Source organism: Capricornis sumatraensis, chromosome 19 (genome assembly GCF_032405125.1).
Source record: "Capricornis sumatraensis isolate serow.1 chromosome 19, serow.2, whole genome shotgun sequence".
NCBI classification, from domain to species: domain Eukaryota; kingdom Metazoa; phylum Chordata; class Mammalia; order Artiodactyla; family Bovidae; genus Capricornis; species Capricornis sumatraensis.
Window position 1 is genome coordinate 52059380 of NC_091087.1, and position 60948 is coordinate 52120327.

General features: G+C 41.4%; 2 protein-coding genes and 1 pseudogene across 2 annotated transcripts in view; all 3 read right to left on the minus strand.

Moving 5' to 3' along the window:
- The window catches only part of SPTSSA (serine palmitoyltransferase small subunit A), a 19289-nt gene extending 10321 nt beyond the window's left edge, over positions 1–8968 (minus strand). Inside the window, exon 1 of the mRNA XM_068991331.1 lies at positions 8804–8968. Coding sequence (XP_068847432.1) covers positions 8804–8906 — 103 coding nt within the window. The 5' untranslated portion in view covers positions 8907–8968. The remainder of the gene's footprint in view (positions 1–8803) is intronic.
- Positions 8969–38796: 29828 nt separating this feature from the next.
- On the minus strand, positions 38797–44228 carry LOC138094997 (small ribosomal subunit protein eS25-like; annotated as a pseudogene).
- EAPP (E2F associated phosphoprotein) lies at positions 42404–60038 on the minus strand. Its single transcript, XM_068991181.1, has 6 exons — positions 59929–60038; positions 56769–56950; positions 55584–55676; positions 54146–54263; positions 50804–50917; positions 42404–44982 (listed from the first exon to the last, which is right to left on the minus strand). The coding sequence occupies exons 1-6, from the start codon at positions 60024–60026 to the stop codon at positions 44706–44708; spliced, it is 882 nt and encodes a 293-aa protein (XP_068847282.1). The 5' UTR covers positions 60027–60038; the 3' UTR covers positions 42404–44705.
- Positions 60039–60948: the final 910 nt, after the last annotated feature.

Genomic DNA, 60948 nt, shown 5'->3' on the forward strand with positions numbered 1-60948 from the left:
TGTGCCAATGGTATTTTCCCATAAACTATCATATTTGAGAATTTTTTTCAGGAACACATACAACACGTAATGGGGTTCACCGGTGGCTCAGCAGTAAAGTATCCGTCTGCCAATGCAGGAGACACGGATTCGGCCCCTGGGTCAGGAAGATCCCCTGGAGGAGGGCATGGCAACCCACTCTAGTATTCTTCCCTGGGAAATCCCATAGACAGAGGAGCCTGGTGGACTACAATCCACAGGGTCAAGAGTCAGATACAACTTTGCAAGCAAACATCATGTGACGCCAAAATTCCTGTATCAGTAATAGTTCTTTTCATAACTTTTGATCATAAATACTTCCTCTCATTCCATAATTGCTATTTTTTTAAGCACTGCAACTCATGAAAAGTATACATCCTCCATTAAGTAGATCTTCTGGAACATGTAGCTTTAATCATTAAATTTGAGCATTGGGCTTTTTTTTTTTTAATCTAAAGAATTTATCTTATCCTTACCCCTAAGCATCACAAATGTTAACAATACTCAAACTCTGAGCTGGGGTTGAGGGATGAGGTCACAAGGTCCTTAAGAATATGAAGCAGTAGAGAGAGGATTCACATTCACCTCTACTGAAAAATCACTTGTATCACACACTGAAACACTGTCGCTTACATGTGCTTCGTCCCCTCAACCATCAACTTCCCATGACTTTCCCTGACATCCTGGTATAGGAGACCTACTTTTTGTGTAGCACAGTTCTGGTCTTTTGTTTTGGTCTTTTTGTTGTTCTTGTTTTGCTTTTATAGTACACCTTTCTCAAAAGAAGAGTTGTGGTGTTGTTGTTTTTTTCCCCCACTAAGGGAAAATACTATCCTAAGGAGTACAGATAAGGGATAGTCTAACATTCTCCTGTAGCCAGCCAAATATCCAGGCAGTATGAAACAGGAGAGAGCAGTGATTTTCAAACAAAAGCACTGGAGCCCTGGAGCAACTTTTCAAAGGGTCTGGATCAGTTAGGGGAATCAGTTTATAAATCTTCAGCTTCCACTGTTTTCTCTCCTCCAGCTGATCTGAGAACTCTCCTTCTCATCACCCCCTCCCCACTTACAATTTCACTTCTCCCACTTTACTTCCAGAATCTTACAATCACGCATTTCCCCAGGCTATAAAATAACATCTGGGACAGCAAACAAAGGAATGGTAACTAACTTACTCTGTACTTTATTTCATTCAAGTTACAAATTTCTGGCACAGCCCCAAGCCTCAGCTATCTGTGTAATTACATGAATTTGGAAATGAGACATCTTTCCAATCTGGACCCCACGAAATGCCCCAGCAAACAGGATACAGAGAAGGGCCATTCTGCCATCACTGAGGCAGTGGCCAGGGAATCCACTGCCAACATTCACAAGTACACCCATGGAGTCGGCTTCAAGAAGCATGACCCTCAGGCATGAAAGAGATCCAGAAATCTGACATGATGGAAACAGGAAGTCCAGATGTGAGCAGTGATACTGGTTTTAATAAACCTTGGCCAAAGGGATAAAGAATGTCCCACACTGTATTCACGTGTGGTGTGGGTGTCCAGAAAATGTAATGAAGCTAAAAATTCACCAAAGAAGCTCTATACATCAGTTACCTATGTACCTGTCACCACTTGCACAAACCTAGAGTTAGTGTAGATGAGAACGAACCACTAGTTATCAGATAAAATAAATAAAAAAGCAACAACAAAAATTTTTAAATATAAAACAAATAAAACAGCAACAATAACAATGTGAGACAGGAGTAAAGGTGTTTACATAAAATCATTTGGACAGGAAAATGACACTGAATTTTTTTTTTTTTTTTTTTTTTTGCTGCACCATAGGGCATGCAGGATCTTAGTTGCCAGACTAGGGACTGAACCCATGCCCCTGCATGGGGAGTGTGGTGTCTTAACCACTGGACCACCAGGGAAGTCAGATGTTGAGGCTTTTCTGACAGAAATTTAAGACTGAGTTCACCTACCTGGCTTCAGAGTGAGGACCAGCTCTGCTAAATCAGATCATGTGATGAACATTTTCCACGAATTGTATATGGGAAAAAAAATCATAGTTTTAAGGTTTTAGCAAAAATACACAGTATTTTTTTAGTAGCAAAAAACCCCCTCCTGTTATTGTCTAAATTAACTATGAAAGATTTCCAATGTCAACTTAAATGAGTGAGAGGATCCATAGTATGTGCTTTGTGTTCTTTTAGGGGATACACAAACAAAATGTCTGAACACCACTGGGCTGGAGAATTGGAAGTATTCATTTCAGTTACAGTTTTTCGGACCTCTGCTTTCCTCATTGAGCCCCGTCCCTGACAGTGGAAAACTGCCTTCATTTCTAAAAAAGGAAGACAAAAAGGAAATGGCATAAAATACAAAAGAAAGACTGAAGATTGTTGGGAAGAAATTCTTCCCCTACCTAAGCTGGAAGGTAGTACAGAATGTTCAGGTTATTTCGAGGAGGTTATTTGGAAATCATATTTGACTTGAAAGTACCTTGATAAAATCTTTCTAAAGGGCATTAAGCTTATTTACTAATAATTTTTTTCTAAAAGTAACTTTCTGATATTAAGAATTTGGCCTAATCACATACTGATTTTTACTGGAAACCTATTTAAATCGTCAGATGGTTCTATATTTACAAACATTTTCTTCAAAAAAGGAGCTCACTAAGAAAAAACAAGTTCTAGAAGACACTTGGTGAATTAGGGTTTTAATACTTTACTGCCTAGCTCAGAGAAAGCTCTACCAAAGAGAGAGACAACGGTACCCACTGGCCTATATATAGGGGTTTTCTTTGTCAATTTTGTTTTGCGTGCTGTGTTTATTTACAAAATATACTTTATAGAGAAAATATACAAAAAAAGGAGACACTTAATTGTAGGGAACCATATCAATCATTATTAGAACCTCCAAAAGGGCATAGCAAAATATATTCCTCTAACAATTCTCTATTGGCTTATAAAAGCTTTGATTTCACCAAACTACACACACCAAAACAACACCTATTACCTTCCAGGTGTTCATAGGATGAAGATGCACAGGCAACTGACGACAATGGTTGCCTCAAGGTGGCTGGGGCAGGGGTGAAAGGAAGATTTTCACCATCTACACTTTTGCACCTTTCGAGTTTTGATCCATGAGGATGTTTAAACTATTTTTAATTTATAATTCAAGAAGGTGTATTTTCTAAACTCTCAAACACGCTAATTATTCAAGTATATTCAGAGGTAAAGAAAAATCTTTCTCAGGTCCAGCTTTAGACATTTGAGGATACAGCAAAAATCTAAGAAAATACTCTAGTCACTACTGAAAAGAACATGTGAAAGTGAAAGTGTTAGTAGTTCAGTCCTATCTGACTCTTTGCAACCCCTTGGTTCCTGCCAGGCTCCCCTGTCCATGGAAATCCCCAGGGAAGAATACTGAAGTTAGTAGCCATTCCCTTCACCAAGAGATCTTTCCAACCCAGAGATCGAACCTAGGTCGCCTGTATTACAGGCAGAGTCTTCACCATCTGAGCCACCACTGAAAAGAACATACAGCTTAGAAAATGTAATGCTGGAGCTTCCCTCGTGGGCCAGTGGCTAAAACTCTATGCTTCCAGTCAGAGGGTCCAGGCTAGATCCCTGGTCAGGAAACTAGATTCCACATGCTACAATTAAACTAAGATTTCACATGCTACAACTCAGTGCAATCAAATCAATAAATGAATAACAAAATGCTGGGAGGGAGGAGGGGAAACAACGGTGGGGGAGTGAGAGGTACAAACTATGGGGTGTCAGGCAGGCCCAAGGCTGTACTGTACCATGTGGGGAACATAGCCAATATATTGTAATAACTGTCAATGGAAAGCAACCTTTAAAGTTGTATAAAAAAATTTTTTTACAACTTTTAAATTAATTTTTCAATTTGAAAAAAAATTTTTAAGTAATTCTTTTTTTCATGATCATTCAAAGCCTACCTCAATCCAAAACATCTACCTCTGCTTCCACCCTTCCTTCCTCTACTGCTACTAAGTCGCTTCAGTGGCATCCAACTCTGTGCAACCCCACAGACAGCAGCCCACCAGGCTCCCCCGTCCCTGGGATTCTCCAGGCAAGAACACTGGAGTGGGTTGCCATGTCCTTCTCCAATGCATGAAAGTAAAAAGTGAAAGTGAAGTCGCTCAGTTGTGTCCAACTGTTAGTGACCCCATGGACTGCAGCCTACCAGGCTCCTCCATCCATGGGATTTTCCAGGCAAGAGTACTGGACTGGGGTGCCATTGCCTTCTCCGTTCCTTCCTCTAGCCACTCTAATTTATTCCAAATCCTGCAACCAAAGTAAACTTTCTCAAACTTATAAAGTCAGATTGGAGACTTCCCTGGGGGTACAGTGGCTAAGATTCTGTGCTCCCAATGCCAGGGGCCTGGGTTCAAGCCCTGGTTGGGGAACAAGATCCTACATGCCCCAAATTAGTGTTTGTATGCTGCAGCGAAGATCGAAGACTGAAGATCGTGCATGCTGCAACTAAGACGTGGAGCAGCCAAATAAATAACTTTTCTTAAAGTCAGATTGGATCACTCTTCTATCAGATCTTCCAAAAGCACCCCTTTTTACCAAAATTTAAAACTAAAGTCCTTACAAAGACCTCCAGGACTTCCAATGAGTCTGACCTCACCAACTACTACTTTCCCCAACGCTCACTCTGCTCCAGCCATACCTGCCTCAGTGATGGCCTTCATCCACGCCAGGCAGCTATGGACTCAGGGACTCTGCAACTGCTATCCCTTCTGCCAACTACTCTCTTCTGTCAGATGTCTACCCTGCTAACTCCCTCAGCTCCTTCATGTTTTCACTCTCAAGCATGCTTTCACAATGAAGCCTCTCCTGATATCTTCTTTAAAAATAGTAACTCCATCCTATCCACACATTTCTTATCTCCTTAAACCTACTTTTGTTTTCCATAATGCTTACCACCTAACACATTATATATTTCACAAGTGCAGAGTCCTAACCACTGGACCGCCACAGAATTCCCACATAGTTCACTTATTATAAAAGTTCCCAAAGACAAGAATCTCTGTCTCGTTTGCTCACTGACACATCAGAAAAAGCACCTAGAGCCAGCATGTGGCACAAAGTATACACACAGAAGTGTCCAATTAATGAACAGCCTCAACCTGCTTTTTCAATTGTACTTCCCACCTACACTGCCTTAAAAAATCTGTGTTCCAGCCAGCCAGCCTGGCATACTCACTCACCATCCTAACACATCTCTACACCTAGTCCACACCTTCTTCTGATGTGGGGAAAATGCAGCCAAACCCTCAGATACCTTTCTCTGCAATTTCTCTAATCACTCTTCCTGCCCTGGGTCCCAAAGCACTCACTGCCCAGCTCTTTCAGCTGAATGGGGTGAGGGGGCAGGGGGAATCTGAGAATATGTGTAAATTCTGGTTTTTCCTGAACTTGGATTTAATTTCCCCGAAGGAAAAACTGAAGTTCATATTCTTGGAAACTCAGAAGAATTCAGTACATTGAAAAAATTTTTTAATTAAAATAAGTTTCAAAAATCCCATTCCTAGGGTGTGTGTATGTATGTGCATGGCTTCCACTCAGAATGAAAAGAGCTTTAAGTCTCAAGAGGAAAGGGAAAAATGTATATTCCTATGTTTTCTTTTCCTACTTTATTCAATATTTAAATGTCAGGGAGAAAAAATGTCAGTGAGAAAACTGTTACTGGATCTGAGTGACTCTACTCAAAAGGTATGAGCACCTCCCTTCACCTCCAGAACTCACACTCCATGCCTAGGAGGCCCTACCGGATTGGATCTGACCTCTCCTGCCACTCACCCCACTTTCCCCACCCCAATCGCACAGCTATCCTTGAAACACGAAACACGCCAGACATGCTGGTGCTTCAGGGCATGGTTACCATTCCTGCTACCTGAAATGCTCAATCCCCTGGGATTTTCTCCCTGCTTGCTGCTGCTGCTGCTAAGTCACTTCAGTGTCTGACTCTGCGACCCCATAAACGGCAGCCCACCAGGCTCCCCCATCTTCCTGCTTAAATCTTCCTAAATGTCTCCTTCCTGACCACTCTAGTTAAAATCAAAGACCATGACCTCTTCTTTAGTTCCTATCCTCATCTCTGTTGTTTTTTTACCTCCATAACATCTATAAGAACCTAATAATCTATATTTTTATTTATTTATCTAGTGGCATTAGAATACTTTTGTATTTTATTTGTAGGTAAATCCCTACTTTCTAGAATGGGCTTCCCAGGTGGCACATAGTATCTGCCATTAGAAAGTATATAATACTTGTGGAACAAAGAATTTAACAAATGTACATATTTTACAAATGAGGGGACAATGCAAATTTTGTAAACTTCTCCAAAATAAAAGGTATTCTTTCAACTGACAGCTTTTTCTACTTCAAGTTTGAATATAAGAACTGAATGGTATTAATCAGAAACAGTCCAGTTCCAAAGCTACTCTAAAAGTGGCTTAAAATCAGCACTTCTGCAACATATAAGGAAGTATTTGTCAAGCATTATTTATGTGCAGTAATGTGTTGCTGAACAACAACAAAAAGAACTCTTTCCTTGAAGAAATCATGGTCTCTCGGGGGGAATCTAATTTCAAACATACACCAAAAAACTGCCCACATTTTGCTTAAAATAAAGTATAAAATGCCATGGAAACATAAGAAGTCATAGAAAGGTGGCAAATATAATCCAGTGATAACAAAATACAAGTTTATTTAGTTTTTTTTAATTAAAAAACAAGGCTAAAATAACTTTTATGTATGCTTCTAAATTACATTAACAAAGTATCTGTTATTTTTCCATCTCCCCTCAACAGCATGGTTACAATGTTACTCTGTGAGCCACACTACAGGGAGTGTCTCACTGGTTACAAAACCGGTCTTGGTTACAAAACCTGGTCTTTTCCTCCTGATGACTTCCAGGAGGGAAAGGGGATTTCTGAAACATGTTAAAGCTTCCTCTCAAGAGGTGGCAATCAAAAGTTCCCAGCAGATCTCTTTCTGGTTGTTGCAGATCTCATTATTTTTTGGTTTTTAGTTAAAATCATGTGGTTACATAAACCAATGAGAAGTCAAATGCTTCAAAGGCAAAAATCCACAGAGATACTACAGACAATTTCATAATTTATTTCTCCACATCAGGACCCCAAAGCCATCAGGGAGCTATTTACAGGACATTGTTACTACTGCAACATAGTACAAAAAAGCCTTACCACCACTGACACTGTAGCATTTATCTGTAGGCCAAAAAAAGCCTTCAAGACTAAAATCAAGAGTGTAGACTCTGATAGTGGGGCGTTACATTCAACTTCTGATTTCTTAAAGAATTTAAATTTACCACAACACTGTTTAAATTCACTTTTTAGTAATTTTAACTGTCAAGAGATGGTCTCTATTTTACTATAAACTTTACAAGGATGACCTCATTCACTCCAACCTACACTTAGCGTGAAATTAAACTTCAAAAAAAAAAAAATCCTAACTAAACTACAGCTACAAGTAAATGGTTCAGGAAACTACAGCATGCTTTACATTCAGATTTTACATCCAAAATATGCATTCTGGTTCTTAAATTTCAGGTTTGGAAAGAAATGCCAACAATAATAAAACTAAATGTCCTTGTAAAGCAGCTAAAATGCCTCAAAAGTGCTGGAACAGAAGACAGCTTTGAGTACAATCTTATGCTAGTTCAATACAAATAAACACTTTTAAGGCTTGGAATGAAATTATCTCACTCTACCACAATGCAACAATGTATTCGCAAAGTTGTTCTGAAGCTACTTCAACTAAACCTCATTGAAGAGGAGCAGCCCTTCATGAAGCATGCATGCTTTGTAAAGTATGTCTCATATTGGTCCTCAAGTTCTTTTTTAAAAAGTTCTATCTCATTATTAATATTTATTCTGCAAGAATAATATCAAGGAACGTCAACATAGATTCAGGAAGCCTTTCTTCACAACCATGAGTTATTCATTGTGGTTATTAAAGCTAAGATGAGTTAAGATACAGGAAAAGTGCTTAGCCCAGTTTGGCTGGTAGTAAACGCTCAGTAGTCATTAACAAGTAGTTATTAGCTATCTACGAAAACACAAACACTATCCGCAAATAACCATAAATTCCTTTTCGGGCTCTACTGTTCCGGACTGTGCAAACAGAAAATTAATGAGTAAAACACACTTTTAAAACTAACCACCTTGAAGCTCAAAAAAGGTACAATTAACAGAGCTGCTTTCAAAAACTGAATTGGGATGCCATAAACACAAATTCACAACCTCACTTGAAGGCTGATAAACTGGTTAGCATTCTCATTAGGATCGAAGCCAGCTAAATCAGGGACAGCTAAAGGTCAAAAGGGCCCAAGCCGGGAGCGGTCTGCTCCACTACCCGGTCCCCGCCTCCCACAGGAACAGGAGACCGAACCGACGGCTGGCGCGGCCGAAGAGCCGGCGAGGGCACACCCGGTGGACGTCTCCCTAGGGGATCTCCTCCAGTAATAAAGACGCCTCTATCTCGGGTCTGGAGACTCACCCGCGACCGCTGACCTCAGGAGTTCTCGCCCTCCCCGGCCCGCTCCCAACCGCAGGAACGCCACCCGCGCGGCCCCCACACCTCAGCCCGCGAGTCCGTCGCGCAGAGGCTAGTCGGCGCGCAGCTCCCGCGGGGCCGGCCCTCCGCCCTTCCGCCTGCCAGGCCCGGAGCCCGAAAGGATGCCGCCCCGGCCCTCCGCGCCCCCACCGGCACCGCGGCCCGGGCAGGATACTGAACACAGTCCGCTCCCAGGGCTCCAGCATGTAGAGCGCCGTGACCAGCAGGTACTGGTAGTAGAACCAGGACATCTGCTTCCAGGCCCGCGCCAGCGCCATCCCCGCCACGCGCCTCCCGCGCTGCAGCCAAACGTCAGTCTGGCCGGCCGGCCTCCCGCTAGCGTCCTAGAGCCCCCGGCCGCCAGGCCCGCCCGCTCGCCACCCTGCGCCCATTGGCCGGCCAGGCCCGGAGCGTCACCCGTGGGCACGCCCAGCCCCGCGCGCTCCCGGGCCGCCGGCGGCGAGCCCCGCCCGGCCGCGCTCATTGGCCAGGCCCGGCCTCGCGCGGCTCCCGGCCCTCCGCGCTTCCCCTTCCCGGGGCCGCGCCCACGCGAGCCCGGGAACTGTCCCCGCGAGAGCGGCCCGCCCGGCCTCGCCCTGCGGCCGTTGGTGGGCGGGACCGTACTGCCCGCCGGCTTGAGCGCGGGGGCGGGCGCCCCCACTAGGGCCCAGAAACGCCGGTCGCAGAAATAACTGTGGCATAGCAGTGACGCCTTAGGCGTCCTAATGGGCTCGGGCATTACAAGTTGAATAGGAACTTATTAGGGTGCTTAACTCGTGCAGTCTACTATCTAGAGAGGGAGACAGGCATTCATCACACCAATGCAATTAAAGCTGTGATCCGTGCAGAGGGAGAAAATAAGATGCTCCGAAACAGTGTGGAGGCGAACATCCCCCACTCAAGGAAGTCATGAAAGGCATCTGTGAAGAAGTGTCTGCCCACCTCTCTTAGTAGCTGTAGGTGCCCTGTAGGTCAAGGCCAGGAGAAGGGCTCTGATCTGGTTGGTTCTGCAGATGTCAGATTGCTTGAGATCCGTCGGTGGGGCAGATATTTCCTGGAGATGCGCTCTTAAATGTTCAGATTTTCCCACTGACAAATGGGCCTGGACGTCACACACACCTTCAGGAACGAAGATGCACAATTAACATGTGAAATGATACTATTAAATGGTCTGCTATTTAAATGTTAAAAGGTTTATATTAATAGGTTAAGTAGCTTTCTGCTACACTTTAAAGCTTTGATCGTTGACAACTATTTATTTAGAAATCTCAAGTACTGTTCAAGAGCTAAATAGTGGATATAGAAAGCCAGATAGACTGAGATCTGCCTTCATGAAGTACCCAGTAACTACCAGGGAAGAGAAGCAGGTTGATTGATTACAGTGAGATGTGGTAAAGGGTATTTTTATGTTTTGTGTAGGATGCTATGATAGCCCAGGAAAAATCACAATGGGATTGTAAAAGCCTTTGGGAAAATGGTGCTTGAGCTGAGTATTAAAGGAAAAGTAGAAATGGGAGGATGAATGGGGTGGAGTGGATATTACAGACACTGGACTATGGATCCCCTATATGAATGCCTGGTGCTTTTAAAGAGCTGGGAGAACTTCCCTGAAAAGAAGGAAAAGAAAGACTGAAGAGAAAAGGAAAATAGTGTAGATAGCAGCAAGAGGTAGATAGTAACCAGGGACTATAACCTAAAAGACCTTGTCTGAGGAGCTAAAGAATTTTTAACTTGCTTTCCAAAAGTTAAAAGAACCAGTAGCTTAGTAAGATTTGCTTTGGGGATAAGACATGGGTATTAGCAGTAGACTGGAGGAAAAGAAGATCCAGTTGGAGACCTTAAGAGGTCGAAACTGCAAAAATATACTATAAACCACACTCACTTGGGGTCTCCTTATCCTTGAGAGATCTGAGTACTCCTGTCTCTCCCACTTCTGAATCTTCCTGTGTTGGGTTTCTCTCTCTCTCATCCTGAGCTATCCCTTCAGATCTGTTTGGGCAGGCAAACTCTGTTCCTTTCTCTTTAAGAACTCCAAATATCTCAGCCCTTGGTGATGCTTGGTTAAGTTTACACAAAGTTGGAAGCATCATCACTCATAGCTACCCTTCCCAATGCCAGGCCTCTAAGTGCCATTCCTACCATGTGGTCCTCCCCACTGTATGTAGCTCCCCAGTCCACTGCATCTCTTCAGGAGAGCAGCCCCAGCTTCCCCAGGATTCCAGTGAACATAACTCCCCCTCCTCCACCCCATCTCTGTACAGTTGACAACTGACTAGAAGTGGTGAAAAGAGGCTGGGATCCTGGATGACAATATTCACAAAGAGTCCAAGAGGAAAAGTCTGGCTGAAAAGATATGAATGCTGTTAGGAAGAGGCTGATCTGAGGTACCTGAGAGACACTTAAAGGGAGGTATACACGGGGCAGTTGGGCACATGGGTCCAGAACTCAGTAGAGAAGCCTAAACAGAAGCTAGAGGCATGTGGATTTTTAGTACGTGCTGGTAATTGAAGCCGTAACTGCAGATGGGGCAGCCAGGGAAAGCAATCAGAGTGGGAAGAGCAGACTGCAGCAACTCTGCATTTAGGAGATGAAAGTCCAAAGGGAGCCAATAAAGGGAACTCAGAAGGAGCTAACAGATTTGACAGCAAAGAGGACTAGACAAATAGGCAAAGCCAAAGGAGGAAGGGACAACCAGCAGATCAGATAGTTCAGGGAGGACAAGAAAAAGAGGAAGGGACTTGCCAATTTGTTTTGCCCACATGGGGCTCAACTGATGAGTCATTCATTGTGGAGTGATAAGGGCAGAAACCAGATTAGAGAGGGAATGAGAGGCAACAAAAGAAGAGATCCGATCAGACTTATCTTTGCAGGAAGGAGAGAGAGGATGATGAGGGTCTTTTGTTTAGTTTGATTTTCAGATGGGAAAGTGTGAGCAAGTTTATGAGCTTAGAGTAAAGACACAAGTGAAAATGGTGGAATGGTGGGGGCAGGGAGGGGGTCACAAATCTAAAGCCTTAGTAAACAGGAATTGGTAGCTCTTTTCCTAGGAGGAAGAAGACAGAAGCAAGGTCTGAATCTGTAAAGAGCAATATTGCATAGGAACCTGGAATGTTAGGTCCATGAATCAAGGCAAATTAGAAGTGGTCAGACAGAGATGGCAAGAGTGAACATCGACATTCTAGGAATCAGTGAACTAAAATGGACTGAAATGGGTGAATTTAACTCAGATGACCATTATATCTACTACTGTGGGCAGGAATCCCTTAGAAGAAATGGAATAGACATCACGGTCAACAAAAGAGTCTGAAATGCAATACTTGGATGCAACCTCAAAAATGACAGAATAATCTCTGTTCATTTCCAAGGCAAACCATTCAATATCACAGTAGTCCAAGTCTATGCCCCAAGCAGTAATGCTAAAGAAGCTGAAGTTGAACAGTTCTATGAATACCTACAAGACCCTTCAGAATTAACAACCAAAAAAGATGTCCTTTTCATTATAGGGGACTGGAATGCAAAAGTAGGAACTCAAGAAACACCTGGAGTAACAGGCAAATTTGGCCCTGGAATATGAAATGAAGCAGGGCAAAGACCAAAAGAGTTTTGCCAAAAAAATGCACTGGTCATAGCAAATACCCTCTTCCAACAACACAAGAGAAGACTCTACACATGGACATCACCAGATGGTCAACACTGAAATCAGATTGATTATATTCTTTGCAGCCAAAGATGGAGAAGCTCTATACAGTCAACAAAAACAAGACCAGGAGCTGACTGTGGCTCAGATCATGAACTCCTTATTGCCAAATTCAGACGTAAATTGAAGAAAGTAGGGAAAACCACTAGACCATTCAGGTATGACCTAAATCAAATCCCTTATGATTATACAGTGGAAGTGAGAAATAGATTTAAGGGACTAGATCTGATAGATAGAGTGCCTGATGAACTATGCACTGAGGTTCGTGACACTGTACAGGAGACAGGGATCAAGACCATCCCCATGGAAAAGAAATGCAAAAAAGCAAAATGGTTGTCTGGGGAGGCCTTACAAATAGCTGCGAAAAGAAGAGAAGCAAAAAGCAAAGGAGAAAAGGAAAGACATAAGCATCTGAGTGCAGAGTTCCAAAGAATAGCAAGGAGAGATGAGAAAGCCTTCCCCAGCGATCAATGCAAAGAAATAGAGGAAAACAACAGAATGGGAAAGACTAGAGATTTCTTCAAGAAAATCAGAGATACCAAGGGAACATTTCATGCCAAGATGGGCTCGATAAAGGACAGAAATGGTATGGACCTAACAGAAACAGAAGATATTAAGAAGAGGTTGCAAGAATACACAGAAGAACTGTACAAAAAAGATCTTCACGACCAAGATAATCATGATGGTGTGATCACTCACCTAGAGCCAGACATCCTGGAATATGAAGTTATGTGGGCCTTAGAAAGCATCACTACGAACAAAGCTAGTGGAGGTGATGGAATTCCAGTGGAGCTATATCAAATCCAGAAAGATGATGCTTTGAAAGTGCTGCACTGAATATGCCAGCAAATTTGGAAAACTCAGCAGTGGCCACAGGACTCGAAAAGGTCAGTGTTCATTCCAATCCCAAAGAAAGGCAATGCCAAAGAATGCTCAAACTACCACACAATTGCACTCCTCTCACATGCTAGTAAAGTAAGGCTCAAATTTCTCCAAGCCAGGCTTCAGCAATACGTGAACCATGAACTTCCAGATGTTCAAGCTGGTTTTAGAAAAGGCAGAGGAACCAGAGATCAAATTGCCAACATCCTTTGGATCATGGAAAAAGCAAGAGAATTCCAGAAAAACATCTATTTCTGCTTTATTGACTATGCCAAAGCCTTTGACTGTGTGGATCACAATAAACTGTGGAAAATTCTTTAAGAGATGGGAATACCAGACCACCTAACCTGCCTCTTGAGAAACCTATATGTAGGTCAGGAAGCAACAGTTAAAACTGAACATGGAACAACAGACTGGTTCCAAATAGGAAAAGGAGTACGTCAAGGCTGTATATTGTCACCCTGCTTATTTAACTTATATGCAGAGTACATCATGAGAAACGCTGGACTGGAAGAAACACAAGCTGGAATCAAGACTGCCAGGAGAAATATCAATAACCTCAGATATGCAGATGACACCACCCTTATGGCAGAAAGTGAAGAGGAACTAAAAAGCCTCTTGATGAAAGTGAAAGAGGAGAGTGAAAAAGTTGGCTTAAAGCTCAACATTCAGAAAATGAAGATCATGGCATCTGGTCCCATCACTTCATGGGAAATAGATGGGGAAACAGTGGAAACACTGTCAGACTTTATTTTGGGGGGATCCAAAATCACTGCAGATGATGACTGCAGCCATGAAATTAAAAGACGCTTATTCCTTGGAAGGAAAGTTATGACCAACCTAGATAGCATATTGAAAAGCAGAGACATTACTTTGCCAACTAAGGTCTGTCTAGTCAAGGCTATGGTTTTTCCTGTGGTCATGTATGGATGTGAGAGTTGTACTGTGAAGAAAGCTGAGCGCCGAAGAATTGATGCTTTTGAACTGTGGTGTTGGAGAAGACTCTTGAGAGTCCCTTGGACTGCAAGGAGATCCAACCAGTCCATTCTGAAGGAGATCAGCCCTGGGATTTCTTTGGAAGGAATGACGCTAAAGCTGAAACTCCAGTACTTTGGCCACCTCATGCGAAGAGTTGACTCATTGGAAAACCCTCTGATGCTGGGAGGGATTGGGGGCAGGAGAAGGGGACGACAGAGGATGAGATGGCTGGATGGCATCACTGACTCGATGGACGTGAGTCTGAGTGAATTCCGGGAGTTGGTGATGGACAGGGAGGCCTGGTGTGCTGCGATTCATGGGGTGGCAAAGAGTTGGACACGACTGAGTGACTGAATTGAACTGAACTTCCTAAGAGGGGAAAAAGGGAACCAGATGGACATGAACATGGAAGAGCAAGTTAAGGAACTCTCTACTTGAAAACCTCAGTCTCAATCAGGCAGAAAGGACTTCTTAAAGCCTTAAAGTAAGGCTTCTGTAGACAGTGAGCAAGACGTTGAGGTAAACAGTTGGAAAAGGAAAAGTGGGAATGGGAGAAATTTCCTAAAGCTGCGGAGGGATCATCGGACAGAAAAAGCACATCAGTTTCAGCATCAAGCCAAGACCCACGGATGGAACCAGAGAGGATGAATTGGGAGTCTTGCTCTAGGGTGGAGTCTGGCTGACTGAGTACAAGGGAGAGACAAGGAATCAAGAAGTTTGGTGGGAAGAGAATCATTGGCGTAAGGGCTGTGAGAATTGGATCAGAGATGGAAGTAAATGCAGAATAGTAAAAATACAATTGTCAAGAGCTGTGCAAGCTTGGGAACTATAGGAGTACACAGTGGGAGAGCTTCTGTCCCAGAGGAGACATCCTGCTGAATATCCTGCCAAAGCTTGAGATCATAGAGACGGGCCAGACAAGGCAAGGACAGGCACGAGCTATAACCGTGGGACAGGCAGCCAGAGTAGGGTGGAGGGGAAGGAAGGGACTGTCATTACCAATGGTGTCAGCAGGACTGGGCACATGAAAGTTGAAGTGGACGCATGAAGTCCAGGATGGTGGCAGGACTAAGGGCAGAAAGGAAAGAACTGGAGACCAAGCACCAGAGACTTCAGGGAGTACAGAGAAAGCTCCAGAGAGAAGTGGAATGGAGGGAGCAAAGCCCAGTGGCATGTGGTCTCTCTTAGGAAGCAGTAAGAAGGCCAAGAAGGCCAACCTGCTCTGCTTCCACTAGAGGGGAGACGGGCTCTTCCACAGAGGGCAGAAGAGAGGTGGAGTGCTTATGATGAGGTCAACAGTAGACTTTGTTTATATGGGAAAGGAGAACCTGGCCCAAGAGAGGGTTGGCAAGGAGGACTCAGTGCAGGAATGTGTCTGGAAGAAAGAAATGTCAGAGCAGAATGGGAAGGTGGGAATTGGTACCCTAGGGAGGTAGTACTAACAGCAACATGGGCCAGGCTAACCTCCAGATCTGGCTTCCAGAAACATCAGTGTGGACACAGCAGGACTAAGTGGTATTGAGGTACTTTGATCTCCAGGCCAGAAACTATGTACCAGTTTTAATACCCTTGTCTTCTCCCCACCCCACCCCCCACCCCCAACTTCTCTCCCTAAGAGTAATATGGAATCATTCTACCAAGCATCATTTTTTCTTCTTTTCTTGGAGGGGTGGGGGTGGAGCTGTGCAGCATGCAGGATCCTAGTTCCCCGATCAAAGAGTGATTTCCTGCCCTCTGCAGTGGAAGCTTGGAGGACTCCCCGCCGGACCACCAGCAAAGTCCCTGTCTCAGTCCCAGGTATCTTAGATTTGCCTCCTTTGGTAGGATCTGCACACAGTCTCACTCTTATCATGATGATGAGCTGGCCATCCAAACTTCCCTTATCAACTACCATTGCCTTCTTCTGCTTGAAAACTTTTCATTCTGAAAATACTTGCAGCCTCTGAGAACAGAAAGGCAAGAGTAGAGAAGAGAATTTTCAAGAACTTGTTTGCATCCTGAAAGTTTTCACTTAAATCATCTTTTCAGTTAAAATGACTCAGTAGCTCACCAATCCATTCACTGGCTGTCCATAATATGGCAGCTGTGCCAATGCTGGGTTACAGAAAGACCGACGCAATGTGACCTCTGCCCTTAAAGTTTATCATCTAGTGAGAAACATGCCCCTGTGTCCCATGGAAAGAATGTTACAATTTCGTTTAAAACTGCAGTAGGTGCTTTCTTCCCCAGGGGCTGTAGGAGTGGCAGGGCAGGTCACCTAGAGCCACACATGGCAAGGAAATGTGGGATTCATCCTGCCCGCTAGGTTTTCACAATATTTCTGGACCAGTAGCCATAGTAACCTCCATGTTCTGGACCCAAGCCCTTCCTCAAGGGCTGAGCAGAGCCTCTAGTGGCTGAGCTGTGCCAGGAGCAATGAGGTTATCATCTGTGCATGAAGGAGAAAGAAAATGAGAGGATAAGAAGCAGAGGCTCTGGGGTCAGTAAAGGTGAGAGCTGGTTCTGAGGGTAGAGAAAGTGCTGGTCTGGTGGCTTGGTGCGGAGAGGAAAGGGTTCGAGCAAGGCTAGTCAATGAGTATGAACTAAGGAAAACCCTCCAAACATGTTACACAATGTCTCAAAACACAGCAAGGGCTTGGTACAATTCCTGTGCGTTTTCACTACAGCAAATAACAGAGCAGCACAAAGCAGAAAGTTCACATTCATAATAGAATGACTATCAACACTTCATACACAGTTTCTTCAAATGGATTGTTTCCATGGAATAAGAACAGAGTTTAGCAAATGCATTTGCTTCCAAATGGGGTGGGATCCACTTTGGGGTTTCCCCCAGGACCTGGTGGCTCAGTGGTAAAGAATCTGCCTGCAAAGCAGTAGACCTGGGTTCAATCCCTGGGTCGGAAAGATCCCCTGGAGAAGGGAACAGCTACCCACTCCAGTAGTCTGGCCAGGGAGAATTCCATGGACTGTACAGTCCATGGGGTTGCAAAGAGTCAGACACAACTGAGCAACTTTCAGTTTCAGCAATGTTATATGTAAAGGCAAATACGCTTTACTGATTGGTTTAAATATGGCAAGTAATTTGATTCAACAGAAAGAAACTACAAGAAAGCTGATTTAACCATGACATTTTTTCATTCATACATACATTTAGCAAATCCTTATGGAATTCTTACTATGCACTAGGCATCAAAGACTGATTTCTAATACTCCCATCTTTCTTGGCACTAGGAATGCCAAGGAGAGGATGCCGTGGCCCTAGTAGATCAGGAACCCAGGCATCAACCAACAGGAAGTCCAGATGCCAGCGCATCTGTGGTTTCCTAGGAAATGAGCAGCAGGAAGCAAGGGGCTTATTCCACAAATACAAAGGCTACACAGTCAGCCCCATCCATCCCCACTATGACCTCAAGTCCTCAAGGAAACAAAAACCTGCTCTCTTTCAAAAGGCACACCTCTTGATGCTGTTGCAGGAAAATGGAGTGCAAGAGGATGCTGGATGAGTCCTGGGATGGGCCACTAAGTGAGGCTCCTTGGCTTGTCACAGGAAAGAATTTAAAAGGGAGCCAGTGTAAAGGGACAGCAAGTTGATTTAGACAGAAACACACTCCATAGGCAGAGTCTGGGCAGTCTGAGGCCGAAGGTGTGGAGATGGTTAGTTTTTAGGGGCTGGTTAATTTCATACTCTAATGAGTGGGAGGATTACTCCAACATTTTGGGGAAGAAGTGGAATTTCCAGGATTTGGGCCACTATGCACTTTTTGGTCTTTCGTGGCTGGCCTAGGAAACGTCTTGGCACCTGTGTATACGTATTTAGCTTATGCTAATGTATTACAATGAGTATATAATGAAGCTCAAGGTTTACTGGAAGTTGAATCTTCCACCATCTCGGTCTTAACCGGTTCTAACCAGTTTATGTTGTATTTTGTTCTTAATGGTTGTGTCATTCTTTTAATGGTTGTGCCTTGCTCCCTTCCTTCCTGTCCCAATGCTGTCCACAGGTTTGTGGGACTAGAAGGATGATACAGTCTTACCTTCCTCCAGCCAGAGGTCAAAGAGTTCATCCAAATACCCAGACCAACCAACCAATTGTGTGTCAGAGCAGGTAGAGGGGGCCTGAGCAAAGGAGACCCAGACGGTGGAAGGAAATGACCTCAAAGGAGACTGCACCTTGAGAAGTTTGAGGCTGAGGAAGCAAGGAGACTGGGGAGGTGGAGAAAGCTGAGGAGATGGAGGGACAAGAGAAAGGCAGGGAACAGTGTTGAGCTGGAAGGGAAGGGTCCTGAAGGTAGATCCAAAAACAAGAGCCAAAAGTACTCTTTCAGCTGCCCACTGTTGCAAACCTGCAAGTCTCTTGAGCAAATGAATGTAAACCAGAGGCCCTACTTCAGTCTCACATTAACAGTTCCTCAGTTCAGTTGCTTAGTCTTGTCCGATTCTTTGCAAACCCATGGACTGCAGCATGCCAGGCTTCCCTGTCCATCACCAACCCCAGAACTTGCTCAAACTCATGTCCATCAAGTCGGTGATGCCATCAAACCATCTCATTTTCTGTTGTCCCCTTCTCCTCCTGCCTTCAATCTTCCCCAGCATGAAGGTCTTTTCCAATGGGTCAGTTCTTCGCATCAGGTGGCCAAAGTATTGCAGGTTCAGCTTCAACATCAGTCCTTCCAATGAATATTCAGGACTGATTTCCTTTAGGATTGACTGGTTTGATTGCCTTGCCGTCCAAGGGACTCTCAAGAGTCTTCTCCAACACCACATTTCAAAAGTATCAATTAGCACTCGACTTTCTTTATGGTCCAACTTACACATCCATACATGACTACTGGAAAAACCATAGCTTTGACTAGATGGACTTTTGCTGGTAAAGTAATGTCTCTGCTTTTTAATATGCTATCTAGGTTGGTCATAGCTTTTCTTCCAAGGAGCAAGTGTCTTTTAATTTGATGGCTGCAGTCACCATCTGCAGTGATTTTGAGCCCAAGAAAATAGAGTCTCTTACTGTTTCCACTGTTTCCCCATCTATTTGCCATGAAGTGATGAGACCAGACGCCATGATCTTAGTTTTCTGAATGCTGTGTTTTAAGCCAGCTTTTTTGCTCACCTCTTTCACTTTCATCAAAAGGCTCTTTAGTTCTTCTTCACTTTTTGGTATCATCTGCTCATCTGAGGTTATTGATATTTCTCCTGGCAATCTTGATTCCAGCTTGTGCTTCATCCAGCCCAGCATTTTGCATGATGTACTCTGCATATAAAGTAAATAAGCAGGGTGACAATATACAGCCTTGATGTACTCCTTTCCCAATTTGCAACCAGTCCATTTTTCCATGTCCAGTTCTAACTGTTGCTTCTTGACCTGCATACAGATTTCTCAGGAGGCAGGTCAGGTGGTCTAGTATTCCCATCTCTTTAAGAATTTTCCACAGTTTGTTGTGATCTACACAGTCAAAAGCTTTGGCATAATCAATAAGCAGATGTTTTTCTGGAACTCTCTTGCTTTTTCCATGATCCAAAGGATGTTGGCAATTTTATCTCTGGTTCCTCTGTCTTTTCTAAACCCAGCTTGGACATCTGGAAGTTCATGGTTCATGTACTGTTGAAACCCGGCTTGAAGAATTTTGAGCATTACTTTGCTAGCGTGTGAGATGAGTGCAATTGTGTGGTAGTTTGAACATTCTTTGGCATTGCCCTTCTTTGGGATTGGGATGAAAACTGACCTTTTCCAGTCCTGTGGCCACTGCTGAGTTTTCCAAATTTGCTGGCATATTGAGTGCAGCACTTTCACAGCATCATCTTTTAGGATTTGAAATAGCTCAACTGGAATTCCATCACCTCCACTAGCTTTGTTCGTAGTGATGCTTTCTAAGCTCCTAATTTCTCTAATTCTATCTACTTTCCAAGTTCAAATAGAATAATGATTTCACACTTAGTTTCCTTATATTGCAAATAAATATCCATCCTTGTCAGTGGTGTCATTCTATGTAGTCTTTATAATAACTCCCTATATAAATATAGAAATACAATTTTAAAACCCTGCTGTATATATATGCATGCATGCTAGCTCGCTTCAGTTGTGTCTGACTCTTTGTGACGTTATGGACTGTAGCCCACCAGGTTCCTCTGTCTATGGGATTCTTCAGGCAAGAATATTGGAGTGGGTTGCCATGTCATGCTCCAGGGGATCTTCCTGACCCAGGGATCAAACCCTTGTCTCTTACATCTCCTGCATTGGCAGGCGGGTTCTTTACCATCTGGGAAGCCCAATGTGTGTGTGTGTGTGTGTGTGTACACACACATATATAAAGAAAAATAATTTTATTTCTTTCAAACTCCAATCCAAGGGGATCTGTCAACTCTCTTCCTGCTAGATGTGAGGTCACTTAATGATATCTTGGCCACATTTCAAGGTTTTCTTGTCATTGTTGTCTGTAGAAGAGTCTAAAAGTGAATTATTTTGACAGGTGATCATCAATTTTAGGGCCTGAAATTTTCAAGTCTAAAATTCACAGGCAGGGACTTCCCTGGTGGTCCAGTGGTTAAGACTGCATGCTTCCAACGCAGGAGGTGCAGGTTAGATCCCTGGTCAGAAAACTAAGAGCCCATATGCCACATGGCATGGCCAGAAAATAAAACTTTAAAAAATTAAAATTCACAGGTAAGATATTTGGCTCCTTAGGGAAATATTTAAACTGACCAGCAGTTCACCTGTGAGGCAGAATTCTACAAAATAATCATTTTGTAAATTCCCCTTATACGACTCTGAAAATTGTCAAATAAGTGTTGAACTGTGCTATTTATTCCAGACAGAAAGAAATCAACTTAAGGTCCTGGAAAAACTTGTCTAAAGCTTAAGGTGGATGAGGTTTCCAAATCTTTGCTTCAATTGCACATCTGCTCATTAAAACTAATTAGTATTTTCTGTCATTAATGCTAGAACACCAAGCTTCCTACTGCTGAATTTCAATCCCATCTGGAACATATATCACACAGACCAAGGATTCAGAAGCAGTTGTCCTGTATCATTATGTCACATTACATGTTATCTCATTACAATTTTATAAATTATATGTATAATAAAAGCTGGATTGATGATCTGACATTGCCCTAACAAGTTCTAGGAATTGGTATCTCTGGTATTCTCCTAAAATAAATCTGCTAGCCAACTACTAATACTGAAATTCAACCAATGTCAACACACTCTGAAGACCTGTCAGAGGTCTCTCAGAGTCTTCAGATAAGCAGAGTAAGACAAGAAAAAAAAAATCTTTCTCCCAGTATTCAAAAATAAGAAAGACTTCAGAGATTCATAAGAAATTTATTTTAAAAAATAATAAAACTTAGGGTACTGATTTAGAGCTGTTGTTTATGCAAGGGATGTGTTCCTAAAGATTTTATATAATTTAAAACATTAATTTAAGAGAGAGACTGACAAAATGTAGCCTTTATTTTTGCTTATATGATAAAGAAGAAATGCCATGTAGCAATGCTTAATAAAGTTTAAGTAAGTAAGTAAGTGAAGTCACTCAGTCGTGTCCAACTCTTTGACCCCATGGACTGTAGCCCACCAGGCTTCTCTGTCCATGGGATTCTCCAGGCAAGAATCCTGGAGTGGGTTGCCATTTCCTTCTCCAGGGGTTCTTCCCGACCCAGGGATCGAACCCAGGTCTCCTGTATTGCAGGCAGACACTTTAACCACTAACTCCACTGAAACAGGGGGGAAGGGGGCAGGGTGCAACCCTTAAAGAATGACATAGCTCTTGAGGATACAGCATATACTGGTTAGAAACAACTAAGCCCAGGGTGGTGGAAGATTCAGCTTCCAGTAGATCTTGAGCCTCATTATATGCTCATTGTAAACATTAGCATATGCTAAATACACACCTACAGGTACCATGACAGTTCTGAGGCCAACCATAAAAGGCCAAAAAGTGGGCAGTTGCCCAAATCCTGCAGATCCAGCCTGTTCCCCAAAATAGTTGGAATAATCCTCCTACTTGTTAGCCTACGAAATTACCCAGCTCATAAAACTAAGCACTCCGTATTTCGGGGCAGCTCTTGCCTTTTGAGCGGGACAGCATTCTGTCCTTCTCAAATTTAATGACTCCCTGTTCTTTTAAAATGTAGTGACAGCTGCAGTGTGTGCCAGCCGTAGGACTCCTCACTTGATTTTTTCCTCACATTTTGGGTAACATCTTCACTCTGATCACTAAGCGTCCTCCCTAGCCCCTCTCCTTTCCCCACCATCCCAGCCTAATTCCCAGTCTTGCTCCCTGTCTGCCTTGCCCCTCCAGGCCTTCCAGAGGCAATGATCCTGGCCCTGAACACCACCCTCACTCAGCTTTCATTTCACTTCTCCCTGGTGCCCACCTGTTGCTACTGCCAGGTGCCAAGGGGTTCAGCCCCCTGGCTGGGCCCCCTCACACAGCCTCCTCCGTGTGGGCTCTGGCTTCCAACCTTTCCAGGCAGATGTAATATTCGTGACCATATTTCTGAATTCTCTATAATTCAATCAAATGGATTAAACTTCTGCTAAATCCAGGTGTGTGAATGATGGTGACTCGAAGGTGGGCAGGTGGGGGCCTCCATTAAAAGAGTGCATGGTCTACTGGGGAAAACAGTCTGTAAGAGGCTGTGACTCTCCTGCTTGGGGTGTGAGGGTGTCAGGAAGGCAGAAGAGGTGACATTCCACCTTGGCCTCGAAGGGTGTGTCTGACTCCCCAGTTAGAAATGGGGAGAAGGGTGACACGTGGAGACATCCCAGGCAGAACACTGCCTGGGTCAGAGGCACGGAGGACATGAAAGGCTTTGGTCTGTTCAGAATACCAAGCACACCAGCACTGTTAGAGACGGAGTTCTCACTAAATGTTTCCAATTAATGTTTTCCCCATTCTAGGTATGGGAAGAAAAGATTTTATAGGACAGAACTTGAGTGTGTGCTCATGCAGATCCTTACCAAGGGTAAACCTTATCTTTGAAAGTATTGAACAGATCCTTTTTGTAAATATCTCAAAGTCAATTTCAATCAGAGGACAATCCAGTCACTCATGTGGGTTATCAAACTGGTTCACGCTCTAGGGAATAAGTAAAAATAGATGACCCAGTGAGTCTCTTTCATGCTCTACGGAGTAAAAAAGTAATGAAACTGATCTTCTTGGCCTCATAAAGAGACCCAGAAGGCAATTTTAAAAGCTAGTGACCAAACTGGAAATATAGCAATTATCCTAGACCACTCCTTCAGCCCCTACCTTCACTTGAAATTACTAACCAAGGTCTGTAATCATTTGCCTAACCACTGAATAACTCCATTGTCCTGGCCACCTTCTTCCTTTCCTTCTCAGCCCCTACCTCCAATTAATTCTTACCTGATGGACCAAAGGTGCACCATGACTAACAGGTTATTTGATTGGGCAGTGATGGGGAAACCAGGTTGTCATTTTCTATCTTGATGAGAAATGTTCAATTGTTATGTTCCTGTAGAACATGCGGAACTGTGGGCTACATTTCAACATGTACACATACAGTTCATGTACTGGACAGTTATCACATTGCTGAGAGTTATAAGTGTATACAGGATACACTGTATAGTACAGGAAACTATATTCAATACCTTATAATAACTTATAATGGAAAAGAATCACATACATATATAATTACATATATTTATGAACTGAATTACTATATTGTACACCTAAAACTAACATAACATTGTAAATCAAGTATACTTCAATTTAAAAAAGAAAAAAGTGCCTCTAGTACCTCTAGGAATTCAGGGAGGAGGGTGCCAATTCCCTTGAACACCTCCCACCTCACTATCCAGTTTGTGCAGAGAAGAACATTAGCCTCACACCTCATCTTCCTGTTTTGTCCCAGAAGCCAGTCCTTCCTCACTACTGCCAGAATCGACTTTCCAAGAACCTTTCCACAACTTTCTTCCCCTCAGCATGGTAGGCAAGTCTCCTCCCCAACCCCCCCCCCAGCCCACTGAGCCATCCCTGCTCTCTGTGGCACTCTCTTCTCACTCCCTCCCTACATAAAAGCATTTTTATCTGCTCTGCCAGGAGGCATCTGAGCACTCGCTCCTGCTCCCCCTGGCAAACTCCAGCTCACCATTCAGTGAGCAGCTCCACAGCTTCCTCGAGCAGGCGCCCTCGCTGTCTCCTTCAGACCCCCAGCAGCCCTCCCTCCCCACACAGGGAGCCAGCACTGAACTGCCCACCAGCGCACCTGCTACCTGAGGTGTCACTCTTCCACCGATCAGTGAGCTCCTGGAGGATGGCCCTAGGCATCTTCATCTTTAGGTGCCCAGCGGTGTTTGGGACAAAACAGATTCTCAACAAATGTTTGAGAAGGAATAAACAGAAGAATGAAGAGCTCTGAAAATATCTTAGCAACAACAGCATCAGAAAAACAAGCATTCAGGCACACACACACACACACACACAAAGACAGAGAGAGAAATAAACACACAATCTTCCAAACTCAGTGCTATTAAGAATAAAACTTTTTTTAAAGATAATGGCATGCCATACTTATGTTGGATATTGCAGACAGAAAGTCATGCTTTGACTTGTTTTAGTATAAAAGTTTCAGTGATATCATCTCCTGATTTTAAAGATATTTAAAACATGTTATACTTAAATACCTCATGTGCTCAGTTGTGCATGCTCAGTAGCTCAGTAGTGTCTGACACTTTGCAACCCCATGGACTCTAGCCCACAAGGTTCCTCTGTCCATAGGATTTCCCAGCAAGAATACTGGAGTGGGTTGCCATTTCTTTCCCAGGGGATCTTCCCAACCCAGGGATCGAACCTGCATCTCTTGCATCTCCTGCATTGACAGGCAGATTCATTACCTGGGAAGCCCCTAAATATCTAATAGTCACGACTAATTAAGCCAGAAATGGTCACTTTCTTCTCCTTGTTCCAGCTTGAAGTAAAGATATAAATCAGAAGATACAGAAATTTGATGACTAGCAAATGCAAAAATCTGATGTACTGGTATCATTCTAAGTACTTAAGATATACATCAAATCAACCAACTACAAGGCATTTTTTGGCCTTCTCTGCCAGCTTTTTCACCTCCTTCTCAGGTCAGCCCAGCTAACAGCTCATGCAGTGGACTTCATGAGGGCACAGAGCTCAGTGACCCCTCCCCCACCCCTCCCCAAGTCTGAGGAGCACTAGGCCTAGTCTGCGAGACTTCCCTGGATGTAACTGCCCAAATGAAGGGCTCTTCCCATTCCAACCAAGAGCATCTTGCCATTTTCCTGGGCGTGATTTGCTCGTTCCCAACTTAGAGCCTCCATAAATACGGTCCTCTGGAAAGCTTCTCTCCCAAGAAAGGCAATGTATCCTCCTCCTGTCAGTCAGTGGTTCCCATTCAGGGGTGATTTTGCCCTCCAGGGAATATCTGGCAATATCTGGAGTCATTTTTGGTTGTTAAAAGGGTTGCTCCTGGTATCTAGTGGGCAGAGGCCAGAGATGCTGCAAAATATCCTACCATGCACAGGACACGCGCATATACAGACAAAGAATTATCTGGTCCCAAAATGTCAATAGTACCCAGACTAAGAATCTCTGCTCTAAGTTGAGCTTTAAATTCATCTGTTTGAATTAGGAAATATTCCCAAGTTAACCACACCCAACTCTGACCATGCGCTTGTTTTGCATAACCACAGAATGTACAGAGTGATCTACAGTAACTTGGATGAGAGGTTGAGAATCATAGAGTCTCTGGATAGGACTTCAAAAGTCATACAGTCTAACCACTTCCTTGTCAACATTGCTTTGTGAACTCCGTTTCAGTTGCTGTCTTTCTTCAAAAAATTATAAGCAACTGCATTAAAAACTCCATGTCCATGCACTCTGCACGTCTTGAGCATCTGCTATGAAACAAGCACTGTTCTAGGCACTGAGGACACAGTGATAATTAGACATTATCTATGCTCTTGTGGATATTAACTTTAGCAGGACAGATATATTTTTTAATTATATAACTTCCATAGTGATAAGTGCGCCAATGGGAAGAACATGGTTTACCTGATAACAGGAGCTCCTTAAACTGATCTGTGACACCCGACAAGGCTTCCCTGAGGATGGCACATTTGAGCACCTGGTAGGCATTCAGTCAGTATTTGCTGAAAAAATAGAGGTGAAGCATGAAAGATGAATAGAAGTTATCCAGATAAAGTGTGCAGAGTTGGGAGGAAAAAGAAGGGGAACTGAGTAGCCACAGTGGGTTTAAGATGCCAGTGAAACATCAAGATAGAGAAACCAGATCCCAGATGGGAGGGGAGTTTGGGGGAAAATAGATACATGTATATGGACGGCTGAGTCCCTTTGCTGTTCACCTGAAACTATCACAACCTTGTTAATCAGCTAAACCCCAATACAAAATAAAAAGTTTAAAAAGGAGAGAGAGAGAAACTGCTTGGTCTGTTTAATGTAATTGTCTGGAGCCCAGAAAAAAAGGCTGGGACCACAGCCAGGGGACCTCCAATCCAGCATGTAGGTCAGGAAGAGGAGGAAAAATCAATGAAAGACTAGTAATGAAAGGCCAGAGACACAAGCAGAAAACCAGGAAAGGCTGTGTCATAGAAGGAAACTTTTCAAGAAGCCAGTCCGTTTCCAAGATGGACCAGGAGGCCCATCCTCTTGCCACCCACATCTTCTCAATGCTGGGTATTGAGCAGTCTGTCCTCACTATAACAAGCATCCTATAGGATGAACTAACCACTACTTTTTATTTTGAATTAGCATAAAATCTTTCTTCCTGATGAATTTTCTACTTCAAGTTTAACCATGTTGATCTGAGTAGCAATCAGAGTTCAATTTTGTGGGTGTTTTCATTTATGACACTCAAATTTTACCTTTTAGACCTTAGGGTTAAAATGCTCTCCCAGCTAGAGTATCAGAGGGAAATAGTTTGGAGCCAGGATTTCAGTGGCTTAATAAACAAAAGCTGTATCTAGCAATACACAATTAGATCTTGATTATCTGTACCAGTGAGAGGGAGGAATATATGAATAAAATTAATGGAATCTAAAATCCCAAGTTCAACCTTTTTTGCAATTAAATACTTATTCTTTAAATTACTAAATAGCAGACAATTTTAGAGTAATTTCACTGTCAGTTTCCTTTTACCCCGATCTGGAAGAGATGAAACCACTGAAAAGCCATCTAGATGAGGGTAAATTAATAACATGCCAGATAACATAGAAACTGAAGAATCAACTCCTCAATAATGTTACCTCTTATTGTTTCAGGTTGGATCTCCAAAGAGTGCTTCTGTTTCTAATTTTTTAATAAGCTTTCATTGAATATTTACCTAAATCAGTACACATGCTAGAATTTTGAAATAAAAAAGATATTGTCTTGCCCTGAGGGGTCTTAGATTCCACCAATGAGAAAACAAGCTGCAAGGCTGAACATACTAAGTCTAACAGAATCACTGACAAAATGGCAGAGCACAGGGGGAGGGAATGACTTATATTCCAACGTGAGTAGTGCCTGGGGAAGGAAGTGGATCATGGAGGCATTTCTGGAACACGATGAGAAGTAAGGGTAGAACACTCAGCGTGAAAAAAGAGCAGGAACTGGACTTTCCAGTTACTCTGTGGGCCTGAGGTAAAACTCATGATCAAGTTGGCTGAAATGTGCAGAAGCAAGAGGACATGGTGGAACAGTGGGTAGGATGATCTGTTATGGCCAAAACATGGAGGATCTTGAGGATGGACTGTATTTTTTCGTGAAAATAGGAAAGCTTTCTGAGAACTGAAATAAAAAGATGGGCTTTGTGAGTTAGAAACAAGTGTGGCAACAATATAAATCACAGCTTTAGGATAAAAGAGACGGGACAGGGAAAACCCCTTGGGCGGTTATTGAATGACCCAGTTCAGAGTTGCTCAACAAGCTTCAAGGAACACTGGTATTCTCAAAAGCAAGGTGGGGGAGGACAGTCTTCTTGGGGAGTTATAATGCATAGTAGCTGTTCTTAGAATCCTGCAGTAAAAATCTAACTTTGCACAACCCAATGTATCCTGAACTCATTTGACCAAAGCATCTCTGTTGTGATAGATGTGTCGGTGGCTATAGAACATTTATTAATACTTGGCAAGATGCTAGGATTAAATAGGATATAATTGTGAAATGCAGTTCAGGTAGTAGATGACATTCTGAACTAGGATATAGCAGTAGAAGATAGCAATCACTTCTATATTCCCAGGTAGCTCAGTGGCAAAGAATCTGCCTAACAATGCAGGAGACACAGGAGACACGGCTTGATCCTTGGGTCAGGAAGATCCCCCCAGGGGGAAATGGCAACCCACTCCAGTATTCTTGCCTGGAAAATCCATGGACAGAGGAGCCTGGTGGGTTACAATGCATGGGGTGACAAAGTCAGACACAGCCAAGTGACTAAGAATGCACGTATGCACCTAAATTCTCTGTTTAAAATCTTGCAGTAGTTTCAATATGATGATATATGCTGTATATAAAAATGAAAGAAAGTGTAAGAAGGTGTTAGTCGCTCAGTCGTGTCTGACTCTTTGTGACCCCATGGATTACAGCTCACAAGGCTCCTCTGTCCATGGAATTTTCCGGGCAGGAATACTAGAATGGGTAACTGTTCCCTTCTCCAGGGGATCTTCCCAGTTCAGGGATCAAACCCAGGTCTCGCACATTGCAGCCAGATTCCTTACTGTTTAGCCACCAGGGAAGTGCCATATCCTGTACGTAGGAAAAGCCAAAGTTGAGAATTTGGGGTGGAGGGCAGAGGGAGTGAGATGAGAGGCTGGGGACAAGAGAATCGGTTAAAAGTCTGCTTAAGAAGCTTTTTTGCACCAGGTCTCATCACCACCCTGAAAAGCCAAGTGACTTTCCCTTTCTCCCAACCCTGCAGGAAAGAGGAAGTAAAGGTAAAATATAACTTCCGGAAAAATACAATGTAGAAGAACTATAACCATCTCACACTGCTCACTCCAGCCATACTAATGTAATCATTTAATACTGACATCAAAAAGAAAGCCTGCACCACGTTCATACTGAGAGGTGGCAGGGTATGCGAGTTCTAGGTCCTTGTGAAGAAGGAATTCATAGGGCCTGGACTCCATCTTAGGCCTGTTCATGCTGATCATGCTCGGCCACCTTTCCAATGGACTCTGAACTCTGTGTTTAGTGCCTATGAAAACAACAGAAGGATAAGACCCACTCCAGACAGGGGAACCTTGAAGATCATATCTAGGTTACTCACCGCCTAAGAGAAAACATACACTAATCAGCCCTTCCTCCAGGCAGGCCATAAATTTTTCTGTATCAATCGGACTGTAACCTCAGGTTTATTGATTATTGGCTGATTGTTTGACTGTTTGAGCACATGAGCACATAGCACGTGAATGATGGGGTGATTGGGATTGTACTTTCCTTGGTTTATGTAAGTCTCAAGGAATTTGGAGTGGTGGGTTCAGACACGTACACATGGGGTATAAAAGATTTTCACAAATGCTGGTCGGGGTCCTTGGCTAAGAGGAGACTCTGCCTTGGGCCCGCCAGTGAAATAAACTGCACTCCACTATCTGCATCGTCCTTCTGAGTGAGTTTGCTTCCCAGAATGCGTGGCTACAACACTTGCTGGCCAGAGAGAAAGTAAATAACATGATCTAAGGTTGATGAGTCAAGAATCCATGGTATAAGCATATTGTGTAGATAGAAGTGAATACCAGAAAAAAAAAAACAGTTACATTAGAAAGAGATGTCTTTGGGTAGTAGCAGCATGGCTGGGGGCAGGGAACATGGTTTTTTTTTTTTTGCATTTTAACACTATTTTATTCTTAAAATTAAAAAATTCTAACATTTGCTATGATAGCAAAGGCTTTATGCATTACCTAAAGATTAAGTTCATTCTTTTATTCAAGGCACATTGGCAAAAGGCACTTCTATGCTAGGCTGGACCATCTGTGAAGAGCTCTCTTGAGATCCCCAGATAAAAGTTACTGAAGGCACAGCTTTATTTTGTCAGTGATTCTCCCTATGAATTATTTATCATATTTTTATATAGTGGAAAACTATCGTGGCAACTGGTATATCATGATTACATTGTGGATACAGACAGTTAATAAGCAGGGACTGCTATATTTGATTCAGCAAATAATCCTCAACCAGAAGCAGAAGTTATTTTAGAAAGCAGCTTACCACAATAAAAAGAGAAAGGAAATCATCGTGGCCCAGGTACCTAGACCTTGTAAAAGCTGCCATTTCCACATGTGCACAGGAATCCCAGGTCTAGAACCAGGCAATTGAAAACCCAAGAGAAAGTGATTTAACTTGAAAGCCTTTAAAGAAACTCATATTAGCTACTCCTATGACAACACGGATGGATTACATATAATGAAGTTAGTCTAGGAAACTAAGAGTTCATTTAAATATGAGACTGCTCCCTTTAAACTCTGTGAGTTGAGAATCCATGACTGTTGCGTACCTGTTGGCATTTTTTAATATATATAAAGATCTTCCAGAAAAGCATCAACTCAACAGCCTGTGCCTGGAGGGAACTTTGGTACCACACCTAAAGAAGGTGTTTTTTACACACCTTGTTTGTAAAGGTGGGGCCAGAGATTCTGCAAGAAGCTCAGAACATGACTTAAGGCTCAGTGGAAGTCAGCTGATTTTTCAATACAGTTCAGTCACTCAGTCGTGTCTGACTCTTCGCGACCCCATGAATCGCAGCATGCCAGGCCTCCCTGTCCATCACCATCTCCTGGAGTTCACTCAGACTCATGTCCATCGAGTCAGTGCCATCCAGCCATCCAGCCATCTCATCCTCTGTTGTCTCCTTCTCCTCCTGCCCCCAATCCCTCCCAGCATCAGAGTCTTTTCCAATGAGTCAACTCTTCGCATGAGGTGGACAAAGTACTGGAGTTTCAGCTTTAGCGTCATTCCTTCCAAAGAAATCCCAGGGATGATCTCCTTCAGAATGGACTGGCTGGATCTCCTTGCAGTCCAAGGGACTCTCAAGAGTCTTCTCCAACACCACAGTTCAAAAGCATCAATTCTTCAGCGCTCAGCTTTCTTCACAGTCCAACTGTCACATCCATCCATGACTACTGGAAAAACCATAGCCTTGACTAGATGGACCTTTGTAGGCAAAGTAATGTCTCTGCTTTTCAATATGCTATCTAGGTTGGTCATAACTTTTCTTCCAAGTACGTAAGTGTCTTTTAATTTCATGGCTGCAGTCATGATCTTTAGTGAATTTGGAACCCAAAAAAATAAAGTCTGACACTGTTTACAGTGTTTCCCCATCTATTTCCCATGAAGTGATGGGACCGGATGCCATGATCTTGGTTTTCTGAACGTTCAGCTTTAAGCCAACTTTTCCACTCTCCTCTTTCACTTTCATCAAGAGGCTTTTTAGCTCCTCTTCACTTTCTGCCATAAGGGTGGTGTCATCTGCATATTTGAGGTTATTGATATTTCTCCTGGCAATCTTGATTCCAGCTTGTGCTTCTTCCAGCCCAGCATTTCTCATGATGTACTCTGCATATAAGTTAAATAAGCAGGGTGACAATATACAGCCTTGAAGTACTCCTTTTCCTATTTGGAACCAGTCTGTTGTTCCATGTCCAGTTCTAACTGTTGCTCCTGACCTGCATATAGGTTTCTCAAGAGGCAGGTCAGGTGGTCTGGTATTCCCATCTCTTTCAGAATTTTCTAGTTTATTGTGATCCACACAGCTGATTTTTACATCTATGCAAATGACTTCCTTGCCATTCATCACTAATCAACCACACCAAGAGCCAAGAGCACTTTTACAGTCCTAGGAACTCTAGGCACACACTGCTCAGGTGACAGGTAGTGCTTGCTACCTCCACCTTGAATGTGGCAGAGTGGCAGAGTAGTAAAAACTTAGGGGTGAGCAACCCTGATGACTCCTGTGTGAATTCACTCAGCATTGTGGGCCAGAACTGGGAGGACAAAGGGAATCTTTGAAGCACCTGACACTCAAGATGCTCACAGCCCAGATTCATAAAGATGATTATATACCATTCTATTATAGAGGTACGCAGCTGATGCCAGGAGCAAGGAGGCCCACCAACCACCGGCTTCCCAGAGGAGCACCCTCTTCATCAGACCCCTTTCTGCCTTTTGTCTACAGATCCTGCTTTATTATAATATGAGCACTGAAAAAGTCAAAATTTGGTAGGACTGAGAACATTTGAAACCTGTCTTACCATTTCCCAGGCTAGGCTAACAGATACAGTAAAAGGCAGCTGCAGAATAACAAAAGCATCTCTCCCCATGATACATTACGGTTGTAGGGTATCAAATAACCCCCATCCTTGCATGACTCCTGCTTTCTTACTCACTGGAAGCTTTTGTTCTCTAAAATTATTAATCAGCAGAAACTTTCCTATTTGAAATTAAATCCGTAAAAATGAAACATTCCATTACTGATTGAACATCCAAGTCATCCTGACAGAAAGAAGCAGCCTTTATTTACAACCCTGGCGTAAAGCTTCAGGAAAGGAGTTGTGGACGTAGTATTCCACACCTAAACTTTTAGTCTCCAAGGAAATATCACTCCTGAGCTCACTCTAACAGTTTAAAGCTGACACTGACCCTGGGAGCCCTGTTTTGCTATCAGTCTGTCAAAATACTGTTTCATTGACATTTTATCTCCACGCTTCCCTCAAATCCTGTATTAACTATATACTTTATCTGGTCCTCTAGTGTATAGCCTCCCTTATTGTAATGGACTAATAAGCCTGTTTGTCAGATTACTGGTCTGTGGATGGGCTAAGACGGCATCATAATCTATCAGAGACTTGTTGATTTCCAGAATCCTATCATAACAATTTAGATAGTATTGGGGATACTACTATACAACTGTGGTAAGAGGTTGTTCACTCACTAAGTTGTGCCCAACTACTTGCGACTCCATGGACTGCAGCACACCAGGCTTCCCTGTCCTTCACCAACTCCTGGAGTTTGCTTAAACTCATGGCCATTGAGTCAGTGATGTTTTCTAACCATCTCATCTTCTAGAGGAAAGATTAACAGATTTATACTTGAAGTTTGGGCTTTCCAGGTGACTCAGTGAGTAAAGAAACTGCCTGCAATGCCGGAGATGCAGGTTTGCATACTGGGTCAGGAAGATCTCCTGGAGGAGAACATGGCAACCCACTTCAGTGTTCCTGCCTGGAAAATCTCATGGACAGTGGAGCCTGGAAGGCTACAGTCCATGGGGTCACAAAGAATCAGATATGACTGAAGATGACCACGCATGCACAAACCTGAAGTTTAGTTTCTTAGTAAATCTAGCCATTTGTTAGCTTGAAATTTGATTCCATGCTGAATTAAAATGACTGAAGTGTGAAAATAGCCCTTAAAGAACCTTAAAGTCTCATACCAAAAAAATAAGATATATGGCAAGCATTTAGAGAAAAAAACTTTCCCAAATACGTGTTTGATCTAACAGAGTTAGCAACCCCAGAGGGCTAAATTCCTGGCCAATTCATACCAATTCTGAGACCCAGCTCAAGCCTTACCTCCTCTCCAGAGCTGTCCCAAGTCCTTCCTTTTCTTACTCTGGAGGCACCTAGTGTTACATCTGTGCCATGGCACACACCACACAATACCGTGATTGCTTGGTTACCTGTTTTCCCTGTTCATCTCAACTCTTTGAGAGCAGGTCCTTGTTTGTAAATTCCTAGCACTTGACACAATTCCAGGCAGAGAGGAGCTCAGTTAATGTTGATGAACCAACAAACGAAGAGGAGACTGGGAGCAAGAAAACAGGTTGGCAAGTGGTAGTAATGGTTCAAAAGCGATAGAAATGACCTGGACTCAGCGTGACTAGAAGGAAATGATAGATAAATGTGGGACATTTGAAAGGAAAATCTAAAAAAAATCTCAAAACTACGTAGGAAGTGGATATCACAAACAGAATAAAGGAATCCTAGACTATTTTGCTGAACTTTTTTGGTTTTGATTTTTTTTTCTTTTTTTGTCCTGTGTGGTATGCGGGATCTTAGTCTTCTGACTAAGGATGGAAACTGTGCCCCCTGCAGTGGAAGCTCAGAGCCTTAACCGTTGGACCTCCAGGGAAGTCCCTATTCAGCTTTAGAAAAGCAGATTTCTCAAGGTCCTAGGACAGTCCAGGGTATTTCCAGACATTTCGAATTAGAGTCAAGGCTCAGAATACACTGGGAACCACTAACATTGAGGCAAACTTTAAAAAGTGGATGAACTCTCCTCTGAGGAAGAGACTATGCACTTGAATGGGTGAAGGACTGAAACTCGGAGAGTGGAGAGTTCTAGAGGAAAAGAAGCAAAAAAGACAACAGGAAGAACACATTCACAGTATCCTGGACACCAGCGGAGCAGGGCTGCCTGCAGGCAATGGGAGGACAACCCGAGAAAGTCACCTGAAAAACCGTGACAGCTTGAGGTTCATCACGGGAGTGAGTGATAAAATACAACAGTTGCTTACATCAGTGGCTTTCCTCCAGCTGTTACCTGTGAGAAAATATGATGGACACAAGATCCCATTTCAATGGCAAAAAACAAACAAAAATACCTGGCAGTAAACTTTTTTACTAATTTACAAAGACCAAGAGATTTTAATAACGAAGAGATGCAGTAGATGGGAAACATGATAAAATGAAATGTTAGTGTCCTCCAAATGGACACATTAAATAACAATTTAAAGCCAGAATGAATTGCAAGTGGACCAATGAGGTATTTGAAAAACAAAGAAAAACAGATAAAAGCAGCCTAAATGGGGAGAAAAGGAGAACATTTTCTAGACATAATCCCAAAAAGCAGGACTTAAAAAAAAAGAATTGACAGATAAGACTGTGAACAAACCTGATCCTAGAGTCCAAGCCACACAGCTCAGGCCTTTAAAATGTCCTTTTCAGTCCTTGGATCTGTGATCATTACAATCCCCCCAGCCCCACCCACCACAAACACACACTGCACCATCCCCACTGCCAACCCTGGCCTGAGCAGATGAATCGTGAGTAAGGACTCACCAAGGATCTTCACAGTCCCATTCTAGCTAGATCAACACTGCAGATTTTCAACTTTCAAAACCACTCTCAAAGCCTTGTGATACAGCTAGCCCTCAGCTCTGTCTGAGAAATAGGATCAAGAGGAAAAAACAACCAGGCCATGACTGCTACTGCTAAGTCAAAAGCCAAGATTTGACACCACGAGTATTTGGGCTGAGGTTGTTTTGGCCCTAGAAGTAACAGCGACACACCCCACCTGACCAAAAGTAGAGACCAAAAGCAGAAGAAAGACAGTAGCAAGTATAAAACCTAATAAGAGTATATGTTCAAATGTTCTCTGGCTTGTTTATTCCTTGACTTAAAAAAAAAAAAAAGTCTATCATAGTGGTTCTCAAACTTCAGAGTGCATCAGAATCACCTGGAAGGCTTTTGTAAAAAGATGGCTAGGTACCACCCCCCACCCCTCCAAGTTTCTGACTTAGTAGGTCTGGAGTGGGACCTGAAGGTTTGCATGTCTACAGATGAATTAAATCAAATTCTAAAACAAGGCAACACAGTGACTTCCCTAATGGTCTAGGGCTAAGACTCTATGCTCTCATTGCAGGGGGCCAGGGTTCAATCCCCGGTCAGGGAACTAGATCCCACATGCCACAGCTGAAAAAGACCCAGAATGCTACAACTAAGAGCTGGCACAGCCAAATAAAGAAATATTTTAAAAAAATAAAAGACATGGAGGAAACCTACGTGTGCATGTGTCTGTCTGTTTAAACAATCACTTTATATTAAATCAATGATACTGAAGTGCTTTTCAGGTATTTAGTCCTATGGTAGGTAATATCTTTTTCACGTAGATCTAAATTTATTATGACTAAATAGAGGAATTCCTTGGTGGCCCAGTGGCTAGGACTCTGCTCTCACTGCTGAGGGCCTGGGTTCTATCCATGGTTGGGAAACTAAGATCACAAAAGCCCCACAGGGTGGTCAAAATAAATAGTTACAAATATTTCATATAAATGTGTGAATTTTAATTGTCTAGTCACAATTATAATGTATACCATAGAGATATCATTTATATATGTCTCAAATCTTATTAACCAATAAAAATTAATAATACTGGGACTTCCCTGGCAGTCCAGCGGTTAAGACTCCACATTTCCACCACAGGTGGCGAGTTCGATCCCTGGTTAGAGAACATGGCCACATGCCATGTGCCATGGCCAAAATGCAAAATAATAACACCTAGCTTAGTTTACTATGCTTTATAAAACCATAGATATTAACACAAAAAAAGCAATTCAGAATTATGATTAAAGTGGGCATGTGCTTTTTTATTAAAAAAGCAATTGCTCCTTCAATAGCTGAATGACTAAACAAACTAATACATCCAGAAAATGAAATAAAAAAGGAATGACCTATTGACACACGCAATGACTTGGATGGCTCTCAGGGCATTTATATTGAATGAAAAAAAATTATCAGAAGCCTATGTACTGTATGAGTCCATTTAGATAAATTCCTCAAAATGATAAAATTATGGATATGGAGAATAATTATTAACTACCAGGGTCTAAAAATAATACTCAAATGCCAGGTAGATAGATCCATAAATGAGCAGCATGAGGGAGAGCTTGGTGGTAATGGAATAGATCTGTTTCCTGACAGCACTGATGATTACCGGAATCCATACACTTGATAAAATGACACAGAATTATACATATATGTTGCACCAATGTCCATTTCTTGGCTTTGATACTGTACTATATCCATGTAAGATAGAACCATTGGGAAACTGGGTACTATTTTTACAACTGTACTATTTTTTTACAACTTCCTATGAATCTACAATTGTATAAAAATTAAAGTTAAGAAAGAAAAAGAAGTCAGGAACTCCCTGGCAGGAATTGGTGCTTTAACTGCCATGGCCCAGGGTTCAATCCTTGGTAGGGAACTAAGATCCTGCAAGCCACATGATATGGCAAAAAAACAAAAGAGAGAGAAAAAAAAAAAGTTTAAAAGCAGTTGCATATCTATATAACAAAGTTAGAAAGCAATGTTTTTAAAGAGACAATTTAGGGGCTTCCCTGGTGGCTCAGTGGTGAAGAATCACCTGCCAGTGCAGGAGACATGGGTTTGATCCCTGGTCCAGGAGAATCCCACATGCCTTGAACCAACTAAGCCTGTGTGCCACAACTATTGAGCCTGTGCTCCAGAACCAAGAAACTGCAACTACTGAACCCATGTATCCCAGAGCCCAGGCCCCACAAGAGAAGCCACTACAGTGAGAAGCCCCCACACTGCAAGAGAGCAGCCCCTGCTCGCCACAAGTAGAGAAAAGCAGCACAAGGAAGACCCAGCGCAGCCAAAAATAGACCATTTAGATAAATAATAAAAATCATTAGTTACCTAGGAATTGTTCAGTCACTAAACCGTGTCCGACTCCCCACGGACTGCAGCACGTCAGACTCCCCTGTCCTCCCAGAGTTTGGCCAGATTCATGTCTATTGAGTCAGTGATGCTATCTGACCATCTTATCCTCTGCTGCCCCGTTCTCCTTTTACCTTCAATCTTTACCAGCATCAAGGTCTTTCCCAAGAGTACCTGGAGCTGACTGTGACTCAGATCATGAGCTCCTTATAACCTACAAAATGAATCTTTTTAAAAAGTATTCAAGAATGGCATGTAAAAAATTATAAAACTCCATTGAAACATAAGTGGAGCAATATCATGTTCACTGATAGAAAGATTCAATATTGTAAAGATGTCAATTTCTTTAAAATGACCTAAAGATTAAATGAGTTTCCAATTACGATCTCAAATAGGTTTCCAATTAAGATCTCAAATAGGCTTACAATTAAGATCTCAAATAGGTTTACAGAACTTTTACTAGTTGCTTCTAAAATGTAATAGCATAACTTACCATAAAGCTACAGAAATGAACATGGTACACTGCATTGGTACAAAACCACCAACCAATAAAACAGAACGGAGAGCCCAGAAGTAGATCCATGCACACTTGGAAATTTGATAAGACAGAGATGCCATTTAGGTCACTGGAGAAAGAATGGACTTTTCAATAAAGAGTGCTAAGTATCCACAAGGATAAAAGGAATCAGTGATAGATAAAATAATTAGATATGAGTAGATATTTTGGAAACATTTCAAAGAAAATAGAGAATTATCTGTGACCTCAGGGTTAGGAGAGAGCTATTAAACAAGACACAAAAAGTGTTAACCATAAAATGACAAATTCGACCATCTTAAAAGAACTTTTTTTTCATTAAAAGAAACTATGAGGAAGGTGAAATGAGAGCCACAAAATGAGAGAAAGTATTTGCAATATATCACTCACAAAAGTCTGCTACCTACAATGTATTTTGAAATTTATTTTAAAAAGTAAAATAACAGATAATAATCAGGAAAATAAAATAAAAATTACAATGAAAAATTGGTAAAAATACATATTTAGATTGGTAAAAATTAAATTTGTGAAGTATTGACAAGAATGAAGATTCTTATGGGAAGTTTGGGACATTCTCAGATGGAATTTCTCTGGTTTTTTTTTTAATGAATCCTGGCTCTGAGTCTTTTTTTTTTTTTTTTTTTGGCAGGGGGTGGGGGAGGGCAGTGTTGGGTCTTCATTGCTGCACAGGCTTTTGTCTCATTTTGGTGAAGAGCAGGGCTACTCTTTAGCTGCAGGCTTCTCATTGCAGTGGCTTCTCTTTTTAAGTTTTATTTTTCAAAATGTACATTTGGTGGGACCTGTTCATGCATCTTCACCAGCAGCTGGGGCATTTCCACCCTTGGTGTGTCTGGTGTAAATCACTTGAGCTCTGTGCTATGAAAGCAGTTTAATTAGTCCGTTACTAAGGAGTTGCTGAAGGGCTGCCCTGACCAGGGAACCACGGATCTTCAGACTCTCAGAGACAACAGCTGGAGTTATAAGCCTAGAGTTGGGAGCTTCTTTACAGAGTTTGTCATATGTTGCTTTGTCAAACAAGACTAGTATTGAGCTTGTCCCGAACTTTGCCTTTGGACCACTTCTTTTTGGCCCCAGATTTGTTCTCTGGATCTTTGTCTTTCTTGATCGACTGTTCCGGCATCTTTCCTCTTCTTGTTGTCCTTGGGCGGCAGAGCGAAGCCCGGAGGGCAGCTGTGACAACTGCCGCCTCGCTAAGATGTCGGCAACAAGGCTGCAGCGGCTTCTCTCGTTGCAGAGCACAGGCTCTGGGCACATGAGCTTCAACAGTTGACGCTCCCAGGCCCTAGAGCACAGACAGGCTCAACTGCGGCTCATGGGCTTAGCTGCCCCTCGCCATGTGGGGTCTTTCCAGATCAGGGGTTGAACCCATGTCTCCTGCACTGGTGGGCGGATTCTTCACCACTGAGCCACCAGGGGAACCTATTAAATGGAATTTCTTTTGTTTCCCTCGTGGATGTAAATTGGTATAATTATTGTGGAAAATGATTTGGCACCATCCTGAAAACTAAACATTCACATATATTATAACATACAATTAACACTCCTAGATTTAACCTTAAAATTTTTGGAAATATGCATCAAGAAATGTGTATAAGAATGTTCAAAGCATCAATGTTTTTAACAGCAAAATAAATAAATAAGAAGAAAAACAACCCAAATATCCATCTGCAGGAAAGTAACTCTTCTCAATGGGGAGGTTTCAGCTCAAATACCACTTCATTAGGCCTTCTCCAAGCTCTATTTAAAGTTTAAAATACACACTCTCTTATAGTAGCTACTCCCTTACTTACACATCAAATCACAACTCTCAGTTACCATCTAAAGTCAGTGCATTTTTTTTAAAGGTCGTCTTCTCATGCTGGACAGTAAACTTCATGAAAAGAATGTGTCTCTTCTTACTCTGTATGTCTAGGCCTTAGCACACAGTCACACTGAAAAAGGAAGGTGAGAGAGAAATAACAAAAAGAAGGGGATAAGTGAGGTGGAAGAAGAGTTCATTGAAAGCTTACCTACCAAAACAGAAACAGACTCACAGACATAGAGAACTGACTTGTGGTTGTTAAGCAGAGGGAGAAAGGGGGAAGAATGGGTTGGGAGGCTGGGGTTAGCAAATGCATCTATATATATAGAATAAACAAGGTCCTACTGTACAACACAGGGAACTATATCCAATATTCTATAATAAAGCATAATGGATAAGAATACCTATCTATATATCTGAATCATACCGCTATAGAGCAGAGTACAATATTGTAAATCAACTCTACTTCCATAAAATTAGGTGTTTTTTTAAAAACAGTTCATTGAGATCTCAGGCAAAAGGGGAAAGGGAAGCCAAGTTATAAAATCTTCCACATGAAATGGAGCAACTCTGTATCTGGAAGGTATGCTCATCATTTGAAGAAGGACTGAAGAAAGACAATATAAAGACAAGACTTGGTAAAACAGGAAGAAAAAAATCAAAATTGCGGGGGGAGGATCTGGAGGGTACAGAGCAATTCAAAATTGTTTCCGCTTTTGAGCTTAAGGTCTTACTCTTGCTATCGCTATGTTTCACTGAGGGGTGGGAGGGCAGTATATTCCCATGGGAAGATAGTAGGAAAAGATTTACCTTAATTGAAGTGTGCTTTATCAAGTTTGCTATTGCATAAAATAAACAATGACAATTGTTATGGGCTTAATTGTATCTTCTTAAAATGCATATGTTGAAATCCGAACCCCTGGTGCATCATAATGTGACTGTGCTTGGAGACAGGATCTGTAGTGAGGTAATTACAATAAAGTGAGGTCACATAGGTAGGCCCTAATCCATTATAACTGCTTTCCTTATTTCCTTATATAAAAGAGATGAGGACAGACCTGCATACACACAGAGAAAAGTCGTGAAAACACAGCAAGAAGGTGGCCTTCTGCTAGTCAGGGGAAGAAGACTCAAAACAAAAACAAAAAACCAAAACTGCTGACCTTGATCTTGGGCTTTCCACCTCCTGAGCTGTCAGAAAATGCATTTGTTGTTTAAGCCACCTAGTTTGTGGTATTTTGTTGTGGCAGCCCTGGCAATATATTACTCTAAATAAACACTACTCTGCCTAGAACTGCTTTAATGCAAAAGAAATTTTCCTGTGCTTCCCTAGGTCCCATTACCCAATACCTATTAAAAGATAATAAAATCTGTCATGCTATTAAGAATTATTGAAATTGCTTAATTACCTGAAATTAAAAGACACTCCTTGGAAGGAAAGTTATGACCAACCTAGATAGCATATTCAAAAGCAGAGCTATTACCTTGCCAACAAAGGTCTGTCTAGTCAAGGCTATGGTTTTTCCAGTGGTCATGTATGGATGTGAGAGTTGGACTGTGAAGAAAGCTGAGCACCGAAGAATTGATGCTTTTGAACTGTGGTGTTGGAGTAGATTCTTGAGAGTCCCTTGGACTACAAGGAGATCCAACCAGTCCATCCTAAAGGAGATAAGTCCTGGGTGTTCATTGGAAGGACTGATGCTGAAGCTGAAACTCCATTACTTTGGCCACCTCATGCGAAGAGTTGACTCACTGGAAAAGACCCTGATGCTGGGGGGGATTGGGGGCAGGAGAAGAAGGGTACAACAGAGGATTCGATGGCTGGATGGCATCACCGAGTCAATGGACGTGAGTTTGAGTGAACTCTGGGAGTTGGTGATGGACAGGGAAGCCTGGCGTGCTGCGATTCATGGGGTCAGAGAGTCAGACACAACTGAGCAACTGAACTGAACTGAACTGATGGGATGTTGATAAACTACTGCCAACTTTTTGTTCCCTTACTGATCCCTTCCTATAGGAAGACTTGATCAAATCCAATTTGTCCATTTCACACTGCAGGCAGGAAGCCCAGGGCCTGCAAGCTTTTCCAGAAACGAAAACATACAAGAAAATGCCTGAGATCTAGGCATGAAAAGGGCAGACACCAATTTAAGAAAATTAAACTACAAAATTTTTAAATGTTCCATTAAATTCATATAATTTTTCATTTTAAAACATGAATTTCCTTACATTTGAAAATAATTAGCACATTAGATTTTTACATTTCTCAAGAATTCTCACATATGCATGACTGCTTAAAACACGTATCAAATCATTAATGAGTCAACACAGTCAATTAATTTCCAAAACAAAGATAATCCATTCAGAAAGTTTTTTGAGAAGATATTCAACATTGGATATGCGTGCATCTTAATATTTGATGACATGGGGTAGGGTCATCCATTCCCTAACTGCCTGCCTCCTTCATTTCCAAATTACATAACAGTTCAGAGGTGGGTGGCAGGGACTCCTGCAAGGGAGAGCTAGGGCATTGTGAGGACGAAATATCTAGGGATAAGGAGGATAAGGGGCTCAGAAAAGAAGTAATCACAGGAACTTCCTTGGTGATCCAGTGGTTAAGAAACTGCAACACTTCCAATGCAGGGGACAAAGGGTTCATGAATGATATACATGAAAACACAAAACAGAAGCATAGATACATCCTGGCAGGAGGCTTCTAGAGAGCAGCACCTGGCTTACATCCAGCAAGAAAACAGCAACCTCAGTCCCACAACCTCACACTTTGCAGTATCTTGGAAGTACAGCAGTTAGTGAAATCTTCCCTGGGCAAGTCTTCACATGAGAATACAACCTGGCCAACAACTGGATTACAACCTTCTTGGACCCTCAGTAGAAGATACTGCTAAGCCATGCCCAGACTTCTGACACAATGATAGTTAAGACAGAAAAAGATCTTACAAAGCTACAGTAAGACAAATACAAGGTTAAAATAAGTAGACTAGTAGTATTATTCTGTAATGTATTATCTGGCAATATGTTGAAACATTTAAAAGTATATACACTGAAACATTTGAAAGCATATATATTGAAACATTTAAAAGTATACATATTGCTTTCAACTGGATTTTTGTTGCTCAGTAGTGTCTGACTCCTTGCAACCTCACAGACTGCAATATGCCAGGCTTCCCTATCCTTCACTATCTCCCGGAGTTTGCTCAAACTCATGTCCACTGAGTCGATGATGCCATCGAACCATTTCATCCTCTGTCACCCCTTCTCCTCCTGCCCTCAATCTTTCCCAGCATCAGGGTCTTTTCAAATGAGTCAGTTCTTTGCATCAGGTGGCCAAAGTATTGGAGTTTCAGCTTCAACATCAGTCCTTCCAATGAATATTCAGGGTTGATGTCCTTTAGGGTTGACTGCTTTGATCTCCGTGCAGTCCAAGGGACTCTCAAGAATCTTCTCCAGTACAATTGAACTGGATAGATATCAGCATATCACAAAAATGATCAACTATGATATTAAGACACTGGAAATTTCCTAGAAGCAAATTCTTTATCATTCTTCTGCCTCCATTCAATTCCTACAAATACCACACTATCACTGGTTCCAGTTCACCATATGTGTAGCCTTTTAGAAAGTGCAAAAGGCAGGGAAGTGGAAAGGATATGTTTTCCCTCCAGGAGGTATATCATTCTCTGAGGAAGAAAGCAGAAGCCTCCCTCAAGCTCTGTTGAGCCCTGACCTCTGTGGAAAATCACTGCTCTTCTCTTTTCATTTTAAAGATGAGAAAACGAGCTCATAGGAACAGACTTGCCAAAGATTAGCATGGTAGAGCCTGAATTAAAACCTATTTCCTGACTTTTCTTTCACTCTATCACATCTCTATTAAAATAACAAGGCGACCCCGAGCTTCCTAATGTTGTTTTTGGAAAGAGTCCAATCATATTTTTTTAGAAAAGCTAAAATGTACAGATGCCTACACTGCAATTTCCTCCAAGCTGCCACTAATGATTTTTCTATTATTAAGAGCAAAAATAAACATACCTTGGTTGCTTGCAACAGCAATTCTGAAATAAATGGTAGCACAAGAGACAGCAACAGAATTTTTAAGTCTAAAGCTAGAGGGTGAGTTTGCTCTTCCTTACCACAAATTTCTATTTTACTATGTTAATTCATTAAGTTTAGAATACTTGTAAGTACCGTCCTTCTAAGAAAGACCTATGTTAATTACCCAAGGCACCCCCATACTAACTCTACCTAATTTTAACAGTTACTAAATACTGTTCACTCTATCCTATGGGGGAGAAGAGAAATAAACATACTTCTAAGCAAAAACAATATATACAAAAGTGAAGAGACAGTTTCCAGTTTAAGTACACCAAGGGTATATCCAAAATAGAAAACAAAAGTAATACTCTGAAACAAAAGTTACCTGTAACTCTAGAACATTTTAATTCTAGAGAGCTTTAATAAATAAAAGGCCCCAGCTTCCAAATATCTATCCAAAAAAGGAATGAATAATGAATCCCATCAGAACTGGGGAAATTTTCTTTTTCTTTAAAGGAGGTGGAGGGATGAGAGCAGATAACCATTTTCTTTCAAAAAGATAAAGATAAAACACTGCTTCCTCAAATAACCACTCAGAATGTCACTTGAGATGAGCAGGCAGGAAGAATATAACTGTGTATTTGCCTTGTATACAATTAAATGCCAACTTGGCTATTTAGGAATGGCTTGCTAAAACGTTGAAAAAATGAAAGACTTCATCCTTGTCATAGACTGCCACTTCAGTGGAACATTCGGTGCACATGACTGGGTGATAGATTTCTTCCACATCTGTCTCTGCCTCCTCCGCAGCACCTTCTTGGTTAGACCTCATCTTCTTATGGCCTCGCCTTTTCTTCCTGTTCTCTGGGGCTTTGTATCTCAGAATCTCTTCCTTGTTGACAGAACAATTCATTACAAACATTGCCCTGTATTGAGTTTTATATGATTCATGCCTAAGAGGAAAATGAAACAGAGAATTTGGATTTATGTTCTATTTTAATAGTTATACATTTAGATAAAAATTTAAGACTATCAAAAACTTGCTGAAATACCAAACAAAGTTAAAACATGAGAGCAAAACAAGAAATTCAAAACCTTTTAAGAGTTATTTTAAGAATAGGAAGGGACCTGTTACAAAAATAGATAATAAAGAATGAATAAATTCTACTGCTCTAAAGCTAACTTTTACCTCAGTAAAAAAGTTTTTGATTTGTTCTTCCAACACAGAAAGACAAAAGTTGTTGGAAACTTGAGAGGTAATGTTTAAAAAATCTTTGACTGCATCTTTTCCTGTTGCGGCCTGAGACTCTGCCCTCCTCTCATTACAGGTGGTGCCATTCTGGTCACTGTTTTAGTAAAAGCTACAGTTTTAAATGCTTAAAGAGCATCTGACTTCATAATGGCCATTCTTGGCTTCACTCCAATAGTCTAATGAATAAATAATGCTTTCTTTGTTCTCCTCAAATAACTTAATATTTTCCTACTTTTCTTGACTTAGTAAGTTACTTTCCTTTTCTCCACCTTAAACCTCATATAACAGAAATATCTATTTGGCTAAAAACAGTGACGTCAAGTTATGCCTCCATTGGTTCTAAATGCTGATCTTTTCCTCGTCCACCAACCACCAGGCTGGTGCTTCTCTAGGTGAGACCATAAAAATGACATTTATACTCCACCATACTGGAATCCTGTATTCACATGGAACACAATTTTTACCAAGATCAATTTCTACTGTTAGATCATGAAGCAACTTCTTTTGGGTATAGGAATCCTGTAACATAGCAGCATGGTTTAGTTTAAAAGAGAAGCAACTTAAGTACAAAGGTACTTTACTTTTTCTTTATTTCCTACTCTAGGTGTCAATTTATATACAAAAAACTTAAGAGTTCAAATGGAGAGTATGAAAATTCATTGTTGCAGATGATCGGAAACCTCAAGTTAGCTAGTAAGAGTAAAACTACATCTGGCTACTCAGTGACTGGAACAAATCTACCACCGGCATCATCATTTAGTTTCAGTTAACCTGATTTATAACACGGACTAAGATAGACATTTATACGGCTACTGGAAAAAAAAGGAGAGGAAAAAGGCAAGATTATATTTGGATTAATAGAATGATGGGGGTAAAAAAAATACATGATCTTCTCAATTGATGCATAAAAAGCATTTGAAAAATTCAACACTTTCATAGTAAAAACACCCAAAAACTGATAGAAGGAACTCCTCAATATAATAAAGGCCATATATGAAAAATTCATAGCTAACATCATATTCAATGATGAAAGACAAAACTTTTCCTCTAAGACAAGGGAACAAGACAAAAAATACCTGATTTCACCACTTCTATCCAACTTGAAAGTTATAATAAGTGCAATTAGGTAAGAAAAAGAAATAAAAGGCATCCCAACTGGAAAGGAAGAAGTAAAATCTCCTCTGTTCACAGATGACATGATATTATATGTTTAAAGCTCTATAAAGATTACACAAAAAACTATCAGAGCTAATAAATTAATGCAGCAAAGTTGCAGAGGGCAAAATGAAGACATAAAAATCTGCTGTTTCTATACACTAGCAAAGAACAATCCAAAAGGAAAGTAGAATAGATTACCAGAGGCTGGGATAGGTACGGATGGAGAATGGTGACTTACTGACTAAGGGGAAAGAGCTCCTGTCTGGAGTGATGAAAAGTTCTGGAAATGGAGAGTCATGATGGCTGTACAATTGTACTGTAGTTCATGTCACTGAACTATACACTGGAAGGTCAGGTACACACTGCCATAGTTAACATGGATAACCAACAAGGACCTATTGTATATAGCACAGGAAACTCTGCTCAATGTTATGTGCAAGCCTGGATGGGAAGGGGTTTGGGGGAGAATGGATAAATATATATATATGGCTGAGAGTCCCTTCGCTATTCATCTGAAACTACCACAACATCGTCAATTGGCTATACCCCAAAACAAAATAAGAAGTTTAACGTTAAAAAAAAAAAAAGGTTAAAACAGGCAACAAGATAAAGAGTGTCCATTCTCACCACTCCTATTCAATATATTTCTAGAAATCTTAGTCAAAGCAATCAAGTTAAAAAAAGAAAAGGTAACCAAACAGAAAAGAAAGAAGTAAAATTATCCCTATTTCCAGAAGACATGATCTTATGTATACAACACTCTAAAGATTCCAAAAAGAAAATGTTAGAACTAATAAATTCAGTAAAGATTCAGGACACACAAGCAATCAACAAAAATCTGTTGCATTTTCACTAACAACAAACTGAGAAATTAAGAAAACAATTCCATTCACAATAACATAAAAATAATAAAGTACTTAGGAATAAATTTAACCAAGGAGGTGAAGGATCTATACACTGAAAACTATGACAGTGATGAAAGAAATTGAAGAAAACACAAATAAATGTAAAGATATCCCATGCTCATAGACTGCTACAATGTCCATGCTACCCAAAGCCATTTTATAGATTCAATGCAACCCTTATCAAAATTCCAGTAGCATTTTTCATAGAAACATAAAAAATTCTAAAGTTTGTACGGAACCATAAAAGACCTCAAATAGCCAAAACAATCTTGAGAAAGAAGAACAAAGCTAGAGGCATCACACTTCCTGATTTCTAACTATGCTACAAAGCTACAGTAATCAAAACAGTATGGGATTGGCATAAAAAACAGACTCATTGATCAACAGAACAGAATCAAGAGCCCAGAAATAAACCCATGCATGTACCATAAACTAGTATTTGGGAAGGAGTCAAGAATATTCAATGGGGAAAAGACAATCTCTTCAATAAATGGTATTGGGAAAACTAGATATTCATAGGCAAAAAAATGAAATTGGACCCTTAACTTATACCACTCACAAAAATTAATTTGAAATAAAGACTAAAACTTAAAATTTGAAATCATAAAACTCCTAAAAGAAAACCTAAAATAAAGCCCCTTAACCCTGGTCTTGGCAATGTTTTGGAATTGACACCTAAGGCACAAGCAACAAAAGCAAAAATATACAAATGGAACTACATCAAACTAAAAAGCTTCTGTGCAGCAAAGAAACAATCAACAAAATAAAAAGGCAACCTATGGAATGGGAAAAAATATTTGCAAATCATATATCTCATAGGGGGTTAATTTCCAAAATATCTAAGGAACTCAATATAAAAAAATCCAATTAATAAGTGAGCAAAGAAGCTGAATAGACTTTTCTCCAAAAAGACATACAAATGGCTAACAGGTATACAAAAAGGTACTCAATATCACAAACCATCAGGGAACTACATATCAAAACTACCGTAAGATTATCACCTCAAAACTACAGTAAGATATCACCTCATAGAAGAGATATGATCAAAAAGTCAAAAGATAACAAAAGTGAACCCTTGTGTACTATTGGTAGGAGTGTAAACTGGTACAGCCACCATGGAAAACAGTACAGAGGAGCCTCAGAAAGTCAAAAAGAGAACCATCATATGATCTAGCAATCCCTCTGTTGGGAATGGATACAAAGGAATGAAAATACTCTCTCAAAGAGACATCTGAGCCCTCACTTCAGCCAGGTGATCAAGGTCAACATTAACAGCCATAAACCATGTTGGTAGCTTGTTGCCTATGACATAATGTGATAAAAATGGCACTTTACTTCAGTGGTCTTCCTCCCAAAAACCCATCACAGCATTATTTACAACAGCTGAGATGTAGAAACAACATACATGTCCATCAACTGATGAATAAATAAAGAAAATATGGTATAGACATACAATAGAATATTATTCAGCCATTAAAAAGAAAAAAAGAAAAAAATCCTGCCATTTGTAACAACATGGAGGGAGCTTGAAGGAATTACGCCAAGTGAAATAAGTCAGAAAGAAAAAGACAAATAGTGTATGATCTCACTGATATGTGAAATCCAAAAACAAACAAACAAACAACTGAACTCATAAAGTTGGTGGGGGAGCCAATGTTCATTGCAGTACTGTTTATAATAGCCGGGGCATGGAAGCAACTTACACGTCCATCAGCACACCAATGGATAAGAAAGCTGTGGTACATGTGCACAATGGAGTATTACTCAGCCATTAACAAGAATACATTTGAATCAGTTCTAATGAGGTGGATGAAACTGGAGCCTATTATACAGAGTCAAGTAAGCCAGAAAGAAAAACACCAATACCAACACATATATATGGAATTTAGAAAGATGGTAACAATAACCCTGTATTGCAAGACAGCAAAAGAGACACAGATGTAGAGAACAGTCTTTTGGACTCTGTGGGAGAGGGCAAGGGTGGGATGATTTGGGAGAATGGCATTGAAACATGTATAATATCATATGTGAAATGAATTGCCAGTCCAGGTTCGATGCAGGATACAGGATGCTCGGGGCTGGTGCACTGGGATGACCCAGAGGGATGGGATGGGGAGGGAGGAGGGAGGGGGGTTCAGGATGGGGAACACGTGTAACCCATGGCGTATTCATGTTGATGTATGGCAAAACCAATACAATATTGTAAATTAATTAGCCTCCAATTAAAATAAATAAACTTATAGTAAAAAAAAAAGTTGGTGGGGGAGGGTAGGTTGATGAAAGTAGTCAAAAGATACAAACTTCCAGTTATAATGATTAAGCTCTGGAGATGCATGTACAGCGTGATGACTATAGTTAACAATGTGCTATGCTTAGTTGTGTGTGTGTGTGTGTGTGTGTGTGCGCGCGCGCTTAGTTGCTCAGTCGTGTCCGACTCTTAAGCAATTGCATGGACTGTAACCCACCAGGTTCCTCTGTCCATAGGGATTCTCCAGGTAAGAACACTGAGTGGGTTGCCATGACCTCCTCCTAGGGATCTTCCCAACCCAGCAATCAAACCCAAACTCCCGCTGTATTATATACTTGAAAAATGCTGACAGTAGATCTTAAAAGTTTTTACCACTCAAAAAAAGGAACTATGTGAGGTGATGGCTGTGTTAACTAACCTTATTGTGGTAATCATCCTGAAATATATTTGAATATCTAATTATTACACTGTATGCTGCTAAGTCACTTCAGTCGTGTCCAACTCTGTGCAACCCCAGAGATGGCAGCCCACCAGGCTCCCCCGTCCCTGGGATTCTCCAGGCAAGAACACTGGAGTGGGTTGTCATTTCCTTCTCCAATGCATGAAAGTGAAAAGTGAAAGTGAAGTCACTCAGTCATGTCCAACTATTTGTGACCTCATGGACTGAAGCCTACCAGGCTCCCCCGTCCATGGGATTTTCTAGGCAAGAGTACTGGAGTGGAGTGCCATTGCCTTCTCTGATTACACTGTATACTGTATACCTAAAGCTTATACAATGGTATATGTCAATTACATCTCAATAAAGCTGGGAAAAGATTTTTTTAATTCTTAAATGGTCTAGCTAACAATAAATTGAATATTCAAATGAAATACTCTTACAGCAACATTTTTAAATGCTTAAAATAGTAAATTTTATGTTATCACAATAGAAAAAAAAAATGAGTCTATTTAAGAAATTTCATCATCCTAAAACATATATGCAGTTTTACTGAATCCTTATCAGCACTGGCAAGTACTTATTAGAAAACCTAGTTAGACTACATATAATCAAAATTATTTCTATAAAGATCAGTCATGCAGCACAAGGGATGTATGAAGACAGAACTTTATCAGAATTCCTAAGTACCTCAAAAGTCTATTTAAACAAGGACCACCAAGTGGTTTTATTTTCACGTGTATGTGTGCATGTGTTGTTACCCTTTATCAGTTACCTTTGGCAATCAAGACATAGTGTAGTCATGCAGGCAGGGCAATTCAAGACAGCATCGCTATTCGGAACAGGCTGCTGCTGTTGACGTGGTCGCTGTATTCCAAAACCATGGTAGCTAGAACAGAAAAAGAAAGAGGAAGGGTGAAGCACATTAAAGCCAGATCTTCCTTTCTAATGCCACTTTCCAGTAAAAGAAATCAGTACCCTTTAGCTGCTGCTGCTGCTAAGTCGCTTCAGTCGTGTCCGACTCTGTGCAACCCAGAGACAGCAGCCCACCAGGCTCCCCCTTCCCTGGGATTCTCCGGGCAAGAACACTGGAGTGGGTTGCCATTTCCTTCTCCAATGCATGAAAGCGAAAAGTGAAAGTGAAGTCGCTCAGTCATGTCCAACTCTTCACGACCCCATGGACTGTAGCCCACCAGACTCCTCTGTCCATGGGATTTTCCAGGCAAGAGTACTAGAGTGGGGTGCCATTGCCTTCTCCAGTACCCTTTAGAGAAACAGTTAATTCTAGGAATGGGGCACATAAGGTAGACCTGGAATATCCTGGAGGGCCAGAAAGTAAGGTGGTGCTCAAAAAGAAAAAACAAAACCAAAAATCCATGAGACAATATGTTAAAGGGGCGCAGGAGCCAACTCAAAGAGCCCCTGATGACTGAAATCAAAACAATTAGAGCACTGAAATAAAACAGTGTTAAATTATAAGCAAAGTATAAATAAATACCCATGACTCCATGCTGACATAAATGACTTAATATGTAAATAAATGGGGGAGAACAGATACATCTCCCATATGTAAGAATTACAAATAATTTATGAAGATACTCTCCCCTACAGGAGGTGGAACATGACTCCTTAAGTCGAGGCTAAGTATAATGACATCCTTCCAAACAGAAGGTACAGAAAGGTGTGGAAAGAGTAACTTTACAGCTGAGAAACTAAAGCATGCTTGGTAGTATGTGCCCTCGATACAAACTGATGAAAACAGCACTTTACCTCTATGGTCTTTCTCCCCAAAACCTCAAATTCCAATAGAGGACCCTCCCACAATAGTCCTGATCCATGCTCCTCAAAACTGTTAAAGTCATCAAAACCAAGGAAAGTCTGAGAAACTCATAGCCAAGAAAAGCCTCAGTAGACATGACAACTAAATGTAACATGGTATCCCAGATGGCCTCTTGGAAGAGAATATGGATATTAGGATAAAAACTAAGGAAATCTGGGGGGATTCCCTGGCAGTACAGTGGTCATCTTGTTGGTGGGGGGAAGTAATAAGGAAATTCTCTGTATTACCAGCTGAATTTTTCTGTAAATCTAAAATTATTCTAAAAAAGTCTACTAATTAAACACAAATACATCAATAAAGCTACTTTTAAAAAGCAAGCATTGTAAGCTCTAAGTGCCTAAGAATCTTAGTCTGTTTTGTTCCCTTTTGTATTTCAAGAGTCTGGAACAGTGTTTTGCATATAGTAAGTGCTCAACAAATATGCGCTGATTGAAAAAATTAAGTATGAATTTACTTACAAAGACACTAAAGTGTAAAAGGATATATTCTTAAAAGGGGCTTATAGAAAACGTCAAAAAACTCTACTGCAAAACACAAAATCATTTGGCATTACTGCCTAAACTCTTTTTTGTGGGGAAAAATACTGAGAACATGTGGTATATATTTCATAATTGTTGTTAAATACCTCCAAATGCTTGAAAAATTTCAAACCCCAAGAAAATAACTAAATTATTCATTCAACAGATAGTGAGTGTCCATATGACATTGTGCAAGATGCTTGGGATACACCACTGAACAAGACAGGTATGATCACTGTCCTTGTGGTGCTTAAAATGTACTGAATTCATTATCTGAAGTGGGTTTCTGTGGTCTTAAAAGGCAACTACTACTTGACATAGGAATGTGAATAAGATACTAAGATGTTACTTCTCAAGATTATATAACAATGAAAATACATTCCATCTTAAGTTACTGACAACTTCTGTTACCAGAATCAGGAGCTAGATCATAAGCTCCTTCATTATTTCAACCGTGCTCATAGCACTTAAAATGTTCATTTCACACTGTAGGTGTGAAAACTACTCATCACATAAATGCAAGAGGCAGCTGTAATTGGTGCATGGGTGAAACTGGGAGAGGAAAAAAGGACAAAGTGGGAGAGTGGAAGCTAAAAGGTGGTACACAAAGACCCACACAGCATCACATTCCCTCTGGACTGGACAACTATAGATTCCTGGGCCCCACCCTCGATGAATCAAGACTTCCTGGAGTAGGACTCAAGGGTTTGCATTTCACTCCCACCAGGTGATTCTGAAGCTCAGGAAGGCTAGGGTAACATTAGGTAATAGTGATAAGCTTTCAGCTTTCATTTTTCTGATAAATCGATCTTTACCAAATCAAATTTGAAATAGAGTATGGAGTTTCCTCTTGGAATGATGGAAATGATTTGAAATAAACATAGGTAGTGGTTGCACACCACTGTGAACACACTAAATGCCACTGAACTGTTAACTTCAAAATGGTTAACATTATGTCATGTGAATTTTACCTCAACTTTAAAAAGTCAAATTTGTAAACATGATTCAAGTATTCAAATAGAAAACATAACATCCACTCTTAATCCACATAAACTCTTTTACTTTTGGCCATGCTGAGGCATGCAGGATCTTAGTTCTCCAACCAGGAATGGAACCCGAGCACCCTGCAGTGGAAACGTGGAGCCCTAACCACTGCACCCCCAGGGAATTTCCCATTTGAACTTTTAATCTCTAAGTAATTTTATACTGCTTATTTGAAAAGTCTGCTTTGTTTCTTGAAGGGAGAGACTTGACTAGCTACAGCAGTTTGAATTTAACAACAGTTTTTAAAAAATAAATGGTCTAAAGAATGTATATATGTATATAACTGAGTCACTTTGTGTACAACAGACATTGGCACGACATTGTAAATCAACTATGTTGTTGATGTTCAGTTGCTGAGTCGTGTCCAACTCTTTGTGACCTCAGGGACTGCAGCACACCAGGCTTCCCTGTCTTTCACTATTGCCCAGAGTTTGCTCAGATTCATGTCCATTGAGTCCATGATGCTATATTTCAAATAAAAAAAAATAAATAGCCAGTGGCCTGACTGAAATTTGCTTTTCAAAATATTCAGTAGTTTTTTTCTCAAACTTTCTTTATGCACGACCTGGGTGTCCTGCATTACAGGCAGATCCTTCACCATCTTAGCCACCTGCAAAGTCCCTATAAACACACACACATACACTCAAAACGTGAGTACAGTGAAAATCATCTTTTAATCATTTTCCCTAAAGATGTGAAATATTAAATTTCTTACCCTCTTCTCTGTGCATCGACCCAGGCCTGATCTCTGTTATCTTTTTCAGGATCATATAGTAATTCATCATTTGTTGGAATTCTGTGTTGTTTCTTCTTTTTTTTCTCGGTCACTTGTGCTAATTTTGAAAATGTTAAGAATATGGCTAAGTAGCATGTCTAAAATTCACACCTCTTTCACACAAAATGAAGAATCCTATTTCCTAAGGTATACATTTTTTCTATTTTCCTAAAAAAACTTTTTTAAACTATCCCTCCAAATAGAGTTCAGAACCGAGTTCAAATAATGAGAAGTCAGAGTCTCAAAAAAGCCACTCAAATCAAGTCAAGAATAGACACTAATTTTTTTTTTTTTTTGGCTGCACTGCTCGGCTTGCAGAATCTTAGCTCCCAGATCAGGGATCAAACCCAGACTTCCAGAAGTGGAAGCATGGAGTCTCAGCCACTGAACCAACAGGGATTCCTTAGAAACTAGTTTTGATGTCTTAAATTTTCCATAAGTTCTCATACATAAAATGCTCCTGAAATCAGAACAAAAATGAGTGTGGGGGGAACCACTATGATCACTATGATCGTCTACACACACTAGACCTACTTGAGCAAGTCAGTATTTATCCTACAATATATAAAAATATAAAATCATTTCTTTACCTTATAAATATGTACATATTCCATCATAACTACTGATATAATTAAGTTAGTTTTAGCTCTTGTCATTATGCTCAACTTTGCTCAAAATTTACACAAAATCAGGGGCTTCCCTGGTGGTCCAGTGCTTAAGAATCTGCCTTGCAATGCAAGAGACACCACGTCCATCCCTCGTCTGGGAAGATCCCACATGCCGCAGAGCAACTAAAGCCTCAGCCCAGTGCCAAGAGCCTATGCTCCACAAGAGAAGCCACTGCAATAAGAAGCCCGCTACAGCAACCAAGAGTAGTCCCTGCTCGCCGCAACTAGAGAAAGCCTACACGCAGCAATGAAGACTCACTACAGCCAAAAAAAAATTTTTTTAATTTATACAAAATTAATTTCAAAGAACAGAGAGGTTGATTAAAAAAAAAAAAAAATTGTTTCCCTAAGCAACAACTTAGGAAAAATTCTAAAAGAGAGTAAAACCTAGAAACTATCTGCAGTCGTGAAAGCGAATGCTGCTGTGCTGAAGAACGCTGAAGGAAAAGGAGGCCGAGAGCCTTGAGGAGAGGGCTACTGAGTCAGGACTCTCCTCCCCTCCCCAGATGCGCCTCTGCACGCTGCCCTAGTCCCAGCCCTCAGGTGTGTGTGCTTCCACCTGCTCCACACACAATCCTGCTTTTGTTTTCACATCAACTGCCTGCAATTTCTTAAAGGATAGAACTCGAAGGGAAAACCTAATATCAAATGGCTAGGTAAAAATTCTTTCATAAAATATAACTGCTAAACCTGGCAAACATGTTCCTTACCTGCTTTGTCTTCATCTTCAGAATCAGAATCAAAATATATATTGTCATAGTACTTTGTCGGAGCTGTTCCAACTAACCCATCTCCTGAAGACCCTAGTCAAACCATAAAGGAAGTTTAAAGACTAAAAGATACAGAATTGACAATATAAAAAACTCCATACATTCTTCCATCATTTCAAACTGCTATCGGCTCATTCCCAATTTCATTTCAGTGGAAAAATACTTTCACATCAATGACTTACTGGAGTGAATGACTTAACTGTATTTCTGTGCCCTATGCAATCACAGAGAACTCGTCGTCGAATATGTGTTCCAAATCATGAGAAAATTATTCTTCCTCTCTTGCCAGAAAGAGACTGAAAGCACATATGATAATGATAAAAGCACCTCTAATAAAACAAAACAGCCATATTTTCAAGTTACCAGCATATATATCTCTACCTTTCAGCCATGCAGTATACTGTAGAGAACAGGAAATAAACATCTTGTTTTAAGGGACTTTAGAAAAAAGAGGATAAGAGCTCTACAGAGTCAGGAGGAATGAGTTGAGGACATGTTCTTCCTCTCCTCAGTAGTGCCTAGTGCCGTGACATTTCCTATACTTCTGTCATCATATGCGTACATCCCTAATTCTTCCTCTTAACTAATATCTGCCCTTGCTTTTATCATTATCATATATTCTTTCAATTTTTAACAGTTAATATATAGCATAACAATATGGAAACCAATGCTGAGGAGTCCTACTTTCACAAAACAGTTTTCAAGTCAGGTACATTTTACATAACAGACCATGCACCAAAATTAAGTATATTTCATTACTTACTAAAATAAGACAGGAATTTGTGGTGACACATTGCTCAGTCTGCTAGATCAGTGTTATATAACCTAAAAAGTACTTCTATAAGCTAATGTCTCTTTCTTTCTTTATCCGAAGGTAAAAAGTACAAAAGGAAATCATATAAGTAAACAATGCTTAACAGTCTCTTTCCGGCACCACAGGAAAATTTTGCACTAGCAATGAAAGAACAGTACGCTCAGGTTGCCAAGTACATTTATTCATTCACTCAAGACGTGTTTACTGGGCACTGACTGAAAGTGCTGGGGACACAAAAGAATGCAAATAAGGGTCTCTGCCATCATGGAGCTTAGAACAATATCTATGTGAAAATCTAACTAAAAGTTTACCTGTTTCTAGAGAAGATAACTTGTCCTCCATTGTTTTTATGGTAGAATTTAATTCAGCTTCCATTTCTTTTTCAAATTCATCTTCACTAGAGGATTCACTTTCCCCAGTAAGGCATTCTCTGATAAGTTTTCGTTTTTGGTCAGGAGTCCCATGTAAAAGCACATCCACCTCATCTTCAGAACTAGAACACATTTAAATCACAAAGAACATGAATATTAAAGTATTAAAATAACTTAAACACCTATCATCCCATTGCCCAACAATTTTAAGTTTCATAAGGTTGCACGGGATTCAGCTGTCATTACACACAGCTCTTCTGACTTCAACCATTTCTGCATATTTCCAAACATATTTTTTAATGTCTGCATACCATTTCCCCTTGCAGATGCTGTATAGTTATTTGTCCTTGCTATTAAACACATACAATGAATAACTCTGGATAATTTTGCTTCTGTTGATTTCCTTAGGTTAAAAGTCTAAAATTAGACACAAACATCTTTCTGACTTCTGGAATTATCACACTACTTTTCAAGTGTATTGCACCAATTTGTAATTACATCAGCAATTAAAATTTTACTGGGCATTTGTTTTAAAGTCTGGACACTTAAATAAAACTTAATATATGTAACAGACAGCTAATATATCCACACAAAGTGTTAACAGACAGTAAATATCACAGTTTAAAAGGCACAGTGCTACAGAGAACTATAAAAAGAGAGAGAGAGACCTAAAATATATTCCAAATTCTCCTGAGCAATTTATGCCAATTTGGCCTTTTGTGCCTGGGTTTCCCCATCAATAGCAGTATGGAATTAAACCAGGTATCAGAAGAAATGAAATGTTATCAAGATGAAATGCCTAAGACATTTCTAATACAGTCAACAGTACATATATAATGTTCAATTATTCATGATCTGATGAACCGTTACAGACTATTCATGGGTTTTGTTTCACTATTTTTCTCTTCTATTAACACACCAGAAGAAGGTAAATAAGAATAATACAACTCATGCCAATCAATTTTGCTAATGACAGAGGCCTTATCCAGATTTTACTCCCAAGAAAATTCCCCATCCTGACCAGCACGCTCCCTTTCTCCATCACCTCTATATTCACTCAGGTTCTCTTATCTCTGCCTGTACCATCAAGGCCTAAGGATCTCCAGGTCTCAAAACTCTTCTGCTTCCTTCCACCCTGAACCCTGATGCCAGCATATTATTCCTAAAGAACGCTTATCACATCACTACCCAAATCCAAAAAAAAGTCATCCATGACCAAAACTCTGAGTACAGCATTCAAAAGAATCTTCCACAATCTGGTTTCAACTCATCTTTTCAGGCTTATCTTTCACTATTACCCTTGAACTATCACAGTACTCTTCAACTGGGGGCAATTTTGCCTCCTAGGGAACATCTGGCATAGCTAGAGATATTCTTGATTGTCACAACTGGGACGTGGGAGGAGGGGTTACTGGCATCTAGCGGCATATTTACTGCCTGCTGTAAAAGGTGCATTCTCCAAGCCCAAGTGGTCCTCAGCTATGATACCAACCCACTGAACATGTAGCAGCCATCTGGGCCTCTGTATGTAACTCTATAGATAGGAGTTGGAAGCAAGAGCAACCAACACAAACGGGATGCTCAGACTGCCTGCTCTACTATGAGGTGCCTCTCACTCAGGAGATTCATGTGTTCTGCCAGCTTCCATGAAACGGTAACAGGCGATAAAGGAGTCACTTCTAGAACGAGTAAAATCAAATCCTGACAGACACCTCTTAAACACCTCTCTAACACAATTTCCCTTTCCAAAACAAGCATTGGATTCAGCAGGCAATACCACCTAATAACACTGTTTTGTTTTCCAAGTATTTATATTTACAGTTACCTTACCAGTGGCAACTATCATAGGAATATAAATATTTAACTACATGGGAATTCCCTGGTGATCCAGTGGTTAGGACTGTGCTTCCACTGCTGGGGGCCCAGGTTCAATCCCCGGCTAGGGAACTAAGATGCCACAAACTGTGAGCCAAAAAAAAAAAAGAGAAGGCATTTAACTACAAAAATGTAAACTGACTTAAAGAAAAATATTAAATAAATAATAACGAGGGTGAATACGGGGATGATAATGGAAGAATAACTCAAGTTCAGGAAACACTGAAACCAATCAAACTGAATTACTAATTGAGACCTACTTTCACAGACTGGGCCCCTAAGTGAAACTCTTCATAAGGGAATCCTGGAATCCATCCTCACTTCCCACAACAGAAATTTTCACAGCAGTCTGATCTCCCATCCTATAAACCCTCCCCAGGATAGTATGAGGAAGCACTGTGATTAAGAGAAAAACAGTTTCACAGAAAACTAGTCGGACAGAATGTTTTAAAGTTTATGAACAGGATCTGCTGACAGCTTTTAAAATGGCTAAACTTGCCTGGAAATCTCTAGTAAACATAATTGCGAGCTTCCCCCAGGTAGGATAAATCCCTTTCTTCTGGAAATTCCCGTGGAACTTCATCTGTAACTATCCCAGGTCATCTTTTTCTACAGCGCTCTTCTGCAATACACGTTTATTTCCAAGACATATATCTCGCAAGATACATATCTATCTCATGTCCCCTACTTTACCGTTAAACCTGTCAAAGACAAAAATCTTATGTCTGATCTCTGTAGCCCACAGCAAGCATACAACAGATGCTCAAAAAAAAAAAAAAGTTAATTATCCCCTAACTTCTGTTTATGGCAGTTTAATCTTAATGATGTTCAATTCACAGTAAGTCCCAAGTGCCTCACAACAAACTCGCGATATGCTTATTATACTTCCTTTTTATAAACGAGGGACGACCTCAGTCACAGTACTGGTAAGGTGCAGAAGCAGGATTCGACCTCACAGTTTTTGATTCTTACGCGTAATTTCAGAATATGGACTATGGCCCTCCCCTGCGCCAATTTCGATCCTGCCTCCCCCGTGACTGCAAGACCTCACCAGAACCCCCAGCGGAGTCCACAGACGACAGTGGGGTGCGACAGGGTCCCGAACCGCTGGCCGCAGTATCCGCACGGGCCCGGCAAGCGCAGCGAGTCGGGAGGCTGTCTGACCTTGGTCCGAAGCCTCGGGGGCCGGGGAGTGGCAGGGGGACGGCGCGGGGCAGGGGCCCACCTGCTCAAAGCCGGCTCCTCGTCGCTAGGCTCCTCAACTGCGTACGGATCATAGTCGTCTTGGAGGCGGTTCATAGTGGCCGGCCCCTCGGATACCATCCACAGGCGTCCGCCGAACGACTGTTTACCCCGCAGGTCCCTTCCCTAAAGTGCTCCGGCACAACTTCCGCCCGCACTTCCGAGTCCTTTATGCGCGCCTGCGCGGATATTCCCCCCGAAGGGCTGGTACGGCAGGCGGGTCCAGAAGACCTGCTGCTCCCCTTCGCAACAGGAATATGTTTCTATTCGGAAACATACGAAGCCGCTACCTTATTACTGGAAGTTGCAGTCAGCACCCTCATAAGTGGCAGTATGTGGGATGAACACTCCACGTGCCGTGTTTCACGTTGTGACGTGAAAAACCAGAAATCTATATGCTGAGGGACTTGTAGCCTTAGATCAGGGCCAGTAGGTCTGCAGACACTAGCATTCAACGTCCCTCCAGCCTCGTCGCCTGAAACCCTTCTACCTTTTTTTCTCGCGCTACTGCCTTGCTTTCACAGTTCTCCCTTCTCAGTCTGACTTCGCCCTCGTCTGTCTTCCAAAAAGTTGCTAAGCTGTCATTCAATTCAGTTCAGTTCAGTCGCTGAGTCGTGTCCGACTCTGCGACCTCATGAACCACAGCACACCAGGCCTCCCTGTCCATCACCAACTCCCGGAGTTTACCCAAACCCATGTCCATCGAGTCGGTGATGCCATCCAGCCATCTCACCCTCTGTTATCCCCTTCTCCTCTGCCCCCAATCCCTTCCAGCATCAGGGTCTTTTCCAATGAGTCAACTCTTTGCATGAGGTGGCCAAAGTATTGGAGTTTCAGCTTCAGCATCAGTCCTTCCAATGAACACCCAGGTCTGATCTCCTTTAGGATGGACTGGTTGGATCTCCTTGCAGTCCAAAGGACTCTCAAGAATCTACTCCAACACCACAGTTCAAAAGCACCAACCTGCCATTACTTACTTCCTAATTTGCCTATCTTGACCTCT

Bases quoted from the DNA above. Each gene is read 5' to 3' on its own strand.
- EAPP (XM_068991181.1), bottom strand. From the start codon at position 60,026: ATGGTATCCGAGGGGCCGGCCACTATGAACCGCCTCCAAGACGACTAT. The intron at 56,951-59,928 runs GTGGGCCCCTGC...AATGTGTTCTAG, and splicing joins GAGGAGCCGGCTTTGAGCAG to TTCTGAAGATGAGGTGGATG. The intron at 44,983-50,803 runs GTAACTGATAAA...TTTTCCTCTTAG, and splicing joins CTATGTCTTGATTGCCAAAG to GCATGAATCATATAAAACTC.